The 72,089-nt window shown below is 35.0% G+C and overlaps 1 protein-coding gene across 5 annotated transcripts; it reads left to right on the top strand.

Annotated features, from left to right (window-relative positions):
* The first annotated feature begins 18,064 nt into the window (after positions 1-18,064).
* Positions 18,065-56,462, top strand: LOC124077360 (putative P2Y purinoceptor 10). 5 transcript variants are annotated; one of them, XM_058572443.1, is made up of 3 exons: positions 18,065-18,195; positions 47,082-47,173; positions 54,615-56,462. In XM_058572443.1, exon 3 carries the CDS (start codon positions 54,664-54,666, stop codon positions 55,705-55,707), a length of 1,044 nt encoding a protein of 347 aa, XP_058428426.1. In that variant the 5' UTR covers positions 18,065-18,195; positions 47,082-47,173; positions 54,615-54,663; the 3' UTR covers positions 55,708-56,462. The 5 variants fall into 5 exon arrangements, with proteins under 5 accessions (XP_058428426.1, XP_046277652.1, XP_058428429.1 ...); XM_046421696.2 differs by lacking the exon at positions 18,065-18,195 and adding an exon at positions 18,208-18,298; XM_058572441.1 differs by lacking the exon at positions 18,065-18,195 and adding an exon at positions 18,305-18,467.
* The last annotated feature ends 15,627 nt before the right edge of the window (positions 56,463-72,089 follow it).

Raw genomic sequence — 72,089 nt, forward strand, 5'->3', positions numbered from 1 at the left:
ATGTGGATATATAAGAAAAGATTTATTATAGAAATTTGTTCACACAATCAAAAAAGCTAAGAAATCCCACCATATACTCTCTGCAGGCTGGAAAACCAGGAAAACTGGTGGTATAATTCAGCATCAAGGCTGAAGTTCTGAGAACGGGGTAGATCATGACCAACAATGCTAGTATATATGTACCAGAGTCTAAAGACCCCCAAATCAGGATATTCTAGGTCTAAGGGAAGGAGAAGATGAACATCTAATTTCAATAAGAGGGAGGGAGATAATTTATCCTTCCTCATCCTTTTTCTTCTACTGGTACCCTCAATAGATATGATGATACTCACCCACATTGATGAAGGCATATCTTCTTTACTAGATGTACTGATTCAAATGCTAACCTCTTCCAGAAACACTCTCACAGACACACCCAGAAATAATGCTTTACCAGGTATCTGGGCATTCCATTAACTCAAGCAAGTTCACACAAAATTAATTATCATTTGTCTATACCTTGTCAACTTGGCACCCATCTGAAGGTTCATAAACCATACTTAATCTCCAAATTAAGATAAAATAAGGTCATATGTCTGCTTAATTGATAAAACTATCCTGCACTCTAGCAAAATATATTGATTCCTTCCCCAACAGAGGAGGTAAAGTCCTTCAGTGATATTTACTCTTCTTTTATAGCCTATAACTTAAACAATTTTATATAAAATTAGAAATATTTAAACACCAATATAAAATCAAAACATATTACATAATGTATGAATATAAGAGGAAGGAAAAGAAGAGATTTTGATATATATATATATATATATATATATATATATATATATATATATATATACATACATACATGTATATATTACACATGTTTATATATAAACATAGACATTCAAATATTTATATAAAATTAAAGTTGTAATGCTTATGACAATCATAGTCCTCATTCCTGTAACTGGTTACATGGTGGGAGTTGGTATTTATAAATGCCTTCTTCTATTACACATTCTGTGTTCCTGTTACCTTCACTAAGTATTTCAGCTGTTCATTATTTTATGTCTGGTGGAATGGCCCAAAGTTTCATTCCTGGCTACTTTTTTCATAAATCTATTGGACAATGTCTGAAGTGACTGGATGTGTTAGTAAGATTTACATTCCTGTAAGAAAATACCAAAGATAATCAACCTTTAGGTTGAAATATTTATTTTAGCTTATAGTTTCAGAGGCCTCAGTCTATGGTTACTTAATGCCGTTGCCTTTAGGCCTGTGTTGAGGAACAACCTCATGGTGGAGAACACATAGCAGAGTAAAGTTGCTCACCTCATGGTGACCAGGAATCAATGGGAGAGGGTTCCCCAGTATTCCTTCAATGGTACTTACCCAATGACTTTTAACTTCATTTTATCTCCTAAATATTCTGTCACCTTCCAATAGCACCCAGGCTAACCATCAAGCTTCTAACACATGAGCCTTTGGGTAACACTATAGATCCAGTCTGTAACATTCTACCTATTGTCCCCAAATGTTCATGTACCTCTTTTTATTCAAAGGGCATTCAGTCCATCCCCAAGAGTCCATAAATTCTTAAGAGTTCCAGCATTGCACAAAAGTCCAAGTTCAAATTATACCCTGAGACTTAAGACAAGCTTAGTTGTGAATCTCTATAAAAATAAAAAGGTATATACACACATTTTGTTCCCATTCTAAAAGGGAGACATGGGAGATAGAAAGTATCAGACTAAAGCAAAACCAAACCCATAAGAACAAATATTAAATCCTGTACCTCCATGTTTGGCATCTGGGGCACCATGTGCTTGTATTAAATCTTAGACCCATTGAAAACCTTTACTTATTCTGGGTTGCACTCAAAGCTAGCAGCTTTTCAGATCACTCATTAAATGGGCTAGAGCAACACACTCACATGAGGAATATGTTGTCTTGGAAATCCAATTAGGTCCACTAGGTATTTTATCTCTTTCTTGGTTACAGGAGGCTCCAGATTCAACAACTTATCTTTCACCTGAGGAAGCATCTCTTGACATATCCCACACTACTGGGCCTCTAGAAACTTTACTGAGATAAAATGTTGCTGAATTTTAGTTAGGCTTATTTCTCATCCTCTGAAAAGCATATGTCTTACCAATAAATCTAGAGGATGTTTTAGTTTTCCACATGAATTTTTATCCCTAAGTATAGGTGAAAGGCATATCTTCTGCACCCACATAGCATGAGTCTTAAATGATAAATCCACTATAGCATTCCAATTCTCCCAAGAATTTGAATGTTTTCCTCTAAATTAAGCCAATAAAGATTGGGCATTTCCAATTTACTCATAGTGGACCAGTTTTGATCCATATTTCAGTCAACCAACCAAGCTGGTAGAGCCCTAATTCCCTGAGCTGCAACATTAATGTAGAATCTCAGCTTAATGGGTCTCAGCTTAATGAGAGGCCAATAAATGCAGCCCTCTCCAAATTTATGTCCTTCTACCATTATTGATACACTTAATATCCATTCCCCAAATGTTGCATGAATTTTAGTTTGTATAAATTAGTAATCTCAAGTAGTTCATTTGAGGCATAGTAGACTCACCTTTTAAAATATTAATTCTTAAGTTTTAGGTGACACAATATCTTTATTTTACATTTATATGGTGCTGAGGATCGAACCCGGTGTCTCACGCATGCCAGGTGAGCACTCTACCTCTGAGTCACAACTCCAGCCCTAGACTCACCTTTTATATTTCAGTTTTAGGGACATTCTGGGACTCAAGTCTATTTATACCTAGAAACAAACAAAAGGTGGTTCAGGTAGGTCTTGAAGAGAACTTACATAATGTCTTTTTTTTTTTTTCGTTTTTCTTTCCAGTTTCCACATATGAGAGGAAACATCTGACCCTTATCTTTCTGAGTCTGATTTTTCCACTCAGCATGATGCTCTCCAATTCCATACATTTTCTTGCAAATGACAATTTTATTCTTTCCTATAGTTTAATAAAATTCCATTGTGTATATGTACTACATTTCTTTACCACTCATCTGTTTGTGAACACCTAGTCTAGTTCAATAACTTGGCTATTGTGAATTGTGGTGCCATAAATATGGGAGTGCATCTATTTCTAAAGTATGGCATCTTTAATTCTTTTTGATAAAACTGAGGACTGTCATAGTTGCATTATATGGTATCTCAATTTTTAGTTTCTTGAAGAAACTACATACTGATTTCTATAATGGCTATAATAATTTACATTCCCATCAGTAATGTATAAGGTTTTTTTTCCCTTGTATTCTTAACAGCTTTTATTGTTTTTTGTATTCTTGATGATTGCTTTTATGAGTAGAGTAAATCAGAATTTCAGTGTAGTTTTTATTTTCATTTCTCTGATGGCTAAAAATATCAAACATATTTTTTCATTAAATTCTTGGACATTTGTACTTTTGAGAAATGTCTGTTTAGTTAATTTTGTCATTTATCAAATGGGATATTTATTGTTGATTTTTTTTTCTTTTTTTGTATTAAATTTGGAGTTCTTTGTATATTCTGGATATAGTAAAAAAAAAATATTTTCTCCCATACTATAGGTTCTCTCTTCACAATGCTCTTTCCTTTGTGAATAAACTTTTTTTTAAAAAAAAAATTTCCAATCAACAAATGGGCCAAGGACCTGAATAGACACTTCTCAGAGGAGGACATGCAATCAATCAACAAGTACATGAAAAAATGCTCACCATCTCTAGCAGTCAGAGAAATGCAAATCAAAACCACCCTAAGATATCATCTCACTCCAGTTAGATTGGCAGCCATTATGAAGTCAAACAACAACAAGTGCTGGCGAGGATGTGGGGAAAAGGGTACACTTGTACATTGCTGGTGGGACTGCATATTGGTGCAGCCAATTTGGAAAGCAGTATGGAGATTTCTTGGAAAGCTGGGAATGGAGCCACCATTTGACCCAGCTATTCCCCTTCTTGGTCTATTCCCTAAAGACCTAAAAAGAGCATGCTACAGGGACACTGCTACATCGATGTTCATAGCAGCACAGTTCACAATAGCAAGACTGTGGAACCAACCTGGATGCCCTTCAATAGACGAATGGATAAAAAAAATGTGGCATTTATACACAATGGAGTATTACACAGCACTAAAAAATGACAAAATCATGGAATTTGCAGGGAAATGGATGGCATTAGAGCAGATTATGCTTAGTGAAGCTAGCTGATCCCTAAAAAACAAATGCCAAATGTCTTCTTTGATATAAGGAGAGCAACTAAGAACAGAGCAGGGAGGAAGAGCATGAGGAAAAGATTAACATTAAACAGGGAGGAGAGGTGGGAGGGAAAGGGAGAGAGAAGGGAAATTGCATGGAAATAGAAGAAGACCCTCATTGTTATACAAAATTACATATAAGAGGATGTGAGGGGAAAGGGGAAAAAAAAACAAGGGAGAGAATTGAATTACAGCAGATGGGGTAGAGAGAGATAATGGGAGGGGAGGGGAGGGGGGATAGTAGAGGATAGGAAAGGTAGCAGAATACAACAGTCACTAGTATGGCATTATGTAAAAATGTGGATGTGTAACCGATGTGATTCTGCAATCTGTATACGGGGTAAAAATGGGAGTTCATAACCCACTTGAATCAAATGTATGAAATATGATATGTCAAGAGCTTTGTAATGTTTTGAACAACCAATATTTTTTTTTTTAGTTGTAGATGGGCACAATACCTTTATTTCATTTATTTTTATGTGCTGCTGAGGATCAAACCCAGTGCCTCACATATGTGAGACAAGCACTCTACCACTGAGCCACAACCTCAGCCTCTGTGAATAAGCTTTTAAATTAAATGCTATCCTATTTATTGATTCTGACTATTATTTCTTGAACTCTAGGAATCTTATTGAGGAAGTCATTGCCTGTGTCTCTATAGGTAGTATTGCCCCTATATTTTCTTTCTTACTTTTTTTCAGATTTGGAGGATCTTTTATTTATATTTTAAAAGTAATTATTTTCCTTTTATTTGCTTCTTTGGTAAAGTAGCAAGTTAGTTTTAAAAAGCCCCTAGGAGAGTCTGAAGGAATGTCCCTGAATGTCTGCAACCCTGTTGCTAGAATTTTCCCTTGCTGAGGAGAGTGCCTTTGTGTGTCCTATGGGAAATACCATGACCCTGGGACTAATGATACATACCCCAATCCAACCTTCTCTGGCATGTTTGGTGTGGCTCTGAAAGTTCTGCAATAAATCCTGGTGACTGAAGAGGGTATGCATATACCTGTGCTCCCAGTATAGCAGGATGGATCTTGTACTGTCCTTCTCTGGTATTGCCAAGATGGCTCTGAAAAGTCTGTGATAAATCCCAGTGGTAGAAATCTGGACAGATTAAACTGTGCCAGACTGCAGCATGTATGCATGCATCAGAGTAGATCTAGATTACCAAATTCAAAGCAGCTGCTTACAGCTTGTTACAATTTGAGTTCCCAATGGGTTCATGCCACAGTTTTACTTGAGGCCTTGTTGATTTTCGGTACAGGCATTCAATAGCCAAATTTTAGAAAATGAAAAATGGCCATCGGGTCTCAAGGATATGGAAAAAAAAAAACATCATAGATAACAAAGAAAGAGAAAAAAAAGTGCAGGGATTTCTGATTTCCTGAACAGACATCCTAGACAATGAAGTTTATTTTAAGATGTTTCATCTTCCTAGGCCTCACTGAATCATCAGGGAAGTGGCTGGAAGTACAGGTAAACTCTTCATCCACACCATCTCATTAAATCCCCTTTATGCTCAAGCTGCCTACCTATCCAGTAGTAGAGTCTGAAGTTTTTAAAATTCTATGATTACTTTTTTCAGCTATCCAGAGGGAATCTCCTCTTCCCTTACACAGTAGTCATGTGTGCAAGATTGGTGCAGTTTATTTCTTCATTTTGTTTTCTATTTTTGTTTGTTTTGAGGATTAAAATAATGTGCATTTTAAATCTATTTTTATTGCTATCATGGTGTATATTTTGTTTGTTTGTTTTGAGGATTGAACCCAGGGGTGCTTTACATGTGAGCCACATCCCCAGCCCTTTTTTGTACTTTATTTAGAGACAGAGTCTCACTTAACTTAGCACCTCACTAAGTTGCTGATGCTGGCTTTGAACTCATGATCCTCCTGCCTCAACCTCCCAAGCTGCTGAGATTATAGGCATGCTGCACTACCCCTGGCTCTAATTTTCTATTAATTAAAAAAAAACAACACTGTTCCTATGTTACATCTGTTTGCTGACTCTGAGTTAGATTCAAGCAGTTTCCCCTCACCTCCCCTATCTCATCATTCAGCTGCACAACTTTTGATTTAATTCAGTCTAAGGAAGTTCCCAGTATGCAATGGATGCTACTTGTTCATTAGTATGTTTTTTCCCCTCTCTGGGGCTCTCTTTACCATTAGAAATAGAGTTAATATTTTTTATTATAATCAGATAAGAGACTGAATGTCATAAATCCCAGAAACAGTTCAGAAAGCTTATCCTTAGATTTCTTTCTCTAGAACCACTCTCTTTACCAAAATTTATATTAATTGGCATTCTCTAGAGAAACAGAACCAACAAGATATACATATAGACATATAAGCAGAAACATTATGTGAATTGGCTCATGTAGTTATGGAATCCAGAAACCCCACAATATGCTATCTGTAATTTGAAGAACCAAGAAAACCAGTGATATAATTGGATCTGAGACTGAAGGCCTGAGAACCAGTGGTGGCATAGAAGGACTGATATTATAAATCTTGGAGCACAAAGGGCCCAAAACTAGGAGTTCTGATGTCTAATGGCAAAAAGATGTATGTCCCATCTCAAGGGAAGAGAGCACAAATTTTCCTTCTTCAACTTACTTTATTCTATCCAGGACCTTAATGGATAGGATGATTCTCTCACATTAATGAGGTGAAGACATATTTTCTTTACTCATTCTACTAATTTAAATGCTAATATTTCTTCCAGAAACAGCTTCATAGACAAACCTAGAAGTAATATTTTACCAATTATCTGGAGCCCCTTAACTCAGTCAAGTTGACACACAAAATTAGTCATCACAGCAACCATTTCCTTATTTCTATTGACAGAATAGGGAGGCCTGGAGGCATTAAGGAGACACATACCTATGTATATAAAGACAAGAATGTTCACTATAATACTGGTACAGGGGACAAACTGGTTGAAATATACTTACACTTATATTAACATTATTGCTATCATAATGTGCATTTTAAATCTATTTTTATTGCTATCATGGTGTATATTTTATCTACTTTTTATCTCTATACAAGATATGAAAGATACAGAACTGCAAAATTCATGAAGCAATGGCAACCATTAAACATTAATTACAGATATATCAAGATCATTTTTATTTTTCCATGAAAACACAATGTTAAATTTGTATTAACTTCTTATTTCAAGATAATCATATATTCACAAGAAGTTGTAAAGATAGTACAGAAAGGTTCTACATACTTTTTACACAATTTACGCTGATAGTTACAGCTTATTTACTTAGCTATTACACAATTTTGGATTTGGTAATTGACACTGGAGAAATTTTCTCCTGTATATTTTTGAAATTTTTTATAGTGTTATATTTTTCATCTAAAGCTATGATGTATTTTAAGTTAACTTTTTGGAGAGGTGTGATGTTTAGGTCAAGGATGTCTAATTACTTCAGCAACATGTCTCAGAATGGAAACCTCCAATCTATCCCTTTTGTATCTCTGTTCAAAAATTGCTTGATTATATCTGTGTGGATATATTTCTGGGTTTTCTATATTTTCCTTTGATCTAAATAGCTATCATTTTGTCATTTTGATACTGTCTTGGCTATAGAGATATAATGCTTCTTGGGATAGGCACACTCACTTCTCCCATTTCATTGTGATTTTTCAAAATACATCTGCTATTACATTTCCTTTGCCTTTTTATATGAATCTTAAATTTGTTTTGTTGTATCTGCAAAACAAATCTTTCTTTTTTCATACATGTACTTTGTATAATTATGTCCATCACATTCCACCAGCCTTGCTAATCCCCTACCCTGCCCCTTTCATTCCCACCCCTCTGCCCTATCTAAAATCCGTCTAATCCTCCCATGCTCTCCCTCCCTACCCCACTATGAGTGCAAAACAAATCTTACTTGAATATGGGTAGGAATTGTATTAAGCCTATATGTACATTTTGGGAGAACTCGCACTTGTATTATTTTGTCTTCCAATACACACACACACAAAATATGTGTTTCTCTTAATTTAGGCACTTTTACATTTCATTAACATTGTTTATTTTTCAGCATAGAAATTCTGTACCTTTTTTTTAGATTTATACCTCCTATTTTCTTTCTTTTGAGTGATTGTGAATGGTATTGCATTTTTAATTTATTCTCATATATTTATTGGTAATACATAGGAACATAAATGATTTCTATTTTGAACTCTGTCCTGTGAACTACTTAAATTAATCCTAGGAGGATTTGTGTAGATTCCTTGGGGATTTTCTATGTAGATCATCATACCCTATTCAAATAAGGTATTCCTGATATGGGTAGTTTATAGTTCTTTTTCTTACATGTTCACACTGGCTACAACTTCTATTATTATGTAAAAAAGGATTATGTCAAAAAATCAGATTTTAAGTTTTTATCTTCTCAGAATTAGTGGGACAGTATTCCATCTTTTACCATTAAGTATGATGATGTTTTGAAAAATAACATTTTATCTAGTTGGGGAAACTCTTCTCTATGTCATGTTTTATGAGAAGCTATATTATGAACATGTGTTGAATTTTGTCAAATGTTCATTTTGCATCAATTGCTTTGATTATGTGAATTTTCTTCTTTAGTGTGATGCCTTATTTTTAAAATTTGTTTTTAGTGTGTTTATAATTTTTCATTGTGATAATTTTATATTGGCTACATTAAAATCATTGCCAGATAATTTTTACAACTGCTATCTCAGTATTGGTCTCTTTTAGATTTTTCTTTTTCATATTTTGATTTTCTTGGCTATTGATGAAAATAAGTATTTTATAATTGATCCTGGACTTTGAATAAAGTATTATAAGACACATAATATTATCTAAATCTTTTAAAATAGTTCTCATCGGACATCACTCCAATGCTGGAAGGGAGATTCTTACCAATAGCAGATGAGGTTCCCCCTCTGCCACACTTGATGCTTTATAATAATGATTGCCTTATTTCTGTTCCCAAGTGGCCTCCATTGACACTGTGAGAGGTGATGTCCTCACTAGTATTTGTGGACAATGACTCTCTATTGGTCCTTCTCTGATTCTACCACACACAACAGGGCAAGTATTATCTAATTATTATTAGGTCCTCCTGGAAGTCAAAGCTCCACATGTGGTCTTTACTGCCACTTCAGCTAGGAGAGAGCTTGTTACTTCTCAGTGGGAATTAAAGTCTAGAATTCTTACAGCAATGATACCACTGTAGCTGAGGAGGTTGGAGATCAAAGACAAGACACATTATTTATTACACAGCCGAGTGAGGGAGAAAACCTAGACTTCTTACTTGTTCTGTGCCGGAGGAAGTGGGGTTGGTAGAAGGTCACAGCCTTTTTTTTTTTTTTCCTGCAGCATTCTTTTGGCTAAAGTAAAGGTTTTATTTTGTACAAGTTTTCTTCCTTTTCTCTTTTTGTTGGTGGGGGTATAAAGGATTTCACCCAGGAGTGCTTAGCCACTCTGCCATATCCCCAGCCCTTATTATTATATATATTTTTTAATTTAGAGAGAGGGTCTCACTAAGTTGGTTAGGGCCTTGCTAAATTGCTGAGGCTGGCTTTGAACTTGCAATCCTTCTGCCTCAGCCTCCTGAGCCAATGGGATTACAGGCATGTGCCACCATGCTTGAGGACAGGTTTTCTGTCTATGTGTCAAGTATCTGGTCCTTTGACTTGTAAAAGGAGGATTTTCTTGTGGATTTTCTATTGATATTTTCAAATTGCTACTTCTCCAGCAAAAAATATGTGATATATGAACATAAAAGAAAACCAAGGGAATTCAGTTCTCTATTATTCCTTGAATCCTGGAGTCCTTAGCAAGTCTATGTTCTTATTTATAGTTTTTCAGAATTTTCTCCTTTTAAAAAATATATAATGTCCAAGTTTTTTATTTTACTTACTGAGATATACAGGGAAAAACACATCTACTTCATATTTCCAGAAGCCATTCATTTAATACTTTTTATTTTTGAGCATGAAGAAAAATGTTTTTTGAAATGTATATCACAATTATTATTTCCTATGTTCTCTATTTCCTACAAGTTTTATATTTTTCTTTTAAAATATTTTAATATATAGGGAGATATTTTTAATGAGTTCAACACTTCCTAGTACTATTTTTATGGTACTGGGGATCAAACCCAGGGCCTTGTGGATGCTAGGCATGTGCTATGCTACTGACCTATATCTCCAGCTCTTATGTTTATTTTCAGTTAAATTTGAATTTTTTTCTATTAACTTATAAGAACTCTTAATTAAATATACAACTCTGATTGTAAATACTTTCCTCAATGTTAGTCATTTGCTTTTAATTTTTTTCTTATTTTCTTTTATATAAAACATTTTAAATTTTCAAGTAGTCAACTCCTTCATTCTTTTTTTTTATTTAAAATTTATGTGTTTGGTGTCTTGATTTCCTTATTCAAAAATTATGTAAATAAGCATTAAATATTTCCCCATTAACTTGAAATTTTTGCCTTAGCCAATGCTAAATTAATTTTTCTTTACCACAAATAAACCTTTGGTAAATTAATGTATAATATACAGTAAATGAAATGCACCTATCTTCAATGCATAGTCCCATGAGTTAATATTTACATTTTATGCATACTTTGCTCTTTTTTGCTTCTTATTGTATTCCCCTTCCTTTAAAAAATTGTTTAGATAACAAAGGGCCTCTTGAAATCATGTACTTAGATTTTTCTTGCCCTTATACAGAGAAGCTCAAAACTTTTTGATGTTAACACCTGGTCATTAAGAAGTAACCTTCACCAGTTCATTAATTATAAGTGCCTCTGATAGTTTCCAGGCCCAACATAGACTAGCATTCTTATTAGGAATTTGGGTTTGGCCCTTAATATAGTAATGTTCCTTCCAAAACCAAGATCCTGACTAACACTCATTTTAAATATCAGAATTGTACAGATTTCAAAAACCAGGGTCTTGGAGAGGTCTACAAAAAGTGCTGACATCTGTTTGGAGATTAAATGTGTGGAAAGAGATCAAACCAAGTTAAGTCCCGTCATGAGAACCCTAAATTATCACTTCCCTTCTTGACTTCCCTCTGGAGGAAATACAGAGTAGATTTCTCTGAAAGTCAAACAGAACAAACATATATCATCTTTTTCCCTCTTGTGAATAGACTCTGCTGTAGCCCTCCTAAACTGTGGTCACAGTATTATAAACAAAAGATTAAATTGTAGGAATTTATTTCTTTTCTCTCATTTATTTTGGGTACCCATTGACCCCTTTAGATTCCTAGAGTGATTGCCAGGTACAAATGTGTGCATGGAAATGATGAACTCATTGTTAGCCAATGGAGGGGATGTTTCACTGTGGTCCACTGGAAGAATATATGCTTCTTAGGAAAGAACAAAAGAAATTCTCTCTTGGGTATCTCAAGGTCACAGAGCTACAGAACATGCACACTGATAAGGCCACAGAGAAAAAGTATTAACGTGCTAGGAAGGGTTAGTGGGGCTTAAATAAATTTTGAGATATTTGAAACCAAGAACTGAACTCTTGTCAAAATGCAAAAGAGGCTAATTTTGTTTCAACTTCCTCTTACTGTTAGTTGCTCTCCACCTTCTTCCCTAAGGGTACTCATCTCCTATTTTTGCTCACATTCAAAACTTTTCTTTTATTCATGCCAAAGTGTGAGTGTCTTGTTTATTCATTCATCAACTGTTGAAGGATAACTTAGTACAATACACTGGGCTAGGTTTTAAGGAAACAGAGCTGAAGTAAATGGTCTTTTTCCCCTCAGAGATCTCACAGACACAGGTTAAAATGTTACCGCAGGGGTTGGGGCTTTAGCTCAGTGGTAGAGCACTTGCCTAGCATCTGTGAGTCTCTGGGTTCAATTCTCAGCACCACATATAAATAAATCAAATAAAGGCCCATGAAGAACTAATATACATAATGTTATCCCAGGCAAAGTGGTTGGCATTTTCATTAAAATCAGTTTTCAGTGGAGGGGTTTGATTGTCTAATTTTGATCTTTTAAACACTACAGGAAAGTAGTTGGGAGTACTCTAAAATCACTTCCTCAAATTCAGCTTCTTCTAAAAGTAGGTCCTTGTGGTCTCAATGGATTCTCCAGATGAAAGAAGTCACAGAAATCTAGAGAGGTACACTGGTAAAACATTAAATTGAAAACTCCTTGAAGTCAGGGACAATGGTTTGCTCATCTCTGAATACCCAGCTCCTAACAGAGTACTTAGGCATAGGAAACATTGACTCTAGAAATAAGTAAATAGAAGATGGAATAACTCTACAAATTAGACCATACTCCAGCTGTCTCCCAAACAAATGTGCTTAAGTATACTCATAGGGCACCTGGAGACTGCCCTCTGAGGAAGTCTCCTTTCTCTTTTGTTGTTTTCCAGGCTTTAAATTTCACATTACACTCCTCCCCACCTGCAATGAGATAGTCTTTCACCAAGAAGCTAAAAAAGATTGTGCAGCTGCTGTTTAACCAAAAATGGCTGAACATGCCAAAGTGAGTTTTATTTTTTTGCTGTGTGAGTGTGTGTAGCTGATGAACATTAATAAATTAGTCAACATACAAGTATTACTTTATGTAGTTTATGAAGGTTTTTGGTATGCACAAATATTGTTTTATCTTGATTACTACATAAGAAATGAAAAAAATAAGTAAAAGTGTAGTGTCCTTCCTCAGAGAGAGAATAAAACTTAAAAAAGAACAGAGGTCTTGGGTGAGCATGGTTGGAAATCCTCTTTAAAATATTTCTCTGTGTGTTGTTTTGCACAAGTTTTTGAGGAAGTTTTTAAGCCTCAGGTTTCTCATCTGTAAAATGAGGGTAATAATAGAGCTCATCTAAGTTTGAATTTCCTCTAAACCCCTGTCATGGATTTCTCTGCATAGTGATTCTGTTGTTGTTTAATGGTGATATGATCTTTTCATTTATCTACCACCCAAAAGTCTTTAGTATATGACAGGTATTTTATAAGAGTTTGTGGAATTAACAGATTAAGTATATTTTTAAAGGAATGGATTCTTCTTAGCCAGTTTTCCAAGAAACAAAAAGAACATAAATAAACAGCTTTTGCACTCTAATAGAACCTACCACCCAGACAATAATTAAATAAACTTCCATTCTTAAAGAAATTCTTGAAAACCTTAAATTAATTGCTTCATACATAAATATGGAAGCTTCACTATTCCGTGGGAAAATACAGTTTGGTTTTTCAAGTGGCTTTGAAGTTATTTCAGGATGAAAGAAAAAAACTGTCTCTGAGTCAATTGCTGTAAGTTTGAAAAACAACAGCAAGTGTCTTGAAAGCTCATCACAAACAGTAAGGAATATGAAAATAGGACTCCCACAATACAGTTTCACAGAAATATGTGACAGGGCTTGAAGCAGATTAGCTTGTTGTGGTCTGGTTAAAACACCAAGAAATCTAGGCCAATTGCTTCTATTCAACCATTTCCATGAATGTAATGGAATGTCATGGATTTCTCTGCACAGTGATTCTGTTGTTGTTTAATGGTGCCAAGAGGGAATCAATGCTGTTTAAAGGAAGCTAACAGCCTTCTTCAGTCACCTACAAATAGGACAATAATACTGGAATCTCAAGCTGTTTTTCAGTCAGAGAAATTTGTGAAAGTGAGGGCAGAATGGGCTGTAATACAAGTGTATCAAGGGACAAGTCATAGCAATTAGAGGAAAAATGATAATTTTAATAAGTTCATGTATATGCATCCAAGGCATTTGTGTGAGCAAAGTAGCTCTGGTTAGTAGATAAATAATTCTTGAGTTTTCTCCCTTCTTTGTTACTTATCTACTCTTTCTAAAAGTGATGAGATTTCTTTCCAATCATGTCCCTTTAGTAGGAACAGTAATACCAATATATATTTTAAAATCCTTGTGACTAAAAGCCATATTTTATTACTGTGCCACGGAGCAAAGTACTTACAGGTTACTAGTTGCTCAATAAACACTTCTTGAACAGATGAGTGAAGCTCTATTTCCTCCTTCCTTTATTTCTTCCTCCCCTCCTCCTCCTCCTCCTCCTCCTCCTTCTTCTTCTTCTTTGTACTGGGTATTGAACTCGGGGATGCATAACTACTGAGCCACATCCCCAGCCCTTTTTAATATTATATTTAGAGAAAGGGTCTCACTGAGTTGCTTAGGGCCTCACTGAATTGCTGAGGCTGGCTTTGAACTCACAATCCTTCTGCTTCAGCCTCTCAAGGCACTGAGATTACAGGTGTGCACCACCATGTCTGCCTCCATTTCACATCATCAACCTAGTTAGTTAGGCCCAAAATACGTTGCTTGTTGATTGTCTCTTCTCTCTCAATCTCCAAAGTCAGACACAAAATCCAGTTATTTTTTTCCTTTGTACCATCTCTCAAATTATTCTTTTTGTAATCACCCATCTTACCTGTGACAGTCTGCAAGTATACAGTGAATTAGTTCTTCTTCTTATTCTTTGTTCACATACACTTTGTTCAACTTAGTTTACTGAAAGCCAATGGACTATAGGAATTAATAATTTTGTCTTCTTACCATTACAACATTTGTCAGTATATAGAATTTCTTCTCTATGATGGGTTCTGAGACTTTTTAAAAATTTCCATTATTCTTATTCTTTCCTGCTTAAATTAAATTTGTAAATACTAAGTGAAAATACTGAACTTTTCTTCTAAATTCTTTGATTCTTAAATGATGACTCTAGCCGGGCATAGTGGTACACACCTGTAATCCCAGTGGCTCGGGACGCTGAGCCTGGGGAATTGCAAGTTCAAAGTCAGCCTCAGCAACTTAGTGAGGCACTAAGCAACTCAGTGAGACCATATCTTTAAAAAAACAATACAAAAATGGCTGGGCGTGTGGCTCAGTGGTTAAGTGCCCCTGGGTTTAATCCCTGGGACAAAAAAAATAAATGACTCCAAACCAGGCACTGTTGTGCACACCTGTTATCCTAGTAACTCTGGAGGCTGAGGCAGGAGGATCACAAGTTCAAGGCCAGTCTCACCAACTTTCTGAGTCCTAAAGCAACTGAACAAGACCCTTTCTCAAAGTAAGAAATTAAAAAGCACTGTAGAGGGTTCTAGTGTTCTTCCTAGGTACTAAAAGAAGAGAATATTACTCCAGTCTGTTCATTCTCCCTCAGATGCCATAATGATAATGAAGATCTATCTATTTATCATCTTTCCATGTCTCTATCATTTATAAGTGTCTCCTATTTACTTCCCCCAAAAGAAATTTGAAGGCCAAATAGAACAATTCTAAAATAAGACACTTAAAAATGTTAAACATAAAAAATCAACAATATGCCCACTGCCGCAGTCTGGCTGGGCACAAAATAATGAGCCACCACACAGCTTGTAGATTCAAACAGCAACTCTTTATTCCCGAACTCACACCAACACTCTACAAACACGTTCTGGGGAAATCCACGTTCTCTGCCTAAATCCACCCCCACTGGGCTTCTGTCTCCCAAAAAATACTGTCTGAATCCCGTGAGAACTCAAGGGGAACTCAGGCAGCAGGATACGCCCTATTCCCAGCAGGAATAACCTTAAACCTGGAACCCCTAAACCCGGATCCGCCCTGGTCCTTGAGCAAGGTCACCTTAGATTCAATGTCACTGCAAAATGTCTTATTTCCACGAATCCTTCCACTAAGCAACATGGGGTACGCTGGCAAGGAAATTGTCATACCTACTTGGCTAATGGCTCCCAGCAGCCCACAATTTCAAGGGTTTTGTGTACCTACAGAAGCCCATTCATGGAATCAAGATTAAGATCTCCTGATGTTAAGGGAGAGCAAAAGAAGATTGTGGTAGGAACATGGAACAAGAAACTTGAAACACCAGAAACTAGTGAGGGAAAAACATTAATGTAGTTGGCTACTCAGCCCCATTATTTGAAAGCTCTACTATATGATCATCACACCTACTTCCTAAAGCAGCTGATCTGACTACCTTCTTTTGATGGAATAACAATATAGTTCTTTTCAATAAACAAGTCACTTCCTGATATTCAATCTTTATCCACACAATTTGAAATTGCCCGTGACCTGTTCATGATATTTGCCAAATTCTTATTAACTTATACTTGGACTGTCATGATATTCCTGACTTGTTTTCTTGCCTTCAGACTTGCTCCACCAATTTATTTGTATCTTATTTTCAGATTATGTAAAAAAATAATGTATTTCATCATAATCATTTCTAGTCCATTTGTCTCCTTTATAAAATTAGAAAAAAGTGTGTCTTCCACTCTCACATGGTTCTCTGGTTAAAAGGATTGCCTTTCATGAAGGAAAACTATACATCTTCCTGCAGGTGAAGAAGCACTGTGCTAAGGAGCACTTCTTGGCTTGAATTTCAGCTCCATGCACATTTCAGATTATTGTTACTCTTTTGCAGATTTTCACTGCATATAACCATATGCCATGGCCCTGGCTTTTTTTTACATTACTCCTCAGGGCACAACCTTTGTTGAGCTATCATGGCCTATAACAGTATTATGATCATTTGATTTTTCTTCTATACTACACACACACACACACACACTTTCACATTTTTACATTTAAAAGGAAAATATCCAGAATTTGCCAGAGAGCCACTTAAAATCTTAGATATTCAAACTATAACTACATTCAATAGTGAAACTAACATTTTTAGGGATGAATTTTTGGTTTCAAAGTTTTGCTTTTGCTGCAGTTAATGATATTTTCAGACAAAAGTCTGTTAAATAACTGTTGGTGAGCCCTTCCAATGTGGCCAATATCAATATCATGAAACCCTGGAAGTTTGTCTTTGAAATCTTTACCAATATTTTCTGAGCAATTGTCTGCATCTTTAGGCATTTTTCTTTTCTTCCACCCATGCCTAAAGCTACCCAACAAACACATTTTCATTACTTTTAAGAATTTAATATGTTAAAACTAGTATATTTGAAGATAAGTATAGGAAGAGAACAAGTCTTAACCAAAAAAGAATGTCTCAAAGAGTTATGTTAGTTATCTTTATGGGAGACATTGTCAAGTAGTCTTTCTGGTGACCTCACATCATTTCTTTTTGGTGACCCAATAAAGTTTGCCCTGATTCCCAAAAGGTTTCCTATTATTACCTCTTATATACTTGAAACAGACAACATGGCAGAACATAGCAGTGTGAGCTAAATAATTCAATATGGATTGGAAATATTTACCTCATTCAGCCAGTCTGAAAGTCATATTTGACTCACACATACACATGCATACACATAGAAAAAAATAAGGAAGAAGAAAGATCATGATAGAGTAAGATGGGTGTGTGCATAGCAGGAAGCTCACTGCATTTTTGACACATTCTTTTTCCAAGCACCATAGCAAAGACACATGACCTTTTATGTCTTTAGATGGAAGCAGCAGCCATTGCATCCATGGGATGTAATGATATCTGGAAGTGTAGTACTTTCTTCAAGTTTAGCAAACTATGGAATAGCTCCCTGATAGCCTTCAGAGTAGTCAAATGAACTTCCCCAAGAAGTAGATGCCTTGGAGGACTGAAGCAGGAAGAAGTTATGGTAAGGATGAAAATATGATGGATAGACAATGGGGAATCAATGTGTAAATAATGTTTATTGCTTTCTGTATGAATTTAGTAGAATTTTAAATACAATACAACTCACTTTTTAAATAACAAAGTAAAATTCTAACAGTTAAGCTGGGTTTTTGCATAGCCCACACTTTAAACTTTCAAAATCGACTGAAAAAAAAAAAACTATGGTAATACGTGGCAAATTAAAGTCAGATACTCTGTTCCTGATTGAAGAAGTTGTACAAATCATGGAAACTCTGAATTTATCAAAGCCAAACTTTGAATTTTCTTTGCCCACAATATCCTCTGAGGGGACTGCTTTCCTAAACAACTGAGTGATGCTGACGAACAGTTCTACCTCCCATTAGAGGTAAAGGATTTTGTTTTTTTCCTGTTTTGCTGAATAAACTACGTTACTTCCTCTTGTAGCTGTACAAGCCTGCAGTTCTCTACAGGATATCTGGGTAGAAAGGGTAAGGCTCTTGGCTTTCTTTTCATACATTCAAAAATAGAACTTAAAAGTCTCCGTGAATTGGAAACGACACTAAATTTCTGCTGCTTCCATTGAAAATGTAACCATGAATCTGCTAATATCTTACTTTGGGGGAATATATTGTTAAGAAGAATGGAGACTCCAGTGAGGTAATATCTATTTATAAGTGTAAGTGGTTAAAATGTTCACTGAAACTGCTGCATGCTTTGTGAAAGGAAATGAGGCTGTCTAGATAGAAAGCTCCTTTCTCTACAATTTAGTATGCCTTTGACAAAAACCAGGAGTCCAGGCTAATGTTAAACACTGCTCCTAACAATTCTGTGTCAAAATTAAGATTGTGGTTGATTAAACGCATTTCTCTTAGTGTGAGCTGTGGAGAAAAATAAACTTAAAATTTTAAAGCCATGGTTTCTATCAACCAAATTAAACAGCACTGAAGTAGTAAATATATTTAAATGCCTAAATCCTTTCACAAAATGAGACTTGACATGTTTTCTTGGATTGGGACATTTTCCATGCATGCCTTCTCGGGTGGGACCTGATGGCTTCAAATAGTACAAAAGGATTTTCATCAAGCCCTAGAAGCTAGCACAGCTGTCAAATCTCAGTGGGGCTGATTCTCAACTTACGATGAACATTTCTTTGGATGTATTTTTAATTTGAGAACATGGGAAATATTTTAAGAAGCGGTTCCAAGTATTTTGCTGTCGTTTTTAGAAGGAATTTCTTCCATTTTCCTTACTTGAAATAACAAAATATTTGTTCTTTTTTAAAGTTGGCTGACTTCACACTTGGAGTTTGATTCTTAAGTATGTAAGATTATTCACAGTATGTAAAAATATATATAATCCTAGAGAAGTTAGTGTAAGCCATACCAAGATATCAGTGAGACCTAGTCATACCACAACCTTTTTATGATACAGACAAATCAGTATATTTTTATATACTGAATTTCCTCAGATTAAAGTGTTGTAGATACTAAATTTTAGTAAAAGATGTGCCAGTGAAGTTTCTTCTGTGAAGTATCAGGATAAAGACTTTATTGTACTACTAGTTTTCCCCCCCCCAGAAACAAAATGTAATGAACAGCTGTAGACTACATGAGCATGACTCACAGGATGGCACTATCTGCATATTATGGTTGCCAAGTGGCACCATAATGTTAGATATTGAAAGAAGCTCTGCCTAATTTCTCTGACCACAAGTATAGGTGGGGTTTTCCTCCATGGAAGTGGTTCCAGAATAACTGAAACTTGGGTTTGAGACTGAGTATATGAAACCCAGGCAAGCTAAGCAGCTGCATGGTTCTGGGGACCTCCAGAAAAGCTGAGGTCAGCAGTACTCCTTGGACTGACCTTCCGCAGAAGTTTAGTTTTGGCGGGATTGTGAGGAAAGGACCTCCTTAGAGGACTTGAAATCTCTGGGTGGAGTTTTTTTCTTTCCCAGTCGGCTGTCCCTCCCCCACCCACCAAGCAAGTTTTCTGAGGAGGAGGCTGGTTATTCAACAAGCTTTCGAGACTGGGTGGGGGAAGGGAGAAGTTAATTATCTATGTATTTCTAACAGCAAAGTTTAGTCCAAAGCTGGTGCTTAGTAGGGACTAGTCAGTTGCTGAATTGTAGAGCCCTTGGGGAAGGGAGGGATTGCTGTTGGCTGACTCTGTGCTGATGTCTTGGTTTCTGCAGCTGTGAATGTGGGTGTCCTAGAAGGCGCAGAAAGGAATTATTCACTAGAACATGATACATTTTTCCACTTGGTCAAATTTATTGCTCAAGATTGGAAAAATAATACTTGTCCATAGTTTCTAGGGATATAAAATGATAACATACCACTAGAGTTAGACTTACAAATTGGCAACTGCTTAAGTATATTATTTTGATGTAGGGAAAATGCACCCACACTGATGTGTTTCCTAGTCCTGCCTGCATGCGTGCTTCTAACCAGAAATGATGTTATTAGTAATCTATTCCCAGAGGTTACTTACTGCCTCTCTGAATTCCTATTCTTGAAATGCAAATGCTCCTGTTAGTGGTATTAGGTTAAGCTAGTGAAAATTCAATGAATGCATTTATGAGCTAGATTTATCAGCCAGCTGTTAGATTTTCTCAAACAAGGAAGGCTGGCACTTCAAAAGGTTCTTAGTGATTGAAAAGGGGGCAAAGGAGTAAAAAAGAAAGGCATTACAAGATAGTGTAGAGGGAAATTTTCTGACTTCACACTTCCTGTCTACTTAATAAGAATGATATTTGCAATGTGTGTGTTCTATACCTGGCCAACAACCTGTGAACATACCTATGAAAAATCCAGAAAGTGAGCAATGCCTTTCTTTCATTTTTTTATAGTTATGTTCAGAAAAGAAATTTGCATCTTAAATGTAGTTTCAGATATGTTGCATATAATTTCCTGTGGTAATTTCTATAGATACATTTATTTTAATCATGCATTTTCTTTCAAAATGCATTACTAATTAATTAATAATAATTGTGTGCATTTATGAGGTACAATATGATTTTTATTTTTTTTAATTTTTTAATTTGTTCTTTTTAGACATATATGACAATAGAGTGTATTTTGATATATTTTACATACATGGAGTATAACTTCCTATTCTTGTGGATGTACATGGTTGTACATGATGTTACACTGGTCATGTATTTATATATGAGCATAGAAAAGTTATGTCCATTTTATCTTCTATCTTTCTTATTCCCATTCTCTGTCCCTTTCCTTCATCCCTCCTTGTCTAATCCAATGAACTTCTATTCCTCCCCTTATTGTGTGTTGGCACCTGCATATTAGAGAAAACATTCGGCATTTTGGTTTTGGGGATTGGCTTATTTCACCTAGCATGATATCTTCAGTTCAATCTATTTACTGGCAAATGCCATAATTTCATTCTTCTTTATGGCTGAATAATATGCCACTGTTTATATATACTACATTTTCTTTATCCATTCGTCCATTGAAGGACACCTAGGTAGGTTCCATAGCTTAGCTATTGTGAATTGAGACACTAAAAATACCAATGTCCCTGCTTGACTATAGTATGCTGATTTTAAATCCTTCGGGTATATACCAAGGAGTGGGATAGCTGGGTCAAAATTGTGGTGCCATTCCAAGATTTCTGAGGAGTTTCCATAATGCTTTCCATAATAGTTGCACCAATATGTGGTCCCACCAGCAAAATATAAGTGTACCTTTTTCCTCACATCTTCACCAATATTTATTGTTACTTGTATTATTGATAATTGCCATTCTAACTGGAGTGAGATGAAATCTCAGTGTAGTTTTAATTTGCATTTCTCTAATTGCTAGAGATGTTGAACATTTTTATATACTTGTTGATTGATCCTATTTCTTACTTTGTGAAGTGCTCATTCAGTGCCTTTGACCATTTACCTGATTTTTTTGTTATTATTATTATTATTATTTTGGTGTTAAGTTTTTTGAGTTCTTTATATATCCTGGAGATTAGTGCTCTATCTGATGTGTGTGTGGTGAAGATTTTCTCCCATTTTATGAACTCTCTCTTCACATTCTTGTTTCCTTTGTTTTTAAAGAAGCTTTTTAGTTTGATACCATCCATTTATTGATTTTTGATTTTACTTCTAGTGCTTCAGGAGTCTTGTTGAGGAAGTTGTTTCCTAAGCCAATATGATGAACAGTTGGGCCCAATTTTTCTTCTAGTAGGTGTAGGGTCTCTGGTCTAATGCCTAGATCCTTGATCCATTTTGAGTTGAGTTTTGTGCAGGGTGAGAGAAAGGGTTGAAATTCATTTTGCTACATACAGATTTCCAGTTTTCCCAGCACTATTTGTTGAAGAGGCTATCTCTCCTCCAGTGTATGTTTATGGGGCCTTTGTCTAGTACGAGATAACTATATTTATGTTGGCATGACTCTTTGTCCTCTATTCTGTACCATTGGTCTTCATGTCTGTTTTGTTGCCAACACCATGCTGTTTTTGTTACTATAGTTCTGTAGTATAATTTAAGGTCTGGTATTGTGATATCATTTCCCACTTCACTTTTCTCACTAAGGATTGCTTTCACTATTCTGGGCATGGAAGACAATTAATATATACATAACATAACCAACTTATCATTTTATAACAAGAATATTAAAATTCTATTATTTTGTAATTTTGTAATATGCAATACATTAACTGTGGTCACTTAAGCATTTCTTCCAGAAAACATAAAAATTTTTGCCATTTTATCAACATTTTCCTTTTCCTCACCCCTCCCCCAGCCTCTGGTAGCTGTTTGCTTTCTATTCTGTTTCTAAAAGATCACCTTCTCTTGGTTCCACATATAGGTGAGATAATTCAATATTTGTTTTTCTTTACCTGGCTTACTTCATTTGCATGTTGTGTCCCACTTCCACTTACGTTGGAGTAAATGGGAGAATGTCTTTTTTTTAAGTCATATAGTATTGTTTTCTGTATCTATGCCACTTTTTCTTTATCCATTTATTCACTGATGGACATGTAGGTTGCTTTGATAATTTGGCTATTATGCATAATCATGAAATAAACATCAGAGTGTAGATATCTCTCCAACAACTGATTTCAATTCCTTTGAAGATATATACAGAAGTGGAATTGTTGGATCATATGGTAGTTCTATTTTTAGCTTTTTGAGGAGATTCTACACAATTTTCTAAAATAGCTTTACTTATTTACAGTCCCACCAATAATATTCAAATGTTCCCCTTTCTAGTCAGTTTCTTCTTGCTGGCTTTAGATTGAAGCAATGCTGCTGCATTTCTGTGGGCAAGTAAGAGAGTTCAGATTGGGTCTGCACTTAACAATCATACTTCCTGAATGTCACACTTGAGAGTAAGCTGTGATGAGAGATTCAATTCAACTGCTGAAAAATGACCACATGTTTTCCCAGAGAGGCTTCTGCAGGTTTTGCAACTGAATTTCCTAAAGTCAGAGGGTGACATTTATGACAAACAAAGTCAAAGTGTAAACCTATTTCTTAATTATGGGTGAACATTTGTGAAGATGAATGGCATAGTCAAAATTTGACAGATCATAAGATGATTTTCTCCATAGTATCTTATATATGAAAAACCTGAGATAAGTCCTTTTTTATTAGTTTCCTCATTGAGTCAGCTGGTTGTGCTTTAAGACATTTCACCAGGGCATCTTTTGTAACTTTTTACTTAGCAATATTTTTAGTTTTATGCATCTGTAAAAATGGTACAGAGGCCCTGTGTTCTATTCACCAGTGATCAGCTTTCCCCAATGATAAGACTTTATAAAACTATAGCACATTATCAAAATCAGGAAATTGATCGTAATACTCTTAACTAGACCACAGACATTAGATTTCCTCAGTTTTTAGATGCACTCATACATGTGTTTAGTTCTATACAATTTTTTCACATGTATATATGTGTATGACCAATAGCATAACTAAGATTTAGAATTCTTTCATCATCACACACAAAAAAGTCCTTCCCCTTTCTTTACACCAAAACCTACCAGAATCTCTAACACCTTAAAAATGTTTGACATGTTCTACATCTCTGATTTTTTTTTATTTTGAGTACATTATGTGAATGGAATTAAACAATAGTTTAATTCCCTTGTATTTCCACATACATTTTAGAATAAACTTGCCTATTTTCTACAAAAATATCTCCTGTGGTAATGATAAGAGTGATATTAAACATGTTTGTCAATTTGGGGATAATTTAAACATTTACTTTATTGAATCCTCCAATAGGGACACATTATGCTTCTCTATTTTGTTATCAACATTTCTCATTTTTCAGCATTCAATTCTTGTACATATTTTGTTATATTTCCACCTGAGTAATTCTTGGTTTTTCTTTGAGCTTTTATAAATGGTATTGCATTTTCAATTTTAGCTTCTACATCTTCATTGTTAATGTAAAGAAGTAAAATAGATTTTGTGTTAACATATTATCTTACAACCTTGCTAATTTATTAACCTGAGAGATTTTTTTGGTAGATTACCTGATATTTTCTAGATGTGAAATTATTTTTTAAAAATTGGGGTGGCCAGGCATGGTGATGCATGCCTGTAAACCCAGTGGCTCCGGGGTCTGAGGCAGGAGGAGGATCATGAGTTCAATGCCAGCCTCAGCAAAAGCGAGACACTAAGCAATTAAGTGAGACCCTGTCTCTAAATAAAATACAAAATAGGGCTGGGGATGTGGCTTAGTGGCAGAGTGTTCCTGAGTTCAGTTCCCAGTACCTGCCCCCCCCAAATTGGGATGGTTTAATTTTTTTTTTTCATTTTGAATTTTCCCTTTATTTTTTCTTTGTCTTATTGTAATGGCTAGAACTTCCTGCAGTATCTTCAATCAAAGAGGTAGAAGTGCAGTGAATTTCTGTACATTTTTACTGAAAAATCTTTTTAGTCTTTCCCCATTAAATATGATGCTTAGTTTTTAAGAGAGTCTCTGTCAAGTTAAGGTAATTGTCCTTGATTCCTAGTTTGATTTTGATTGAATGGATATGGGATTTTGTCAAATGATTTTTTCCCCATTAGTTGATGTGTTCACGTAGTTTTACTCCTATAACATTTTAATATTGTGAATTACATGGTTTCATTTCAAAATATTGAGTCAGTCTTGTATTCATAGAAAAATCTCACTTGGTTATGTTGTATAATTGTTTATATATCACTGAATTTAATTTCATAGTATTTTGAAGATTTTTGCACATATAGTCATAAGAGATATTGTTTTGTAGTTTCAATTATTTTTGTAATGCTTTTGACTGGCTTTAGTATCAGAAACATATTGACCTCATAAAATGATATGGGGAATATTCCTTCTTCTTCTGTTTCTAGAAGTAATTGTGTAGAATTGATGTTTTTTATTATTATTAATTAGTTGATAGAATTTATCCATGAAACCATCTAGGCCTGAAAATTTATTTTTTGAAGTATACAAAATCTTAGAAATTCAGTTTTTTTTAAATAGTTACAGAACATTCAAATTATCTATTTTACCTGGAATGAGATTTTTTAAGGAATTGCTTTATTTCTTCTAAGTTGTCAAATTTATGTGCATAGAACCACTCATAATATTCTCTCATTAACCTTTTAATGTTTACAGAGTCTATAGTCACAATCTTTTCTTTATTCTTCATGTTGATAATTAGTGTTTTCTTCTTTTTATATTTTAGGCTTACTGAAGATTAGCAATTGTTGTTTACCTTTTAAGGAGATTGGGTTTGAATTTGATTTTCTTAATTGTTTTTCTTTCCTATTTCATTGACTTCTTATCTCTATTATTTCATTCCTTCATGAAACAATTTCATTGAAATTGTTAAAATTTATTTTTTCTCCAAATTTTTAGTTTTTTTGTAATGAAAGGTTTTATTATTTATTCAATACCTCTCTTCTTTTCCAATATAAATATTCAATGATCTCAATATTCCTTTAAGTAATCCTTTAGCTGCTCCTCTTATATTTTGATATGTTGTATTTTTCAATTTTATCCAGTAAAATATAGAGTTTTATTTCCCTTGGAATTTACTATTTGACTCATGAAGTATTTAGAAATGTGATATTTAATTTCCATGAGCTTGGTGAATTTTCTGTTGACATTGAGTCTGAACTCTAGGATATTAGTGATTATTAGTACAATTCCTAACTTAGTCTTTTTAAAAAATATTTTTAGTTGTAGATGGACACAATGCCTTTATTTCATTTATTTATTTGTATGTGATGCTGAGGATTGAACCCAGTGCTTCACACGTGCTAGGCAAACGCTCTACCACTGAGGTACAACCCCAGCCCACAACTTAGTTTTTAACTTGATTGCATTATTGTGAGAGAACAACCTCTGTATTTCAGGAATTTTTTACTTTTTAAAACAGTTAAAATTTGTTTTATGGTACATAAAAAGAATGTGTGCTTTGCTCTTTTTTCTTTAATATTAAAGAAAACCTGTTTCTTAACAATATTTCTAACACCAAATGTGTATTTTCTACACTAAACAATTATCTAATTATCTATGGGCACCAACTGGGTATCTCACAATTTAATTCAATTCTGGCACTACCTATCTGGACTTAGACCTCACAAGTTAGGAACTCTGTCCTATTAGTCTGCTTCCCATTTCAGATGCCAGTCACAAGTGACAAATCTCCAGGTTACTCATACTTTAGTCTGATTTGGCAGCAAAGTTTTGTTTCCCACAACCTACTACTCAGATTTGATGATTTGCTGCAATGCCTCACAGAACTCAAGGAAACAACACTTATATTTACTGGTTTATTGTAATGACTATTATAAAAGATACAAAAAATAACTAGATGAAGAAATACATAAGGAAAGGGCAGGAAGGGATCTGAGTACAAGAGCTTCTGGGCGCACAGAACTTTGGGGTTGCTACCCTCTTGGCATATAGATGTATTCAGCATTCTAGAAGCTTTCCCAAATGCTTTGTTTAGATTTTTATGTAGGTTTTAGTAAGTATGCACAACTGATTAAATCATGGGCAACTGATGATTGAACTTAGTCTTCACCCTCTTCATTCTCCAGAGGCTTTTGGTGATAGGTTCAGGGATAAGAGCTGAAATTTCCAATCCTTTAGTCACATTATTGCTTTTTTCTGGCAATCAGCCCCTATCCTGAAAGATTTAGGGTCCTATCAAAATTCAATTATTTAGCATAAACTCAGGTATGGTTGAACAGTGTTTATTATGAATAACCAAAGACATTCCTCTTACCTTTTTCACTGGGGAATTCCAAGGGTTTTAGAAGTTCTGTGCCAGAAATTGAAGGCAAAATCCAAATATGCATTTTTTATTATATCACAATGTTACATATGTGTACAATTTTGATTAGATCCTATGGGTTGATGTTGATGTTCATGTCTTCTACTTGTTTGCAGATGTCTCTGTAGTATTATTATAAATTGTAAAGAATGTTGAGGTCTCCAAATGTAGTTTTGGATAATTGTCTATTTCTCTTTTCAGCTGAATCTAATTTTGTTGTATGTGTTTTAAAGGGTTTTTTCTTACACATTTAAAATTTCAACATATTTTGGGTAGATTGATCCTTTTCATTCTTATGTAATGTCTGTCTTTATCCCTATAATTTTGTTTGTTCTAAAGTCTACCTCAGATTGATAAATACAATCCAGCTTCTTTCTTTAATTAATGTCTTCATGGTATATCTTCTCATCTATTTCTCTACAACGTGCCTATGCCATTATGTTTTACATAAGTTTTCAAATTTTTCCCTATCACTTCAATTTTTACTTTTTATTTGAAGTAGTAATATAACTTTTCTTTCTTTTTTATTTGTTCTTTTTGGATATACACGATAGTAGAGTGTATTTTGACATATTAGACATACATGGAGTATAATTTCTCATTCTTCTGTTTCTACATAATGTGGAGTTTCACTAGTTGTGTATTCATATATGAACATAGAAAAGTTATCTCTGATTCATTCTACTGTCTTTCCTATTCCCCTTCTCCCTCCCTTCCCTTCATTCCCCTTTGTCTAATTCAATAAACTTCTATCCCCACCATTGTGTGTTAGCATCCACATATTAAAGAGAACATTAGTCCTTTGGATTTGGGGGACTGGCTTATTTCACATAGCATGATAGTCTCTAGTTCCATCCATTTACAGGCAAATGTCATAATTCATTTTTATTTATGACTAATATTTCATTGTGTATATATATCACATTTTATTTTTTATTTTTTATTGTTCTAATTAGTTATACATGACAGAAGAATTCATTGTGACACATCATACATAAATGGAGTATGACTTCTCATTCTTCTGGTTGTAAATGATATAGAAATATACCAGTTGTGTAATCACATATGCATATTGGGTAATAATGTCTGATTCATTCTACTACACTTCATACCCCCATACCCCCCCCACTTCACTCCCCTCTGTCTAATTTGAAATATAGCCCCCAACTTTTAATTAGAATTAGCATCTGCATATCAGAAAAAAAAAATTTAGCCTTTTGTTTTGGGGATTGGCTTATTTTACTTAGCATGGTTTTCTCCAGCTTCATCCATTTACCTGTAAATGCCATAATTTTAATATGAGTCCATCCCATTTATTGATTATTGATTTCACCTCTTGTACATTAGGAGTCTTTTTATGGAAGTTAGTACCTAAGTCAACATGAGGAGATCTGGGCCTTCTTTAAGGCTGAGTAATATTCCATTGTATACATATACCACATTTTCTTTATCCATTCATCTGTTGAAGGGCGCCTAGGTTGGTTCCACAGCTTAGCTAATGTGAATTGAGCCACTATAAACATTGATGTGGCTGTATCACTGTGGTATGCTGATTTTAATTCTTTGGGTATAAACAGAGGAGTGGGATAGCTGGGTCAAATTGTAGTTCCATTCCAGGTTTTTTGAGGAATCTCCATACTGCTTTCCATAATGGTTACACCAATTTGCAGACCCACCAGCAGTGTATGAGTATACTTTTTTCTCTTCATCCTCGCCAACATTTATTGTTACTTGCATTCTTGATAATTGCCATTCTGACTGGAGTGAGATGAAATCTCAGTGTAGTTTTAATTTGCATTTTTCTGATTGCTAGAATTGTTGAACATTTTTTTATTTATGTTGACTCTTCCTATTATTTCTTTCATGAAGTGCCTTTGCCCATGTATTGACTACATTATTTTTTTGGTATTAATTTTTTTAGTTCTTTACATATCCTGGAGATTAATGCTCTATCTGAGGTGAAGGTGGCAAAGATTTTCTCCCACTCGGTGCACTCTCTCTTCATATTATTGACTGTTTCCTTTGCTGAGAAGATTTTAATATGAGTCCATCCCATTTATTGATTTTTTATTTCACCTCTTGTACATTAGGAGTCTTTTATGGAAGTTAGTACCTAAGTCAACATGGGGAGATTTGGGCCTACTTTTTCTTCCATTTGGGACAGGGTCTTTTGGCACCTTCATCTAGTATGAAATAACTGTATTTATGTGCATTTGTCTCTGTGTCTTCTATTCTGTACCATTGGTCTTCATGTCTGTTTTGGTGCCAATACCATGCCATTTTTGTTACTATGTCTTTGTAGTATAGTTTAAGGTCTGGTATTGTGATGTATCCTGCTTCACTTTTCTTGCTAAGGTTTGCTTTGGCTATTCTGGTTCTCTTATTTTTCTAAATAAATTTCATGATTATTTTTTCTAATTCTATGAAGAATGTCATTGGGATTTTAATAAGAATTGCATTAAACTTGTGTAATGCTTTTGGTATTATGGTCATTTCGACAATATTACTTCTGCCTATTCAAGATCATGGCTGATCTTTTCATTTTCTAAGGACTTCTTCAATTTCTTTCTTTGGTGTTTGGTAGTTTTCATTGTAGATGTCTTTCACCTCTTTTGTTAAATTTACTCCAAAATATTTTTTCCCCAAGGCTATTGTGAATGGGGCAGTTTTTCTAATTTCTCTTTCAGTTGATTCATCCTTTCTGTATAGGAATGCAATTGATTTATGGGTGTTAATTTTATATGCTGCTAACTTGCTGAATTTATTTATGTGTCCTAGAAGTTTTCTGGTGCAGTTTTGTTTTTTGTCTTCTAAATATAAAATCCTGTCATCAGCAAAAAGGGATAGTTTGAGTTCTTCTTTTCCTATTCTTATCCCTTTAATTTCTTTCTTCTGTCTAATTGTTCTGACTACAGTTTTCAGTACTGTGTTGAATATAATTGGTAAAACAGCACATCTCTGTCTTGTTTCAGGTTTTAGAAGGAATGCTTTCAGTTTTATTCCATTAAGAATAATGTTGGCCTTAGGTTTAGCATGTACAGCTTGGGGTATGTTTCTACTATCCCTAGTTTTTCTAGTGTTTTCAACATAAATGGTCGCTGCATTTTGTCAAATGGATTTTTTTTTGCATTTATTAAGATAATCATGTGATTCTTTTCTTTAAGTCTATTGATGTAATGAATTATGTTTATTGATTTCTGTATGTTGAACCATTCTTGCATCCCTGGGATGAAACTCACTTGATCATGGTGTAATAACTTTTAAATAGGTTTTAGTAAGTAATGCCAGTAATTTTTTAAAATAATTTTTGTGTCTATGTTCATCAGGGTTATTGATCTGAAGTTTTTTTTTTCTTGATGTTTCTTTGTCTTTTCTTTCTCTTTCTTTCTTTCTTTTTTTGCATCAGGGCAGTACTAGCTTCATATATGAGTTTCTTGTAGACAATGTATAGTTGAATGTGATAGAGTAACAGGCCATGATGATGTCCTCATCCTAATCCCAGAATCTGTACATGTTAATTTACATGACAAGCACACATTTAGAGTAATCCTGAATTAATCAAATGGATCCAATGTAATCCATGGACAAGGGTCTTTATAGATGGAGGGGGAAGCAGGATAGAAAGCATATAGATGATAGAGTGAGACAGATACAACTGGCTATTGTTAACATTGAAGGAGAAAAGGAGTCATGTGCCAAAGAATACAAAAAGTGTCTAAGAAGCTGGAAACAACAAGATAATGGAATCTACCCTACAATCTTCAGAAAGGAGAAAAGCCCTACCATCATCTTCAATTTAGCCTTTTAGGATGCACTTCAGACAGTTTTTATTGACATAATTCACATACCATAAAATGAATTTTTTAAGTTGGTTAACTCAGTGGCTATTAGCGTATTCATATTAATTAGTATATTCATAGAGATCTGAAACTACCATCATTATATTATTTTAGAATGTCTTCACCATCACAGAAAAATCATGTATTGATTAGCAATTACCCTACACCCTTCTGCCTTCACTCTCTGATAAATACTAATCTAATATCTGTATCTATACATTTGCCTGTTTGGGACATGTCATATAAATGGAGCCATAAGATGGTCACTTTCTTACTATATGCTCACATAATAGAGGGAGAACTCTGGTGTCTCTTCCACTGCTTGCCAGTGTATCAGTTCCATATTAGGATTCTACCCTTAAGAACTCATTGAACCTTAATCACCTCCTTAAAGACCCTGTCTCCAATATAGTCACATGAAGGGTTAGTATTTCAACTTATGAATTTTGCTGGAACACAATTCATCTCATAGCAGTACTTAATTACTTTCTTAGTACTGAATAATATACTATTGTATGGACATATCACATTTTGTTCATTCATTCTTTAAGTGATGGATATATGGATTATTTTTACTTTTGGCTATTATGAGTGATGCTGCTGTTAACATTCATGTATGAATTTTAGCCTAGACAATGTTATCAATTCTCTGAGTACTTAGACGTAGAATTATTGCATTATATGTCAACTCTATATGTAACATTTTGAGGAACCACCAACTTGTTTTCCAAAGTATCTGCATCATATTATGATCCAATCATCAAATCTTCTCTAATATTTCTTATTGTCTGAATTTTTAATTTTAGTCATTCAGAGGTACAAAGTGTTAACTCATGTTTTAAAAAGTATTAATAGTTGTAGATGGACAGAATACCTTTATTTTATTTATTTATTTGTTTGTTTGTTTTTGTGTGGTGCTGAGGATCAAACCCAGTGCCTCACACCTGCCAGGCCAGCACTTTACCACTGAGCTACAACCCCAGCCCCTGAAACTCATGGTTTTGATTTGCACTTCTCAGGGACTAGTGACATAGGGCATTTCATATGCTTATTGATCCACTTTTTTACATTTTTTGATAAATGTATATTCAAACCCCTTGTTCATATTGAAATGTGATTGTGTTTTTATTGTTGAATTATAAGAGATTTTTTATGGTATATTTGTACGTAGATTTAGCCTAACTTCATTGATTTCATTCCCCAGTACTCCCCTCCTCTTTACTTCTTGATATATATATATATATATATATATATATATATATATAAAATTACAATTCACTAAGTAAAAATAATATATTAATAGAAAGGAGACCAGTAGAGTAAAGGGATTAGGGAGAAGAAGGAAAGAAGGGCACAAGGTCATACTGAAGAATGAGATTGATCAAATTATGTTATGTGCATATATGAATATGGCATAATGAATCTCACTATTTTGTATTATTATAGTGAACCAATAAAAAGAAGAACACTTTATTTAAAAACATATTTTGGATACAAATGCCTGATCAGGCATATTATTTGTAAGTATTTTCTCCTAGTATGTAGATGTGTTTTCACTTTATTGATGATTCCCTTTAAAGTAGAGAGGATTTTATTTTTACACTTGATGAAGACCTATTTTATCTATTTTGTCTATTTTTTCATTGCTCGTACATTCAGAAGGGTATTTAAGAAAATATTTTCTAACCCCAAGGCCACAAAACTTACTAAAATGAATTTTTCTAGTATTATGAAAACACACACACACTCACACAGGTTTATTGTCAGAAATTGGTTTCCTTTATTGTCAACAGTGGTACATCCCTGTAATCCCAATAACTCAGGAGACTGAGGCAGGAAGATCACAAGTTCAAAGCCAGTCTCAGCAATTTAGTAAGGACCTAAGCAACTTAGTGAGACTCTGTCTCAAAAATCAAATATAAAAAAGCCTGGGGATATGGCTCAGTGATTAAGCGCCTCTATGTTTAATCCCTGGTACCAAAAAAAAAAAAAAAAAATATATATATATATATATATATATATATATAATTTACACAATTGTGTGAAAGGCTAGCCAATTCCTCCAAAATCCATAAAACAGGCTGCACAAAGAACAAGTTGGCTCTCTTTAGTGCAGGCTGATGCTGCTGTTACATCTTGAACATGTAATGTTCCCCAAAAGCCCATGTGTTGTAAACTGTTCCCCAATGTAGCAATGTCCAGAGTGGGTTTTTTAGGAAATAATTGAATTATGAAGGCTTTAACTTTAGCAGTGAATTAATATATTTGATGAATTACTAATTATTAATTAACAATGATTTTAATCGACTACATGGGATTGGTGAAATTGTAGGCTGATAGTGCATGGTGGGAAGAAGTTGGTCACTGGGGGAGTACCTTTGGAGAATGTATCTTGTCCCTGCCCCCAACTCTTTCCCTGCTACCTGACTGCCATTTGCTGAGTAGATGTCCTCTTCCACACCCTTCTACCATGATATTCTGCCTTACCTAAGGCCCAAAGCAATGGAGCCAGACAACCATGGATTGAAATATCTGAAACTGTGAGCCAAAATAATTCTATCCTCTTGTAAGATTTTTCTCCCCTTTTGGTATTTGTTATAGCAACACAAAGTTGACTAATGTAACTCCTCTCCAAATGTGATATTTCTTCTTTTATGAGGATGCCTCAACTCTGCTCTTATGGCATTAAGGCTCACTGAGTCAGGTTTCTCCAGAAAATCTAAAATAATCTCCCTTGAATGATATCAGCAAAATGGAAGAGTCAGAAGTAACAACCTTCATCAAGGGCATTTGCAAATTTTTTTAAAAAAATATTTTTTTAGTTGTTGATAGACCTTTATTTTATTTATGTATTTGTATGTGGTGCTGAGACTCAAACCCAGTACCTCACACATGCCAGGCAAGTTTTATAATTATGTCAAAATAAATTCTATTGCCATGTATAACTAAAATGAACCAATAAAAATGGCATTATTACTGCCAACTATCAAAAAAGGCAATAATAGAAATTTTCAGGTTACTATCTGTCATGAATATAGGTGCAAATATTCTCAACAAAATACTAACAAAACGTGTGCAACAGCATATTAAAGTGATCATACACTATGATCAAATTGGATTTATTCCTGGGACATAAGGATGGTTTATCACATGCAAATGGATAAATATGATTCTACATTGATAAAATGAAACACAACCTACTTTATTATCTCAACATATGCAGAAAAGGTTTTGAAAAAATGCAAAATTACTGTCATCATAAAAGCTCTAAAAATAGGTGTAAGAGGAATATACCTCAATCCAATAATGAACGTATGTCACAAGCACACATCTAACATTATACTCAGTCTAATGACAAAAAGTTCAAATCTTTTTATCTAAGATCTAGAACAAGATAATGATGCCCACTCTCATCTCTACTACTCAATGTAGTACTGTAAATCTTAGCCATAGCAATTAAGAACCAAAAGAAAAGGAAGAAAGAAAGAAAAATGAAAGAAACAACATCAAACTCAGCCTGGAAGAAGTTAAATTGTCCCTATTTGCACATGACATAACTTCTATATGAAAAATCCTAATAATTCCACCAAAGAAATTTTAGAAACACTAAATGAATTCACTAAAGTTACAGCATACAGAAACAACATAGGAAAATAATTAGTGTCTTTATTTACTAACAACAAACTATCCAAAACAAAAAAGAATAAAACCAATTTAATTTACAATAGCATCAAAATATTTAGGAATAAATTTAGTGAAGGAGGCCATGTATATGTGTGTTTGTGTACACAATTCATATAAACTATAAACTATTGATTAAAAATAGAAGATTACACAAGTAAATGGAACAAAATGACATGCTCACCAGTTGATATAACTAATATTGCTAAAATGTCCATATGATCCAAGACAATCTACAAAGACAGTGAAATCCCTATCAAAATTCTAAGGTCGTTGTCACAGAAATAGCAAAAGTATCCTTCCAATTTTATGGAACCACAAAAGACTCCCAAATAAACCAATCTTGAGGAAAAAAATAAATAAAGCTGAAGGTGTCACACTTCCTAATTTCAAAATCTATTACAAAACTGTAGTAATCAAACCAGCAACATACTGGCAGTCAATGAATCTTTGACAAAAGTATGAAAGACATACAATGGACAAAGGACAATCTATTCAATAAATGGTATTGGGAAAACTATGTATTAACACACTGAATGAATTATAACTCTGACCTCATCCCATATGAAAAAGTCAATTCAAAATGGATTAAAGACTTAAACATAGGCCAGTAAGACACGTATTCATTCACTTAAGCTGCCCCAGAAGCTAGGGTCTTCATTTAGCAAAGACCCTGTGCATCTTCTGTGCTGAAAGCCACACAGGACCTCAGTGGTTCTGAAGATTGCTGGGGTCCTCCTGCTACATTTTTTCTCCTGTAGGAGAACCTGTAGTCAGAGGAGATCCACCAGTTTTTGTGCTCTCCTAAATTGCCACTTCTTAATTATAATCCAAAGCTCTTGCAGGGCTACTTTCTTCTACAGAGTGTAGCCAAATTATTGTTTGTGTGTGTATGTCAGGGGGTGAGGGCTGGGACCTCCTAGCCCACTATCTTAATGATATCCTCATTGCTGATATTTTAAACTGTCTCCATCTACTATCCATTCTATATTTCCCTTTCTTTGGCAAGTGCTCCATCTTCGTGTGTACCCCTCATTTCTTGTGTAATAACCCAAATTTTTATTACTAAATGTTCTAGGCCATTAACAGTTCTACCTTAATTTGGTTGCTATAGTTTTTCAGTGACTTTACTCACAGGATATGGTAGTATTAAAGGCTCCTTAAGGAATTTCTTGAGTTGCAGAATATTCTTCCCTACTCCCATATACGCTTCTTTACCTCCATTTTCTTTTCTCTCCTCCATTTTGTAGTAGCAACCCAATTTTCTCTTTGTATGCAGAATCGATCATCCCTCTCAGGAAAGTAGGTTTCTAATTTGCCTGTTGATTCAGATAGATGAGGAGCTCAAAGTGACTGGGTATTAATATTAATTTCAAGATCAGTAGAATAATTGTCATGTCCCTGCTGGAAATATTCTTCCTATGGGAACTAAGACTTCCAGACCAGCAAAACCTAAGGTTGTAAAGATGGGAGGCAAAATTTTGCTATTGGACAACTAGAGGTAATAATGAGTGGTTCACTTCTATTTCCATTTCTCAACTACAGAACTTATAAATCCTGTATATGAGAGAAACATCAAGGACACTAATTTAGAGCACATGCAGGCTCTTAGAGGGTGTAGCTCAAGGCTTGCTGGTTGCTGTCACCAACTCTTCAAAAGGTCATTGTATTTTAAAAGGCCATCTGACCAGCTACTTTAAGATAATTTCAAACCCAAGAAGAACAGTGAATTCCATGATCCTGAGCTCATTGCTCCATTTAGTTTTGCCAATGATATGTTTCCTTTTGTCAGAGACCTACTATGTGGAATGATATGGCAATAGAATCATATAATGTGTTCTGTAAATAAATATCATAGTTTTGGTAGAAACACTGCAGGGAGGGGAAATCCATACCAGAGTAACTGTCTACTTCAGTAAAAAGGAAGTGCTTCCCTACCCATGATGGGAGTTAAACAGTCCTGCCACCAAGTAGCTGGATCATCACTCTGAAATTGGTGCCCTATCATGTACTCATTACTGGTCTCTATTGCTAGCATATTGGGCACTCACTATTGGCTGTAACCATATCCGTCTTGGTGTTTGGAAATACATGTTGCATAATCTCATCTCTGCCATCTTGGATACTTTGTTCAAAAGCCCATTATGCAATCAGGTATGGCTGGTACAAGAAGTTGACTGGTATCCGCAGAACTCATCCTCTTATGATTATTAAAATCACCCTTCATACTGAGGTTACATTGTGGTGAGCATTTACATGAGACACAATTATCTTCACTTTCTTTATCCATTCAGAGAATTCTACTCAGGTATTTCTACCCAAAACCTAGTTACCAATTTTCCAATAGCATTCTATCTGATTACTCTTCATCTGTACAAACCACTGGCTATAGCACATGATTCAGTATATCCTCCTGACACTTCTACTAAGATAGATGGACTATCAAGTACACTGCTTGTGGTCATCTGTAAACAAATCCAGAGTTTTCACTTCCTTAGTCAACTAGTTGTAAGGAATTCCTTAAGAGGCCATAGTTATGGGATGTAAGAGAGAAGATAATGTCATAAGAATAGGCTCTATAAACATTTGGGCCACTTTCTCATGAAAATTACTTGTGGTTTTACGGCCTGTTAAATAATGGTCTTGCATATTTCACTTCCATTGCATAACAGCACTGCTATGCAGGGCCAAATTTATTGCTTGGAGGGTCTAGCAACATCTGTTTAATGATGGGCAGCTGAAGTAGCATGGTAACTCGGTGGCTCATGGTTATATTCTATGTCTCTACTAAGGCCTAGTAGCAAGCTAAAAGGTGTTTTTCAAAAGAACAACAGTTTTCTTTAGAGGATGACAGGGCTTTGCTCCAAATTCTATGGATCTGTGATTTACCTACAGGGGGGCCCACAAAGGCTCCACACAGTATCTTGATCTTCTGTTGATGCCACATTACCATCATATATCCCAAGTGACAGAATAGCTTACATAGCAGCTTTGACTTGTTGCAGAGCATGTCTTGTTCTGGACCCTACTCAAAGCTATCTGCTTTTTGGATCACTCAGTAAATGTGCTTCTCTTAGTCCATTTGGGGGGGCTATAACAAAATACTATAAACTGGTTAGCTTATAGACAATAGAAATTTACTGCTCACAGTTCTGGAGACTAGAAAGTGTATAAGATCAATACACCATAGTGTCTGGTGATGGGCTTCTTTTTTGCTGTGAAAAAAACACATGGTGAAGGCAGCAAGGCAACTCTCTGGGTTTTCTTTTATGAAACCACTAGTCACATTTTTAGGGGTCCATCTAATCAGCCCCACAAAGCTCTACCTCCTAATACCATCACACAGATGATTAAATTATATCATGAATTTGGGGGCAGGGATTCAAATATTCAGACCAAAGCAAGATGGATTATCAGACCCACATGTGTAATATATTGCCTCCAAAATTCAATAGGGCCTATTAAGTGTTGTGTCTCCTTTTTGGTTGCGGCAAAGATCAAATACAACAATAATTACACTTCATCTTTAAAGGTTTACCTTAACATGTCATACACTACTAGATAATTAGAAACTTCACAGAGAGAAAGCTCCAGAATATTTGTGGTTTATATTTTGCACTTTCTGATATGAAATTATCTTACTAATATGCCTAGAATTATTTTTACATCCTGTTCCCCAAGACAAATATGTGTAATATATTCAATTTAATGGGCCAGTGTGATGTCCTTAATTTTGTGAAAAGTTGATCAAAGTCCATATATACAAAATTATAATACAGAGCTAGAGAGTTTCTACAAACCTGTGGAAGGACAATGATGCTATGTTTATGGTATTGTTAACTGAATTCAAACTGCCTTTGGTGGTCTTCACTAGCAGGTATCAAGAAAAGAGCATTTCCCAGATCAAGAGATGTAAACAAAACATATGAGCAGAAGCATCAAGTGGAGACTCTACCTGACTGAATTTATGATAATTCACTATTTAAATTCTCTAGAATCTATTTTCATGGGCCAAATAAACAAGCTGAATGGGAATATGGTGGGATTCATATCCTTACCCTTTCAAGTATTTTTTTCCTTTTATTCTGATTTAAAAAATTTTTGCATAGTAATTATACATGCTAGTGGAAACATAATTTGATCAATTTAATTCCCCAGTTTTTGATGACATTAATCTCTGTGATTCTTCCAGGAATGTGATATATATTGGTTTACAAATTTTCTAGATAGAGGCAGTCTAGTGGCTTCTATCTGAATATTCTTATAGCCTTCACTCTACTGGTCAGGAAAAAAAATGTGGAGATTCTTTGAGCTGCTGAAGGAAATGTAAACATTCAAGAAATTGAGAATAGGCTGGGTTTGAGAACTTACTGGACCCACAGTGAGAGACAGTATTCAATAACTCCTGAGTAATCTGATTAGTTTTGTTTCCCTAATTTTGCAGTCACTTAAAAATAGAAGTGGTACCCTTTGGGAAAGACTAATAGTACATATTTTGGTCAATGTAGCAAGAGGGGATGTGGGGTAAGTACTGAAGAGAATTAGAGGCAATTTCCACAAAGGAGGCCATTACAAATTCTTAAGCAAAGATTCAATAAAATCCTTAGACAAGGTTGGAGGAACTCTTTTTACCAGAAAGAAGATAGAAGAATTTATGGTCTTAATCTCTCCAGCTTTATTGTGATCTGACCATATATTCCCATTCCAAGTTTTATTTTCCATATTTTCTTAATCAATACCTCACTTTAAGAGAAGATCTCCATCAAGTTTTGGAGCTTAATTTGCATTATAATTCAGCTAGTTGAAGGATGATATTGTTTTTGTTTTAACTAAATCTCTTGGCCCTAAGTCTACAGAAGATAAAGGTTTCTTTCTTTCAGGGAAAATGAAGACCCTTATAGATAATTAATATTAAATGAGAACTGAAAATTTGAAGTTTTGGTCTTTTGCCACTTTCTCTAGCACAGTGAAATAACTAGTCAATCCTATTATACTCCTTATTTGTACATTTTAAAATATTTTAGCTCTCAAATAATAAATACACGGTCATTCAGAAACTTACCTTCTCTAGGAATTTGACTTAAAAAATTGATGGCAATATTTTATGTATATCTACTGCCAAATCAGGCCTTATACTGTTGCTCTGTCCTACTGTGGAATATGATCATTGATGCCTTTAATTCCAATCAGATGAGAGAACATCAATTTCATAAAATTCAGAAGCAATTCAGAAATTCATCCTTAAGATGCTAGTCCTCTAGAACAACTCTCAGTGTTCAAATCAATGTCAGTCAACATTCAACCAGTGAAACATAACTGAAAGGAAATATAAAAGAGGTTTATCGTTGTCGTGACCCCTCGCCGGCAAGGGAAAACACGACACAGGATTCTTCTTTCAGCAGTTTATTCAGGCCTTGTTTCATGTATCATCTTCTAGTGACCCCCTGCCGAGTGCCCAAGCATAGCCTAATAAAGCTTACTCAAGTCCAATCCAAAGCTGCCACGTGGGGTTTTCTCATAGGGTGTTGAGGGACAGTGCACCAACTTTCCCTAATAAGGAGTTGTTTACCAAGATCCACAACGGAGACCGGCGCCATCTTCTAATGGCGGCAAAGGTCTACAAACACGGCTCACCATAGTTCCCCCTTATCTCTTAAAAAACAATGCAGGCGAAAGTAGAGGTCCTATCCCACTGTGCAAACATGGCTGCAATGTATGGCTCAGTCCCAAGGAGGCGCCTTCCCTAGATCTGACACCATATCAGCCGACGCCTTTTTTCGTGGGATGGGGCGTGGATGCCAAACCCGTATGCAATAGGACATGCTTCCCTTGAGGTCCGGAGATCGGATCACTCAAGTGCAGTGCCTTGCCTCACATCCTGCATCGTGCTGACGGTGAAAAAGAAAGGGGATTTTACAAGTAGCCGGTCAGTGACTATGAGGTTGGAAGTGGCAACACCATCTCTCAGCCCCTGAGAAAACGAAGGGTCCAAAGCATAAAGTGCAGCACCAGCATGGAAGCCCACCTGCGTGCAATGGCAACAAGGCCTGCAGAGTGCATGGGCCTTCCATAACTGGGAAGGCAGGAAGAGGAGGGCATGCCAAACCCAGTGCAATGTCAAAGATGACTTGGGGTGCAATGGCTAAAACCCAGGAAATTATTGCTTAAGTTGCGCAAGCCAAACTTGTGGAGAGATACCATTCTCTAGGGCTGCAAAAGCCTGGACGATCATAGCCTTTTCTTGGCTATGATGAGCTCTTAGGCGACAGAAAAGCCACAAACAAAGGACAACCCCAAAACAACACATCGCTCCAAAAATGCCTACTCCCACCCATTCCTTAAAGAAAGAAAAAGCAGAAGACAGCCAATTCGTAAATTGGCCCAATGTCACAGGGTCCACACGAGTGTTGTTCAACATGGCAATTTGTGTCAGTTGGGTCTGGATCAACTTCTCTGCTTCCATGGACCAGTTTCCGGCCAGGTACTGTCCGATGATTAGAGAGGTATTTCTGGAATCATTAAATCTGAGAGATGTTATACATAGATGTGCACGATGATTAACACAACCCAAATGTACTAGGTCTGACAATTCCTCAACTTGAGCTTGAAGCAGATCTATCCTTTGATTAGCAGCCAAAATCCCAGATAGAATGTGTTGATTAATTCTACTTTGAGATTCAAGTATGGTGGATGTTTGTTGAATAACCTGATTAATAGTGGCAGCAGTTTGAACCTGGCTGGCCATGGTTACTCCAGCTGTAACTGCTGCAGCAGCAGACACTGCCACAGCTGTCACTATAGCTGCCGTAATTCCAAAATCTCTACGGGCTCTAATCAGTTCAACAATAGGAAATGACTCTGGATCCGCAGTAACCGGGATCGGGACAAAAGTTGGAATTTTCATAACCACTGCCATAGGCTAGGATCCATTCCAACACTCAGACAAGTAACAGGTAGTATTAGAACAATTAAGCATCCCCTGTGATGTAACATTAGCCAAAAGGAACAGAAACGGAGATTGGAGACAGACTGCTGCAGAGAGTAACGTTGCATTACCTAATTGTGCATTGTGTGAAATAGATTTGAGTCTCCTATCCCACCCCGAGTCTTGGGTACTGCCAGAAGCATTAAACAGCCAACTTTGGACTCCTCGTAATTGAGCCAAAGCGGAGATGTCGGCTGTGGCCCCCTTTTCATTGGAAATCAACCATTGAAACCAGGATCAACCCGCTCCTATAGAGGAATTATTGTTGGAAGAATTATACAAGTACCTTTTGAGAGAGGGGAAAGGGAAAATCCTTTAGCGACCTGATGTTTCTCCCAAGAGTGATCTTGACAAGGTGTAAATATAGGAGGGAAGCCATACTCAGGGGTGCAATAAGGAGAAGCCTTAAAATGAGTGGCATTAGAGGTCTCATTAGAAGGAGACAGCGGGATTAACACCTGGGAAGTAATGGCCAAAGTGGTTATATTTAACTCAGATGTATTTGTCGGGACTCTTCTTGTCAGGCGTTCTGGAACCCACATCAGCTCCGTCCGGTCCCGGCCCCCGGCGGCGCTCCGCTTTCTCCGCAGCGTGAGCCCGCTCCGCAGCAGTGCAGGCAGGTCCTTCAGCCGTGGCCGCAGCGATGCCGGCGGCTGCTCGCGCTCTGGCTCGTGGGCGCTGGGACTGCGGCGCAGAGCGCTGTCCGCCGCCGCCACCGCCGCGGCCAGGGCCGGGTTCTCACACGGCGGCTGCATTTTGACTGAGCCCACCGCCATCCTCATGCCCAGACCGGCAGCTTCTCTCAAAAACATCTGCAAAGTGCTCTGCTTTACCTTAAGTCCTTTTGAACGTAGCAACCCATCTAGGGCCAACAAAATTGGGCTTGAAGAGGTAGCGCCCATAATGTTTTTAGAGCTATAAAGAAAGTGAAAGTACAAAAATCCCCGCTCTCTTCCTTTTACAGGGGAGCATTCCGTTCTATGAATTCCCCGCTCTCTTCCTTTTACAGGGGAGCGTCCTTTTTCCCGCTCTCTCTCTATTTACAGAGAGAGTGCCCCGCTATTTGCTTGCGGATTCCCACTTTACCTGGGAACTTACCGGTGCACCACCCTGACTGCTGAAAGTTCTGGATCCTGGGTTCGAGGAATATAATTCCCCGTACGGGCCACCAATTGTCGTGACCCCTCGCCGGCAAGGGAAAACACGACACAGGATTCTTCTTTCAGCAGTTTATTCAGGCCTTGTTTCATGTATCATCTTCTAGTGACCCCCCGCCGAGTGCCCAAGCATAGCCTAATAAAGCTTACTCAAGTCCAATCCAAAGCTGCCACGCGGGGTTTTCTCATAGGGTGTTGAGGGACAGTGCACCAACTTTCCCTAATAAGGAGTTGTTTACCAAGATCCACAACGGAGACCGGCGCCATCTTCTAATGGCGGCAACGGTCTACAAACACGGCTCACCACATATCGTAAAGAATTTTATGCAATTGTAGGGGCTGGCCAGGCAATTCAGACATCCACAGTTCAGGCTATTAGAAATGGCAGGCTTGAATTCACAAGTAGAAGCTATTATCTGAAGTCAGAAATTCTTTGGAGAAGACTCAACTCTACTTTTATAAAGTGTTTCAACTGGATGAGACTCACTCAGATTATTTAAAATAATCTCCCTTATGTAAAGTCAAATGATTATGAATTTTAATTACATCACCAAAATGCCCTCAAATTAATATTAGGGATATCTGCATGCCTATTTATTTTTTAAAATATTTTTAGTTGTATGTGGACTCAATGCCTTTATTTTTATTTATTTATATTTATGTAGTGCTGAGGATCGAACCCAGTGCCTCACCCATACTAGGGGAGCACTCTACCACTAAGCCACAACCTCAGCCCCTGCATGCCTGTTTACTGCAACACTCTTTGCAACAGCTCAGGTATGGGATTAACCTAGTTGCCCATCAAGCCATCAAGATATTGATGAATAAGAAAATGTTGTATATAGATGATGGAATATTATTCATCCATAAAGAAAAGTGAAATCTTGTCATTTGCAGCAAAATGATGGAACTGGAAGACACTGTTAAGTAAAATAAGCCCCAATACAGAAAGACAAGAGTGCTGCATGTTCTCTCTCATATGTGGAAGTTTAAAAAAAGTCAATCTGAATGTAGAATAGTGATTATTAGAGGTCTGGAATGGGACAGGAGAGGGTGGATAGAGGCTAGATTTGATCAGTGTACTCTGTATTTATTAAAATATAACACGGCATCCCTTAAATATGTATAATTAGTACATACTAATAAAAATCATCCTAAAACATTGGTGTTTTACTGAAATATCTGGGGGACTATAGCTTAGCCAAACTGATATATGAAAAAAAAAAAGGCCATTAGAGATACAAATTTCATTCTTTTTTATATGGACATTGACTTGTTTCAGCATTATTTGTTGAAAAGATTGTCCCTTCTTTTTGATATTTGATTAATATTTTTGTCAAAAGTCAATGGACCATAAATGTAAAGATTGATTTCTAGACTTTTAAATACATTCTATATATCTATGTATCTATCATTTTATGCTAGTGCCACACTGGTGTAATTACTGTGGCTTTGTAATGACTTCTGAAATGTGGAGGTGTGAACCCTTGAACTTTGTTATTTTATCAAGTAGTCCATTTTATTCTTCCAGGTTCTTTGTATTTCCACAGAAATTTTTGGATTAGTTTGTCAATTTCTACAAATAAGGTAGCTGGGGTAAATTAATTTGGTTGTATTGCCATTGTGACAATAGTAAGTTTTACAATTTATAAACATGATATGCCATTCCATTTAATTTGATTTCCTTTATTTTCAACAGTATTTGGCAATTTTAGCATGAAATTCTTAAAAATCTTTGATTTAATTTACTCTGAATATTTTGTTCTTAATGTGGTTATTATAAATGATATTGCTTTCTTAATTTCATTTTGGATTATTCATTGTTAAAGTGCAGAAATGTGATATTTTTGTGTTTTGATTTTGTATTCTACAATCTTGATGAACTTGTTTTTTGAACTTTGTTCAAAAAATTTTTTTAAAGAATCTGAAGTGATGGTGTATGTCTATAATACCAGCAACTAGGGAGGCTGAGGCAGGAGGATCACAAGTTTGAGGCCAGTCTTGGCAATCTAGCAAGATCCTGCCTCTAAATAAATAAATAAATAAATAAGGTCTGGGGTGTAGCTTATTGGTAGAAAGTCCCTGGGTTAAATCCCCAGCATCACAAAGGGAAAAAATTAGTACATTATTTGGGATTTTCTATATATGAATTCATGTAATCTATAAGGAAGCGGTTTTGCTTCTCCCTAATTGCCTGTTGTACTGGCTCCAAACTATAATACACTATTTAAAAAAATATATAGGATAATACAATATTTAATAGAGGTAGTGAAATGAATATTTTTTCTTCCTTTTTTAAGTGGAAAATCATTCAGTCTCAAGCTTTACGTGTACTATTAGCTGTGGATTTTTCTGGTTGGGAAAAAGGCCATTTTATTCTTAGTTGAGTGGTTTCTATTATAAAAAGGGTGTTTATCAGATACCTTTTGCATAGCCACCGATATGATTATGTGGCTTTTGGATTTTGTTTTGTTAATATGCTATATTACATTGATTGATGCTCAGGCATTAAACTAACCTTAGTCATATTGTACTCTTTTTTTATATGTTGCTGAATTCCATTGGCTAGAATTTTAGTGAGGATTTTCTTATTTATATTTATAGGGTTATTAGTCTGTCATTTCCTTTTCCTGTGATATCTTTGGCTGACTTTGGCATCAGAGTAATGCTATCCTCCTTGTGGAATGAGTTAGGAAATGTCTCATCCTGTCCTATTTTTGGAACTTTGTGAACAGTGTTAATTATCCTTTAAAAGTTTAGTACAATTCATTAGTGAATCCATCTGGTTTCTTTGTGGGATGTTTTATGATTGCTAATTTGGTTTCTTCACTTATTATAGGTCCATTCAGTTTTTAAAGTCATTTTTAAAAAATTAAGTCTTTGTTTTTAATTCAGATTCAGTAGGTGTGTGTTGTTATATAAATTTATCTGTCAAAAGTTTGGCATACTGTTGCTAATAATCTTCTCCCATAATCTTCATTATTACATTAGTCATTAATGATGTCCTCTCTTACAAGATTGAGTTTTTCTTTCTTTCTTTTTTTTTTTTTGTGGTGCTAGGGATTGAACCCTAACCCAGGGTCTTGTGCATGTGAGGCAAGCACTCTAACAACTGAGCTATATCCACAGCTCCACAAGCCTGCTTTTAGTAATTTGTGTTTCCTCCTTTTTTTTTTTTAGTCAGTCTAGTTAAAAATTCATCCATTTTGTATATTCTTTCAAGGAACAATATTGTTTTCATTGATTTTCCTATTGTTTGTCTATTATATATTTCATTTATTTATTCTCTAATTTTTGTTATTTATTTTTTCTGCTTATTTGGGTTTAGTTTCCTAAGGTAGAAGGTTAGGTCATTGACCTGAGATCTTTGTCATTTTTAAATATATGTTTTAAGCTATAAATTTCCTTAAAGACTAGTTTAGTTTCATTCAATAAGTTCTTATATGTTATGTTTTTACTTTCATTCATATGAAAGTATATTCTAATTTCTCTTGTGATTTTTATTTGATCGATTTGCTTTTCAAGAGTGTATTCTTGGGCTGGGGTTGTAGGTCAGTGGTAGAGTGCTTGCCTTGTATGCTTGAGGCCCTGGGTTTGGTCCCCAGCACCACATAAAAAAATAGATATTGTGCTGGGCTGGGGATGTGGCTCAAGCAGTAGCATGCTCGCCTGGCATGCGTTCAGCCTGGGTTCAATCCTCAGCACCACATACAAATAAAGATGTTGTGTCCACGGAAAACTAAAAAAATAAATATTAAAAATTCCCTCTCTCTCTTTAAAAAAAAAGATATTGTGCCCACCTACAACTAAAAAAAATTCTTTAATTTCCACATATTTAGGAATTTTCAAAGTTTCCTTCTCGGATTTAATTTTTACTTTATTCCATTATTGTCAAAGAACATATGTGTAATCTCAATTCTTTAAAATTTATCAGGGCTTTTTTATGGCTTGATGTATTTTATTTTGAAGAATTTTTATGTGAACTTGAGATGGATATATATATATATATATATGTTGCTATTGTTGAGTTGATTTAATTTACAGTGCTGCTTAAGTCTTGTATATCCTTGTTAATTGTCTAGCAAGATGTTCTGTCCGTTAGCAAAAATATTGAAGTCTCCAACTATTATTGTTGAATTGTTTATTACTCTTTTCATTTGAGTTACTTCATATATCCCAGGCTATATATTTTTAATTACTATGTTTCCATGATCAACTGTTCATTTTATCATAATATAGCATTCTCTGTCTTTAATAGCAATTTTATCTAAAATTTATTTTCTCTGATATTAGTATAGCCTCTTTAATTCTCTCTCCTTCTCTATTTTCTTTCAAGATGGGGTCTTGCTATGTTGTCTAGACTGGCCTCGAGCTCCTGGGCTCAAGTAAAACTCCTGTCTTGAGACTCCCAAGGAGCTGGGACTACAGGTATGTGCCACCAGGCCCAACAAATTAATGAGTCTGTTTAGATTCTTTTCATGGGATGGGAAATTGAACCCAAAGCCTCACACATGTTAAGCATGTGTTCTAACACTGAGTTATATCAGTCCTCTAGCTCTCTTGTTTGAAGCTTGCATGGAATATCTTTTAGCTTCCTTTTTGTTTCAATCTACTTGTGATTTTTAATGGTTTTTAATCCATTCTACCAATAACAGCCTTTTTAAAAAATATTTTGTTTTTTAGTTGTAGTTGGACATAATTTTATTTTTATGTGGTGCTGAGGATCAAACCTAGTGCCCTGCACACATTAGGGGAGTGCTTTACTGCGGAGCTACAACCCCAGCCCACAATAACTGCCTTTTTATTGTAGCATTCAATATATTTACATTTAATGATCATTAAGGTTGGATTACATCTGCTACTTTTCAATTTTCTTAATGTCTTATGAAATTTTGACAATTTCCTTCAGTCCTCCATTTCTGTCTTCATTTGTGTTACATAAATATTTTCTTGTGCACCATTTCAACTCATGTGTTGTTTCTTTTTTTATATATACCTTTATTTTATTTCTTTCTTTATATGTGGTGCTGAGGATCGAACCCAGGGCCTCACATGTGCTAGGTTAGTGTTCTACCACTGACTCACAACCCCAGGCCTCATGTGTTGTTTCTTTACTTTAGTTTTTGAGTTATTTCCTTTGTAGTTTCCTTGTAAATTTCAACTAATGTCTTAACTTAAAACATTAGTATCAACCAAAAATTGAAAATGTAAAATTTATAGAGACTGATAATAATAAGAGATAAAGAAGATGGCTGCCTGAATTAGAATAGATGTGATGCAGGAAAAAGTAGTTAAATTTTTAAAAAAGGAAAAATATAGTAATCATAAAATTTGGTGATTATGTATGATGGTATTTGTAAGTAAATATATTAAAAGTTCAACTTAGATGGATACTCACACTTATTGTGTGAATGATAGAGTGATCATGTATCATTCAAATTCAATGACTTTTAAGAAGAGTCAAGTCTGTGTTTCATAGGAGGTAAAACAACATGTTTGTCAAGGGGCTTGCATTCAAGGTCAATGCCCTAAAGACAAAAATAAATAAAGTACCAGCAATAAGTTAACAGAGCATAATTTTGTCTGTGGAATCAGATTCATTGTGTTTAATTCTGTTCTGTAGCAAACTAGCAGTTTATTCATAGGCAAAATTTTTTACTATTTTTTTTTAGGTATGGGGGATTGAACTCAGGGGCACTTAACCACTGAGCCATATTCCCAGCCTATACACACACACACACACACACACACACAATACAATATATATACTACTTATATATACTATGTAGTATATACTAATATATACTATATGTTACATATATATAATATGTATATATATATATATTACAATATAATATATATATATATATATATATATATATATATATATATATATATAGTGCCTGGCACATAGAAAATTCTCAAGAAATTTAAATGTCATTAAATACTGAATCCATGTAGAATAAGTAAGATACTTAAAAACTCTAAGAAAATTGAGGTTGACAAAAACTAGAATAGCCAGATGTACCTTCAAAGGGTACATGAATATAAGCTGAACTTTGAAATGTATTTATATTTCACCTTCTTTTATGAGACAGAACAACTACACAAAACAAATTAGAATAATAACACTTGTGACATAACTATGTACCAGACACATACATTGCATAAATTATCTTGCCTCTTTGAATGTATAAAACAACAGCATGTGTTGTACAGTTTAAAAAACTGTAGATCAGATAAATTAGGACAAACAACTTCTAAGCAGAGAGATGTGTATTAAAAATCAGGTCTGTCTGACTCTAAAGCCTGTATTTGGAACCACTACAGTATACTGACTGTCAAGAAGAAAAATAAATAAATCCAGAAAACTGAATTAAAACCATATTGGCATCAGGTGAAAAAGAATTTTAAATAGGTGGTTATGGGAGAAACTTTATAAGCTTCTCTAATTTCTGGGGGAAAATAAAATCAGAAATATTTTCCCCTTTTAAATGAAAATCAGTCAAATTAGCAAAAGGCTTAGCAGGAAGATTTTGAAAGCTAATGAAAGGGTTTAACACAAATGCATTCCTTTGCACTGATTGAACTTACTGTTTTCAAGTTTCTGACACTCAAGGAAATGAAATTAGGAATTCTGAGATGACGTAGTTTGTTCTATTAAAATACATGTTTTATAGTAGTTTTGAATTTTTGAAACATTGTTTATGAAAATTCATAAGCCACGAACAGTGGTTATTCTGAACATTAGTAATGTTTTTTAAATTGAATCAGTTGGATAATTTATTTCATAATTATTATTTTACAAGTAAGTTTATTAAGCTTTTCTTAAGAATCCATTGTGGTAAAAACAAAAACAAAATCTATTAAAGCTTAACTTTTCATTATGGCATTAAGAGAACTGTCACACTTTCCCAACTTCATAAATTTTTATTTTTTAAGCATAGAATCTTTAGCCTTTTTCTGAAATATGAATACAATGCAATGTTTTGACACAGTTTTTGTTTTTTTTTTTACTAGAAATTTTTTTTCCAAGTGGTCAAGACAAGAGAAATAAATGAGTCTAAATCAAAACTACAGATTATAGTACAGTGATAAAAGTTAGGCTACAAGCTTTCTGTGAATTTATTCATGTTCAAAGTAGAAAAACATTTAATTTTTAAAAAAATTACATGATTCACAATATTCATGAAGAGACTGGTTCTCAAATAAAACACAATCTTTGCTGGCATAAAGTGTTTTAAGGAAGTGATTTTCAAAGAGCGGTCCCTGAATCATTTGGTAACTAATTAGAAATGCAAATTCATGGGCCCCAACCCAGATCTATTGAATCAGAAACTATAGGTGTGATAGACCTCTAGATGATTCTGAGGCTTAAATTCAAGAACCGTGGTGTTGAGGTGGACATGGTAAAATTTATTGGATTTATTTGTGACAAGATAGAAGTTATTTTTGATCCTGATTAAAGATTGAACCCAAAATTCTGGAGATCTATTGCATAGCATAATTATATACTTAATAAAAATGTACAGTATACTTGACAATTGCTAAGTGTTCTCAAATAAAATGATTTGTATTTGAGGTGATTGACATGTTAATTAGCTTGGTTTCAACATTCCTCAATGTATACACACATCAAAACATTACATTGCACAACATAAATATCCAAATTTTGTCATTTGCCCTTTGAAAAAATTAAGACTGAATCGCAATTCTCTACATTATACTTGATCTTCCAGATAGACAAAATTTTATATATCTAGATTTGACATTGTGATGTTCTTGAAAAGAGCATTTTTGGAATTTCACATGGGATGTATTTCTGCAGAATAATTTGTCATTACACATCAACAGCCTAGCAATTCCACTTTTAATAACTTATTCAAAGGGAACAGTTGTTCAAATGTACAAAAATGAGTATATAAGAACGTTTAGGGCTGGGGCTGTAGCTCAATGATAGAGCGCTTGCCTAGCATGAGTGAGGCACTGAATTTGATCCTTAGCTTCACATAAAAATAAATAAATAAAATAAAGGTATTGTGTCCATCTACAACTAAATACATCTATATCTATCTATAAAAAGAATGTTTACAATTTTTTTGTGTGGCACTAGGGATTGAACCTAGGGGCACTCAACACCGATCTACCTCATGAGCCCTTTTTATTTTTCTCCCTACATTGCCCATACTGGCCTCTGGCCTTGAACTTTTAATCATCCTACGTCACCCTCCTGAGTTTTTGGATTGCAGCCTTGTACCACCAGGCCCAGTAGGATGTTTACCAATATTTTCACTATTGTTTCTGATAGTGATAAAATGGGAATCTACCTCAATGTCTACTAGTTTAATAAATCATGGTATTATAATTCTGGTGGAATTTTAATTGTTCATTAAAATAATTACTTAGATGCTGATATGGAGAGATATTTATATTAATTATGATTGAATAAATAAAGCTTTATAAAAAAGATGTGCATATAAATCAAATTTAGTATGTATATGGATTTATATACATAGAAGAAAAATTAAATTCGAGAGGTTATGCCTCAAAATGTTAACAATGTAAAATCTGGGTTGGGGGCTGGGGCTGCAGCTCAGTAGCAGAGCACTTGCCTAGCATGTGTGAGGTCCTGGGTTCGATCCTTAGCACCACATAAAAAAATTAAACAAATAAAGGCATGCTGTCTATCTACAACTACATTTTTTAAAAATCTGGTTTTTTTTTTGTGTGTGTGTGTGTGTAATAGACTACATGGGAGTCTCAGGTTGAAATATAGTTTATATTAATAAAATTTGTTGTTTTTAATCTCTTTTTCTAATGTGAGACATTTCTTGTGTGAAGAAACAATAAAAGCTTAAAAACAAAATAATCTAAGATTCTAAGAAGCCTTCTTACACAATCTTATCATTAGGGAATAGAAATATTCATTTTCAAAATACTGTATTTGTCCTAGAATATTTGGAAGGAACTAATCCCTCTTGCTGTAACAGTTCACTGTCAAGGTTAGTGGTATAAAATCTGGCATTGGTTTGTTTCTGAACATTTGTATTATTATTAGATAATTACAAAAATATGGTTTTCATCTTAGAAGTTCCTGGAAAAGTAGAAATTGCTCTGTAGTGGGAGGCAAGAGATCCTGGTTCAGCCTTTGCCACTAATTTTTTTTTATGTGAATTTGAACATTTCATTCTCTTTTTTTTTCTGGGATTGGTTTCCTCATATAAAAGTTACTGAATCAGAAGATCTTAATGGTCTTTAACAACTTGAATATTTTAAAAATCCATAATGTATCTAGAAGCCAAGCTGTCTCTATAGAAGTATATGAGGCAGTATAGAAACTGAGAAAAACAAAATAAATGTAAACTCTCTAAAATACTCTTTAAAAATTCTGTTTCTGAAGTTACACGGTATGCTTCTTGGTACTCCTCTCCCTTTATTTCTCCCTTAATGAAATTTTAAAACAAATTCTATTAAATGTCAAAAGATATTTGAACGTTGGTATACTTATGACACCTGGTGGTCAAGTCAAACATCACAACTAATTTTAATCCCCCAGACACTTATTCCCTTTCACTGATTATTTTCCTCTGAGACAGTTTCTGCCTCCCGGATTCATCCAACTATTATACAGTTATTCACCCAACAAATAATTAGTTGACCTATAATGTACTCAAGACACTTATAATGTACTCAAGACACTTTACTTTGGAGGCCAGAAGATTAGTATCTTTTTAGGGCAATAAAATAGACCCCATGAAAAAGTAAGCCACCACATCATGTTGGATGTATTAAAAATTCATTCTTCCTAAAAGAAATAATCAGAGCTGTGGATACTGTGATGCCAGTGACTTGTGGTTTGGAGAGTTCAGGAAAGTCTTCATGGAAAAAGTGAGCCTTGCCTTTCTTGGGGCCTAGGTTTCCTCATCCATAAAATAGCAATAATATATTATTATTTCAAAGGATTTCTGTCAGAGATTAATAGAGTGTACATAAAATACTTATAATAGCACCTGGCCAAAAATAAGCATTCAGTAATCACTAATCATTTTTGTAACAAAATCAAAGATGATCATGTGTATTAAACTTTTTCTTAATTTTATTTCAAGACTAGTTCTTGTCCAAGTGTATGACTTTTTCAAATTTACAGTGAACATACAGAAAACAATATCAATTATTTTAGTTAGTCCAATGGATAAACCACCCAGTTTAATATTTATAGTTTACTAAACTAATTGAGCAATTCAGCAACAGAGTCAACTCAGTGAAAAATAATCAAAGTAGTTGTTTGCCTGAATCACCTGGTTGTTTTATTTCAGTGAACTGTCAGTTAAGTAAATAAAGGCATCAAATAGGTTGTTTGGCACTGTATGTGCTGTATATAATTAAATGCATTTTTACATTTTTAATTGGTTGTGTTTAAGGTTGAATAAACACGCTTAGATCGTATATTGTTTTACAAGTTTATATTTCAAGAATTGTTGAAAATGTTTATTTACAATTGCACTTGAGTGTTAGGTAGTTAATGTTAAAGCTATCTAATTTTTCCTTTAATTCCATAAAATGTCTAGCAAAATAACTGCCTCTGCAGGCAATTAAAAAGCACAAAGCAGTATTGAAATCTCAATTACCTTTTGTTTCTGCCATCAGATGTATAAATAATATTTTCCTAAAAAATACCAACCATTTGGTAGTTTAATTTTCAAAAGTAAAGTAAGCTACATACTGTAATGGCTTTTGGCCAAAAGCAATAACATTTTGACATAAAGCAAAACTAAGAACAAGGACAATGTCATTCGAGGAATGAGAGTTTAACCTGGATAAGGAAGATTTAAGAGAGGACATGATCGCTATCTTTAGACGTTTGGAGAGCTTGTGTGTGTAACAGGGAATAGACTTTTATTTTATTTGGCCTTGACAGACCTAACTAGGTTGAAATGACAGGGGAATAGATTTTGACTCATTAGAGGGAAGAAATTTCTAACAATTATGATCATTAAAAATATAATCATTCACATTAATAACTTTTTACTGGAGTTGCCCTGAGAGATGAAGGATACATAGCCCTTTTTTGCTGTATCTACTACCAGATACACTTAATCCTTCAGGTATTTGCCTCAAATGGTGACAATGTTAGTCTCAATAAACGTGAATGTCTGAGCTACCATAAAACTGTTAATAAACGCAGAACTTTAATTACAGGAGTTTCTGAAAAGTGCTACATCATACAAGCAAGACTAATTTTTCCCTCAAATTCTGAGAGGCAAAAGTTACCTGAGTTGTACTGTCATTCCAAGCCCCTATCCTCCCAAGATTTGGTGATCTTTTCAGCTCTTACTGTCATACCAAGGCCCCTATCCCATGTCTCATTTACAAAGGTTTATAGACTCACCTTACCATCATCTAATCCTTCATAAAGAAGCAGTAAAAAAATGAATTAAGTTTTCTTTCTCCCAGGGTTGGTGATAGAGAACTCAGTTAAATTTTAAACTTTGGATATGCAGATGGAGATGACTGCAAAACTGAAATGTGTAACCTCAAAACAGTGTTGGAATGTATGTCCAGGGGCTGTTTTGCAATGAGGTCTTTCCTGTTGGTTGGTTAGCTCTAGGAGTTTGATTACTCCCTTTCAAGGAGAAAATCTGACTTAAGGTACTACCAAAGTACTAATCTTTTTGATTCCTGAAAATGTCTTTCTCACTCCTGTCATTCCTTTGTGGATTGACATGATATTTTCTGTTTACATAGATGAGATCTTTTGAATTTATAGAAATTCATACTTGAAAACTTCTGTGATAAAGAACAAATATATTTGCATATTCAAACATAAACTGACATGGCCTTGACTCTGTTTTTGTTCTATTTACTGCAGAAGTCATCACTCTAATGTTTTTCTTAAGGAAGGAGTATAAGTCCTCAAGATGGGAAATAACAACACAAACAGTACAAGAGCAAACTGCACTGATCTTCAAATGCCATTTCAGGACTCCCTCTATGCAACCACCTATATCCTGATATTCATCCCTGGTCTTGTGGCCAACAGCGCAGCCTTGTGGGTCCTGTGCCGCTTCATCAGCAAGAAAAATAAAGCCATCATTTTTATGATCAACCTCTCTGTGGCTGACCTGGCTCATGTGCTGTCCTTACCCCTCCGAATTTACTATTACATCAATCACCACTGGCCTTTCCAGAGGGCCCTTTGTCTGTTGTGCTTCTACCTGAAGTATCTCAACATGTATGCCAGCATTTTCTTCCTGACGTGCATCAGCCTGCAGAGGTGCTTCTTTCTCCTCAAGCCATTCAGGGCCAGAAACTGGAAGCGTAGGTATGATGTGGGCATCAGTGCTGCCATCTGGGTCATCGTGGGGACTGCCTGTTTGCCACTTCCCATCCTGAGGAGTGCAAACTTAGCCAAGAACACCAAATTCTGCTTTGCTGATTTAGGGCTTCACAACATTAGCATGGCTTCTTCCATTGGTATGGTAACTGCAGCTGAACTTGGAGGGTTTGTATTGCCTGTTATAATTATAACTTATTGCACCTGGAAAACAAGAAAATCTTTACAGGAATTCCAAGTTCCCCCTCAGAATACAAAAGAAAGGAAAAAAGCTTTGAGGATGGTCCTGATGTGTGCAGTGGTGTTCATTGTGTGTTTCACTCCTTACCATCTCAACTTCCCATTCTTTATGATGGTAAAGCAACATGTTTTTTCAAATTGTTCCTTCATTAAGAGCACTCTATGTTTCCACATCATTTCCCTGTGTCTTGCAAATCTGAATTGTTGTCTTGATCCAGTCGTATATTATTTTATGACTTCAGAATTTCGTGATCAATTTTCAGAACATGGAGGCTCGGTTCTTCAGTCATGTGTGCGATGCAAGGACAATGCTTTGGAAATTCGTCAAAGGGAGGAGGATCTTCAAACTATCTCACTTGAATGTTTGGATGATTCCAAGACAATGTAGTCAAACAATCAGTTAGGGTCACCTATATGCTCTAGCAATTTAGCTATATCATTGTGAAGATTTTTCTTAAAAATGGAGTTTGAGTGTCTTCATGCAACATGGCACCCTTCCCTACATCCTCAAAATGATCCTTCTGAAGGAATTATTCATGCCTATATTATCTGTCTAAATGAAAACATTTTGTTCTATGGACCTTGTGAGAAAATCTTTCTTTACGCAAATTGATGAGCAGCTGAATAAGTTGCATACCTGTTTCTCAGCAATGGGTCCAATTTATTCACATTCTCTTGAGAGAAACAAAATATAAGTTGAAAACAAGTGAATATGAGTTAATTATTCAAGCTTTGAAAAGTATACATGAGAACAATATGGCCTTAACTTTTTTTTTAGGAATAATACACTACTTGAGCAAGGTAGATGGAAGAGGAAAAGCTTTTTGATATTATTATTAATTATAGGAAATAATATCCTTATAACTTGAAATATCTATGAGACTTTTTTCTCCTTGGGGAAACAAATCAGAAGCACCCCAAATATCTCAAAAGTGTCATGGGATTCACCCACAACACGTATACCTTAAACACAAAATTGTGTTTTAATACATTTTGCAAACTTGAGTTTTAAGGGTTTAAATAAAGGTTCTTTGCTTGAATATCTGCTGAGAGCATGTAATGTGATGCATGTTTTTATATAATGGCACTAATTCAGAAAATATTTTATTATATTTGTTAATTAAAACTGTCTGTACCATTTTCTATCGAGATTGATTATTCCATACACAACCTCAGTCACAACTTTACTTAATACATTTGTTTAAACTAATGAGTTAATGAAGAATCCCAGGCATTTGTACAGTTTTTTTGACTGTTAAAATCTGTTTGGACCCCATTCTTCACAGATAAAGATATATTGATGACTTGAATATTATCCTAAATACAGAATGAAAATTTGCCATTAAAAACTCTATTTACATCATTTTATAATACAAATTATTTCCACTGGAAAATTAACAAACAAAATCTATACCTTGGTCTTCATTAAAATGGCATTTTAAAAAGCAATTGTTGCCTAGGGTGGTGGTGCACACCTGTAATGCCAGTGGCTAGGGAGGCTAAGGCATAAAGACCACAACTTCAAAGTTAGCCTCATCAACTTAGTGAGGCCTTGTCTCTAAATAAAATATAAAAATGGTCTGGGGATGTGGCTCAGTGGTTAAGTACCCATGAGTTCAATCCCTTGTACCCAAACTAAATAAATAAATAGTAGTTGTTGGTCTTACAATATTATAAAGCATTTTTGTTTTTGCCTTTATAAGACTGGAAATTCACATGATGTTTTATTTGTGCGAATTGTTTGTAACGTTAGCTTATCCAAACAAAACAGCTCATATTTACAACAGGGCATGAAAATAAGGTAAAACCTAGGTTTTCTGAAATCTGCAAAAGATCTGTATTTTGGACAGTTGAACTCTGTAGAAATGATCATGTAGCTCTCTAAATACCTAAACATTTAAAACATCATGTTAGTTGCAAATATATCAAAAATACAATTTTTCATATGGGTGAAGCAGTTTGTGTTAACCAAAGGAACGTGGTATATGAAAGAAGCACTAATTCAGATTCAGAGGATAAGTATCCCAGTTTAGTTTGGCCACTGTTAAGCTATGTGATTTGAGGCAAGTTAATTCTCTTTAGGTTTCAGTTTTATTATCTGTACATAATGGCAGCTGCACTAGATGTGACTGGTATGCAACATAATTTTTAGAAAGTGCTTAAATCACTTTATAAATGTTTGCTGTTATTCTCAGTATTATTATTATTGTTATTTAAGAAAGGTTATTACTTAATTCATGTTTTCAGGATCACTGAGGGTCATTATTACAAACATCAGTATTGTATGGTATATGTTTGTTTGCTCAGGGTTATTAAAACCTCTAGCTTTGTTTTCACCTACATTAGAATGGCCCCATTTTTTTCATTTCTTCTTCTTTTTGATTATGTCTATAATACTCATATCTCTACCTTTTCCAGCTATAAGTTCTCACTTGTCATTGTCAGTAGGCCTGTCTTAAGCATTCCCTATCATTTTGATTAGGTCTTTCTAATCTTTTGTGGCTTTGCAAATGCACTACCAAGTTAGTTAAAATAGAGCTTTGACTTACCAAAAATGAGTAAAAGCCTGCTTGTTTTATTTTATTTGGATAGGATGTGTGTTGAAAAGGGAAACTCTCCTATGGAACAAAGTGTATGGGTTTTAGTTTATGGACTTTATGACATCTATTTTGGCAATTCAGGACTATTTTGCTTCCTTCCTGGCTCTGTCAGCTGTGTTTAGATAGGTGAGGCTGCCAGATATTTGAGCTCTGGATCTCCAACATATGACTAGCTATTTTTGACACCTAGAGTTTCTTGGAATATAAATATTGCCATATACATGTGATTAACTTTCCAAAATCATTACTTGTTTCATCAAAAAATAGTATATTCAAAACTACTTAATTGCTTTAAGTGAAGTTATTTTCTATTTTCCATAATGCTCTTAAGAAAACATGTGCTCACTCTGGCCATTGCTTCCTTCCTCTTTAAGGGCACTTTGTAGAAATTCCCCAATGTATTTCAAGTCCTATTGGAGAAAAAATAATCCATTTTTGGAAATTGTCCTGTTTTATCATGAATAATGAACAATATCCATTAAGTTTGGAGAAGCACAACAAACTACATTAACAACTCTCTCATATCTATCAGAATTCTCAAATTTACTCTTGCTTTTAGAAGAGGGGATATAATTTTGATCCAATATTTCTGGGACCAGATTAATAGCCAAGACTATATCTCTATTACTTCTGGTTCCCCAAAACACTGGTGAGAAGGAGTTTTAATAATGGTATGATTGTCTTCTGCAACTGATTGATACTAGTAAGACTTAATACCCTTTCTTTCCTGTGTAATCTTGAAAAAGACACTTTATGGCTTTGAAGTTGTTTTCTCATCTGTAATATGGTGATAATATCTGCCCTTTCTGCTTCGCAAGACTCTTGTGAAGCTCTAATAAGATATCATTAGATAAATTTAAAAAAAATATTTTTCTTTCAAAAATTTGTAAAAATGATTATATAAACATAAGCACAAAGGGAGAGGTAGTATTAACAATGGGATCACAGAAAGGAGATAGTTTTCTCCTTAACTCTTAACAACACAGAGGATATTAACAAAGATTTTAAACAATCCATTAGCACCATGGAAATATGAAGGCTTAAAGTAGTTCCCAGGATTGGGATATCATTGGCTGAGACCATTTGAAGGTAACAGAAGGAACCATTTACTGAGGACTCTACCCTGAGTTACTTAGGTCCAGTATTCCTGAAGTGAGAGTTATGATTAGTGTCAAGTATCTCTAAAGAATTTAAGTATCAGAGACTGATGATAGCTTTAAGGAAACAATAAATATTCTATAATGCCTAGTCACTTTTATCAGGTAATAAATTATATAGATGGGAAGCAATGCCTTCAAAACTTTGGGAAGGAATGAATTTGAGAGAAATATAGAGGAACTTACTATTGTAAAGAGAAGAGATGAGGGTAGGACTATGTTACTTACTAGAGGTTTTGAGACATGGATAGATTTGCTAAGGGGCCTTTAAAGTTTCAAAGTACTTCATTCTTTTCAATATAGTCCCTTTAACTCCTGGTGTGCTTAAACACATTGGATAATGAAATATGCATAAATATAAAATATGTAAACCTCAAAGTCTCTTGAAAAATCATTGAACATGCATACTCATGGCTTTGCTCATACTCTTTCTCTGTCATCTTTATTCTTCCTCATTGTCTATCCACTCTTAGAAATCATTTAATATTCAGTTTAAATTCTATTTCACTGTAAAACTACATCATCTCCCTTATACTATGAATTCCTTGAGGGTACTCACCATTTCTTTTACTGTGTAGCATGTTGAATTTGAACATAATTTCTTATAGGGAAAACTTCTGTAATTAGTTTCTATTACTAGGTTAATTAAGATTTGCATATTTCTTTTTCTAAGGGAAATTGAATTCTAAAATAAACTGAGAGTCTATTAGGAATGAAAATATAATTCATTCAATTCTCTCAGCACCATGAAAATGAAAGAGACTCAATACATGCCTTTTTAGGTGTTTTAAAAGAAAATATATAGGGATTGGTTAGATATATAGAATATTATTCCCTATAGAGGTGACATTTAAGAATACCACAAAGTTTATGCACTCATTTCCTTGGCCTTTATTTACCTTGACAATCATTAGGAGCTAGGGACCTAAAAAGGGATTATTACCATGAACACCTGACATTGGAGTCATTAATTCTTGGCAGATTAGCTGAATTTGTTGAATAAAAATAAAGCCAAAGTCTGGCTGCCTCTGTTTATTAAATAACTGTATTACATTAGACTCTGACTTCTGTGGTTCTATAAAATATGTTTGCCATTTGTGCTTTAAAAATGTTTCTGAAAGTTTGCTTCATTTTTGCTTTGATAATGTGGTTGTCATTATTAGCAAAGGATAATTTTTCTTTCTTTTCTCGGTAGGGAAGTAGAAGGAGTTGATGTAGAATACAGTATCTCTCAAAATCAATTACTTTCTCCTTCTTTCATCTGTGTTTCCCATTCTTTCTTTTATTTCCAGTTACTGCAATAAACTTCTAATAAAATCAGATTTGTGTGAATTCTATCCACATTGTTTATAGTATTACCTTTATGTGTATCATCATGTAGCGAGGAAGCCTGTTCCTGTTCTTGCCTTCACTCAACAACAATTCTGGTTTGCCCCTGAGCTCCCTCTATTTCTTTTGAGCTATTATTTCCCTTGACTGCTGGTGGCTGTCTGGATATATTCTTATTGGACTTCAGTGACTTTGTCTAACCCAAAGATCAACAAGAATGCTACTGTCTTGATCATATTCAAGGCCCTAATATTTGTGAAACTCCTTTAATTGAAGAGCAATAAAGGAAGAGAATAAAAAGACCACATATAGCATGGCAACAGAATGGAAGTGCTCATACAAGGAAAACTTAATATTTGTTATTGGTTAATAGTGTGGTGTCCTATAGGTAGTTGTTATTACATGGGCCTAAAATGGCACTTAGTATCACCTCTCATTTCCTCACCTCAGCACAATTCCTTTGTCATCTGCTGACAATGATGAGGAGAACCCAGAATCCTTGGCATGGCATTCAATCTAACTCATCCTGTTTGACCCAGCTCTAACTTCTTGGACTTCACTCTGTTCCTCTACTCCAGTTAATTTTTTCACTCTCCCTGAGGTTTCCCATGGGCTTTTCTTTCTGTGTCTCTTTCCAGAATATACTTTCTACTATTTATCCTATTTTAATTCTGGAATCATTTAATTCTTACCTGACTTAGGAATGTAACCCAATGCCCATCACTCTCAATGTTCCCTTTTTCCTCTGAGCTCCTGTAGAACCAACTGTCTGTGCCACATTTATCATATTTATCATACCTATATTAGAATCTAAATTAGGAAGGACTTCTAGAAATTACCTGTGCATAACAAGATATTAATGGAGCCAATAGAGTTTGAATGTATCAAGAAAATGCTATTTGTCCACATTCAAAAATGAGAGAGTAGAGTCTGATGGAGATGAGGAGAGCTATTACCATTATATAATATTTCCCGATGTAGCCATTGTCAGATTTCTTCATTTTGGTGGAGGAAATGGAGAGAACCATAACATTATGAGAGTTACACAGTAAATGATCTTAGAGTAAGTTATGTTAGAATGAGGATTCAGAGCTTGATATACTGAACATCCTATATACTTTCAATTACCTTATGCTGCCTTTTGAGTTATTTGTTTAATTTCATGCACTTGTTATTTTTATGTTATTACCTAAATTATGATTTACCTCAGAGGCAGAGCCTAGAGGCAGTCATTTTATCTCTATTTCTTACATCAAAGTTTAGCACAAAACTAGAGTACCAGACGAACAATCTATAAGTAGTTCTAGATTGTAGAACATTTTGTAGGCCCTAAACAAGTTTATATATTTGCTTTATAAGTATTCATATCCTATTAATTTAAATAAAAATAAAGGTTCTGATGACAAAATGAAGTGATGACAGTGTATCTTTATCAGTATTATAAAGCAGGGGTGCCAATTATGCTTTTTGAAATCTAGAGCACATCACAGTCCCTCTCTGGGCCTTGGTTTCCTTATTTTTAAAACTATGGCAGCATAACCATGGCATTATGACTTCCATTTCAATTTTAACATGCCAATAAAGCTAAGTTCTCAATTTTTTCTTTACTTAAAGTATCAATAGTGCAAAAAAAAATGAGCAAAGTAGTAATTACCATCTTACCAAGATACAAACCCTAAAGTTCACATTAGATAATTTTTAGCTGAATGAAAAACAAAATGGTGAATAAAACCTCATTTTGGCAAATGAGTCAATTTTGCCTTATTCTGTACTTTCATCTTCTGACATCAGTGAAATTTATTTCTACCTTTCTTTTAGCAATGCAATTCTGAAGGAGACTGTGGGAATAATGTTGGGCAAACCTATGCTTAAATGTCAGCTCCACCATTAACTATTTAACCCTGAGTGAATTGCTTGATTTCTCAAAGATTTGATTTTCTCACAGGAAATTGAAACTAAAAAGTTCTTACCTTGAAAGACTTTCATTGATACTGATGTTGAGAATCAGGACTGAGTCCTGCTTCCCTGAGATGTTGAATATTGAAATCTGGGAAGTGCCAATGCAATAGCAAAAGTTTTAATTTAAAGGATAGAGGAGAGAGAGAGAGAGAGAGAGAGAGAGAGAGAGAGAGAGAGAGAGAGAGAGAGAGAGAATGACTCCTCAGCAGGAAGGGAGTTCAAGTTAGAAGTTGGTGCCAAGGAAGTGAGGGTGTCCTGACTCTTTTATTGATATTAGATTTCCTTTGTTCTCATGCCCCCTTCTTCCCTATGTGACCAAAAGGTGGAATGACTAAAAGGTAGAGTGGCTGGTGTTGTGGCTCAGTGGTAGAGTGCTTGCATAGCATATGTGAGGCACTGGGTTTGATTCTCAGTATCACATATAAATAAATAAATAAATAAATAAATGCCCATCAACATCTAAAAAATATATTTTAAAAAATGCAATTGATATTATAAAAAAATGTCAGAGTGATCCAAGGGTGAGAATTAAGCCACTCAGGGGTAAGGCAGTAAGGGGCCATTCATTAACAACTGCTTGCAGGGAGGAACAATTCCCTGAAGGCAAGTAATCTTGGCAACAGGTAAGGAGGAAGGGGACATGTTTTGGAGGTATTAGCATTTTATTTCCTTTCCAACCAACCCCCATCTTCCACATCTGACCCAGATTATTCATTCATTACCTACACTGACTGTATTTTTGCCCCCCTCATGCCTCATCATGCGGATATAGAGAAAATATACATGAAAACTCTTGCTACAACATATGACACCTGTTAGACATGCAAGACATGTAAATGATGGCAATCTTTGTCAAATGTAATTGTTATTACTAAGGAACATGATTTTTTTTTTATTGTATTCCTGTCATGTGACTCTAATCCTGCATTGCATATATCTGTAAATAAGCTTGCAGATTGGGTGATAGGAATGGTGAAAGAATCTAGGATAACTTCCTGCCCCTGATGTCCTCTTCCTTGTACACCTTACCAAATCAGGTTCAAAATCTACACATGAAAAAGAAGTAATGAAAGATGGTACATATCAAGAGGGGTGGCTAAAAATGTAATAGAAGCATGAGAGCAACCTAAAGTAGTCAAAATAATTATTTCTATGAACTGGTTCTCAGAACTTTCAGGCTTCATGCATAAAAATAGAATTCTCTGTATCTAATAACAGATGCTGATTCATGGACATATTTGATCTTGGTCATATGTAAATAAGCCCTGAGTGAAACAACAATTTCCATGGAAAGTATACTTATACTCATCTAAATTTGTGAAGTCTACTACCAGTAATTCTGTCTTTATATTCATATCTTGGTTTGAATCAGTTTACAGATTTGATATTTGACTAACACTCAAAATTTGACTTTGTGGGCAAAGAGAGAGTTGGCATGAGTCAGGTTTATAAACAAGAAAGAAAGCAAGAAAGGAGAAGGAGGAGAAGGAAAAGGAGAGAAAGAGGAGGAAAGAAGGAAGAAAGAGAGGGTGGAAGCAGAAAAGAAGGAAGGAAATTTGTGTGAGAAGGCAAGTAAAGTGGTAGAATAAACCAATTGACCAAAGAACCTTGATCCCAAACTGAAGAAAAATGGCAATACTTACCCCAATGAAAACTCAAATTGTTTTCAACTCTGTAAGACTGGTTTCTATCCTATGTGTCTTTGTTCTCTAGCCCAGACTCTGTCTCTAATGGACATGTGCTGGTAGCTAGAATTTGCTAATAATTAGAAGATAAAATGCTGCTGCTCTGGCCTGGGATCCAGGAGACCCAAAGTCTAGTCTATGCTCTTTTGCTTATTTTCAGGGACCTGACACAAATCATTAGCCCTTTGTGGGCCTCTCTTCCCTGTACTGCCAAATTGGGGGGGGGGGGGCGTGGATTTTAAAGTCTCTGGTTTCCTTCTTAGTTCTGCCATTTAGTGGCCCTAAAAGAAATGTCTGACTTTGGTAGTAGACTCTAGGCACACTGATAAGTATGTGTGAGGTGGGGAATATTAGAAAACAAAGTCTCTGGAATAGAGGAGTAAAAGCTAGAGAAGGTTAAGATTTCTAAGAATTGACATTAAAGGCTGATATGTTTTATGTCTGCTGACTCTGCATCCAGGCCTTTCATTTATCCTCTGTTTATCTGGACAAATATAGACTGTAAGGAACAATAATTTGGCCAGGGAGGAACAAATGGGATATAGATCTAAGCTGAGTCAACTTTGAGATAGGAAATGCCTGCAGTTACCCTAGTCTATTTCCAGAAAATTCTATTGAAAATCTCTCCAAATCATTAACCAAAAAAGTACATTGCACATTGAGCACATTATCATTTCATCAACTTTTTTATTGTGCATATTCACAGTGCAGGATGTTGGGTTTCATTGTGGAATATTCATGCATGCCTATAACATAATTTAATTATTTTCACTTCCTAGTACCTCCTCTTGCTCACCCCTCTTCCCTCCTCTCAATCTCCTTCCTCTATCCTAATGCTGTCCCTTGTATTTTAATGAGATCTTTTATTTTTTTTCTCTAAGGGGCAGAAAATGCACCAGAGGCATAATAGTGGTTACTTCAAAGCAAAATTAATTTTATTTTCTGTGCTTCTATACAGGTTCCCAAATTTTGTTTTTACTAAAACCCTTTTATTGATCCCCTATTTCTATCTCAATCCCCTAAAACCTGACCTTTATAGAGATCCTAGATTATCTTTTTCTAAAAATAAGAATCAGATCATTTACATTTCTTATTTAGAAGCCACTAGTAGATTCCTTTCAAATGTATAACACAAGCCAGGATCTTGTAAAAATTAATTTATTTTTGATCAACACATATTTGTAGATATTTATGAGGTATATTTTGATGTTTTAATTCCTGTGTATATTAAATAATGACCAAGTCAGGATAATCAGCATATGCATCACCTTATACTTTTATCATTTCTTTATAGCAAGTACATTGAAAATCTTCTTTTCTGACTACTTTGAGATATTCAGTTCATTAGTAAGTATCTCTACCCTACTGTGCCACAGGGCTCCAGAACTTATTCCTCCTAACAGTAACTTTATACTTATTGTTCTACCTCTCCCCAGTCCCTGTCCCCTCTGCTATCCCCAGTGTCTTGTAACCACTATTCTGCTCTCAAGTTCTATAGGATCAAATGTTTAATATTTCACACATGAGTGAGATCATGTGACATTTATCTTTCTAGGACTGGCTTATTTCACTTAAAATAAGTTATTATCATCACAAACTTTTCGTGATTTGGCATTAGACTACCTCTAGGACCTTATTTCCTATTACTCTCCCTTTCTGACCCACTCTTTATCAGTTCTTTGAACCCTCGAGGCCCACTCCTACATTAAGACACTTGCACTTTCTTTTTCCATTGCTGGTTATGCTTTTCCTTCATACTTTCATATGATTAATTCCTTGTCATTCTCATTCTCAGTTTCAAAATGACTTCACTAAGGAGACTTTTCTTGATCCGCTGGTTTATATCATTCCTTACAAAACTCTGTACTCTTTCTAAATATCATTTGCATAATGTTTAATTACAACACATGTACATTTATTTTATTCCTTTATCCTCACTAATCTGTAAGCTCCTGTGGGCAGGAACAATGTCTTGCTTTCTCACCACTGTGTCTCTGGTGTCTAGCATTATGCACCAAACTTAGTAGGTGTCCAATGTTTGTTAAATGAACATGTGAACAAATGATTCAATTGATCAACAAAAGTAGAAAAAGAGTGAGTTCTCAATATGGTGAGGGTTCCACTTTTATGATGTATCCTCAGTGGTCTGTTTCCCTAGTTCACATGACTATGAAATGCATTACTAACTATCACCACCCTACTGGGTGGATCCAGTTACTTGCCAGACCATTTCTTCTTTTTTTTTTTTCCTTTTTTTTTTTTCTGGTATTAGGGATTGAACTCAGAGGTGTGGTGCTTAACCTCTGAGCCACATTTTATTTTGAGACATAGTCTTTTTAAGTTGCTTAGAGCCTTGTTAAGTTGCTGTGGGCTGGCTTTGAATTGGTGATCCTTCTGCCTCAACTTCCTGAGTCATTGGGATTACAGGAACACACCACCATGCCTGGCTTTGTCAAACCATTTCTGACATTAGAGAACACATTTTCTTTCTTTTTTTAAATTTTTTTTTGTTGTCAATGGACTTTATTTGTTTATATGTAGTGTTAAGAATCGAACCCAGTGCCTCACAGATGCTAGGAAAGCGGCTCTACCACTAAGCCCCAACCCCAGCCCTACATCTCCTTTCTTAAGTGTGTGGTTCCTAATTTTGTACATCCCAAGTTTTTAGGTACTGTGAAAAATTGCAAATGGATAGATCAATTCTAACCACCTATTCTGCCTCATATTCAATTATTTGAGGATAGCATTCAAAGCCTTGATTAAAGGAAAAACCATCCAAAATCAATGAGTAAATAGCAACATTTTTGAGTTTCTGACAAAGTGAATAAATTGAAGAGAAGGGAATGAGATTAAGGACCGTGTGGCCTAGACGTCTTATTTTCTGTTGCAACAAATGGCCAAGAGGTTACAATGCCAGTAAGCTTTTTAAAAAAAAAGAACCACATGGTCCCAGTATTTCTTCATGTTACTACCTACACTGAAAGGCACATTTGAAATAAAAACAATTATTTGAATTTGATAATAAGAAAATGTCTTCCCTGAACGTTTCCCTCTGAAGAACAATATATCCATTATTATGCACTCAAGGAGAGGGAAATGTGTTTTGAGAAACCTGGAGCCAAAATGGATAAGATGCACAGTCAATTGCTACTAGATGCTTTAACCTGATCCCTGCAGAGGACACTTGCTTCTATTAAAGATAGAAGTAATTATTCCTTTTGGAGTCTGTTCAAACAAGGAAGGATTTGTCAAACTGGAAAGGAAAGGGCTTATCTTAGCAAAATATCATCTTAGGTACTGTTTTTCTTTCACAACGCTTCTTTCTGATTTGGCAGTTGAGAACTTTCATTTGAATACTGATCAACATTCTTGGAGTTATAGGGATAGAGTCATTGGAAGGCCTGAATTATAGGGGAGGGTAATTCTTTTTGGCAAGAGGCTTCGAAACTGTCTCATGTTTCCAAGGTCTTGTTATTAATTTATTTTTAATAACTTTCTTTCTTTCTTTCTTTCTTTCTTTCTTTCTTTCTTTATTTATATATGGTGCTGAGGATCAAACCCAGTGCCTTACATGTGCTAGGTGAGCACTCTACCACTAAGCCACAACCCCAGCCCCTATTAATTTAATGTTATTAAGTATTTAGTGTAGCAACAAGCATACTTCTGGATAATTTTCTAGATATTCTCAAAGTATACTCTTAGTTTATCTTCACAACCATTTTTAAGATAAGGAAATAGATATCAAAAATGATAAGTGGCTTTCCCATTATAATACATCAAATAATTGGTAAATCTGGAGTGTGATATTAAGCCTGGTGACTTCAAAGTCTGTGTGTTTGACCCTCGAAATTATTTTGCTGAAGGAATTTCTCTTGATGTAAGAAGACACTGAAAGCCCCATTTGAGTCTTTTTCTAGTACATTGCTGTTCTAAAATGAAAAAATGTATATAAACACCTGTTGTACATAGAAGGAAAAGAGAGTAGGAATGGACTCAGTTTTACCTGTTTCCAATAGAAAAAAGCTTGGAAATGCTGACTTAATATCACCATGTTTGACAAATTGGTTCATTGGAAATTACTTATGATAGCATTTCTCTTATATTTTGTGGTTGTTAATTATATGTGTCATCGACTTGAGTAGACCAAGGGGTGCTCAGATTAAAAGTTACTTCTGAGTGTGTCTTTGAGAGTGTTTCCAGATGACATTAGCATTTTAATAAGCAGACTAAGCAATTTGGTTCATCCTCCCCAAGGTGGGTGACCAACTTCAATCCCTGAAAGTTTTACTAGAATAAAAGATGGAAGAAGGAGGAATTAGCCCTTGCTTCCTGAAAACCTGCTTGAAGAGTGACATCAGTTATCTCTTACCCTTGGAAATTTAAACCATCAACTTTCTTAGTTCTCAGGCCTCAGATTTGGATTGACTTCCCTCACTGGCTTTTCTGGTTTTCCTACTTACAGATGGCAAACTATGGGACTTCTCAGTCTCCATAATCATGTGGGTTACTTCCTCATAATAAATGTCTTCCTATGTAATTTTTTCCTATTGGTTCAATTTCACTGAAGAAATCTGAAAGATGTACATTTTTTTAAAGAGAGAGAGAGAGAGAATTTTAATATTTATTTCTTTAGTTATGGGCGGACACAACATCTTTGTATGTGGTGCTGAGGATCGAACCCGGGCCGCATGCATGCCAGGCGAGCACGCCACCGCCTGAGCCACATCCCCAGCCTGAAAGATGTACATTTTATGATCAGCTTTCATATAATGTGCACAAGCAACTCCTTCTGTGTTTCCCAAATCATTTGTTTTGTTGATCATTACTGGAGGAGACTTTATGTTCATCTCATACTGTCTGAATTACAGCATAAATTTAACAATATCAAGGAGCACAACATTTAAAAGTGTTATTTTGTTTTTAACTTCCCCTAATGAAATGTTTGTATTTTGGGGAGAGGGGCAGGTACTGTGGATTGAACCACTGGCCTATATTTCCTGTCTTTTTATTTTTATTTTGAGACAGAATCTTGCTAAGTTGCTGAAGGTATCACAAAGTTGCTTAGGTTGGCCTTGAATTTGGTATCCTCCTGTATTAGCCTTCCAAGTTGCTAGAATTGCAAGCAGTTGTGCACTACCAGGCCCTGGCACAATATCTATATTGATGTAAAAACTCTGTCCGTGAACAAAAATCCTGACATGGAGATGATCAGCAATTAATTGTAGGTCAGCTTTATAATCACCAGAAGTGTCATCTAAAGATCCTGTTTTCTCCACTGTGTCAAAATGGTTCTTAACTGTGGCTGTAGATGTAGAGTCTTTTCATAAACTGTTTTTTTAAAAAAATTGATCTTTGAAGTTACAGTTCAAGCATTTGACTTACATAGTCTTTTGTAGAGCCCAACAATATGCTCTTCTAAAAAATGATATAAAATCCTATAATATAAAACTAATCATTTAATATGTAGAGTTCAGTAACATTTAGTACAGGTGTTTTTTGACATGATGTGGTTACATCCTAATAAACCCATGGGAAACTGAAAATATCACAGTCAAATATCTAACAATCTACTAAACATCATAGCTTTGCACTGCAGTACACTGTGCAGTTCAGGCTATTTGCTTTCGTGGCCATATGGCTGACTGGAAGCTACAATTTACTGCCATTGCCTGGTACCATGAGAGATTATTTTACCACATATTATGAGCACAGGAAAAGATCAAAAGTAAAAGTTCAAAGTATAGTCTCTACTGTATGTGTTTCACTATCACACCATAGTAAAATTGAAAAATCATGAGTCGACCCATTCAAAGTTGGACTGATTATACATTTGCAACGTGTATGACCATAAATATCCAGTTACAAAATATTTCCATCACCCAAAAGGAAAACTCATATTCATTATTCAGTTCCTTCATTTCTCCTTCTTCCTAGCCCTGGCAACCACAAGTCAGCTTTCTGTCTCTATGGATCTACATATCCTACATGTGTCAAATAAATAGAGGCATACATATGTGAATGTTTGTGTCTGGTTTTACTGATTCAACATAATGATTTGGAAGTTCACCTATGTTTTAGTATACATCAAGACTTCATTTTTCAGAGGCAAATAATATTACATTGTCTGAATATACCACATTTTGTTTATACATTCATTGGTAAATAGACATTTGCATTGTTTCCCCCTTTTGATTATTGTGAATATGCTGCTATGGTCATTTATGAGTAAGTTTTGTGGACTTGTTTCTATCTTTTATATATATATATATATATATATATATATATATATATATATATATATATCTAAGAGTATAATTGCTGGGTCATATGGACTTTTATGATAAATTTTGAGAAACAGCCAAACTATTTTCCACACTAGCTGTACCTTTTAACATTCCTATCAGTATTCTATAAGGATTTCAGTATATCCTCATCTCCAATATTTGTTATTTTCCTTTTAAAAAATAATGTAATTCTAGTAGGGGTGAAGTGGTTTCTTATTGTATTTTAAATTTCTATTACCCCATGACTAATGACTGAACATTATTTCATGTGTTAACTATTTACATATACTCTTTTGTGAAATGTCTATTTAGATAATTTGATCACTTTTCAATTGGGCTATTTGTTTCATTTTATTGAAATGTAAAATATTTGGTATATTTGAGAGCTAAGTTCCTTATTACTTATGATTTTCAAACACCTTATTTCCTTCTGTAGGTCTTTTCCCATTCTCTTGATATTGTTGATGCAAAAAAAGTTTTTAATTTTGAGGAAATCCAATTTATCTATTTTTATTTTACTCCACATGCTTTTGGCATCACACAAAGAACTCATTGTTAGGTCCAATGTCATGAAGTTTTATCTTAGATTTTCTTCTAGGAGGATGTTACACATTTAGGTCTTGGATCCATTTTGAGTTACTTTTTTTTTTACATGACTAAGAATCTAATTTCATTCTTTTCCTTGTGGATGTAAGATTGTACCAGCACTATTTGTTGAAGAAACTACTCCTTATTCGGCACCATTGTTGAAAATTATTTGACAGTAGGCAAAGAGTTTTACTTTTGGACTCTCAGTTCTATTGCATTGAGCTATGTGCCTTTCCTTATTGTTATTATCATACCATTTTTATTACTTTTTATTTGTACTAAATTTGGAAGTATAAGTCTTCTAAATTTGTTCTTTTCTCCACATTGTTGAGAGCCACAGTCAAGTCGGAATGACGCCTAGCAATTTGCCAGAGGGAATGGTTGAAAGGTGATGCCAATGAGCCATTGAGATGATGATGGTTATGTTAAGCTGTGTATTCAATTGTAGATAGACCTTTACTGTCCAGCAATAGGGCGGTTCTTGCTGCCTCTGGTGCCTGCAACTTTGGAGTTCCCGTGGGGTTCTCCAGGGGTTCGGAGAGAGTGCGGGTAGAGCCCGGTGGAGGGAGAGAGGGTTCCCAGGGAGCCTGTGTGGAGTGCTGGTGGAATTCGGGCAATAAAGTTTCCTGTTTGAACATACAAGTGCTTTGTGGCGGCTTGGTTAATTGTGCCCAGCCAGACTGCAGCACCACATTTTTATTGGTGCATTATAATTCTATTTTTTTAAATTTTTTGTAGTTGTAGATGGACAGCATGTTTTTATTTTATTTATTTTATTTTTTATGTGATGCTAAGAACTGAACTCAGTGCCTCACATGTGCTAGACAAACGCTCTGCCACTGAGCTACAGTCCCAACCCTATAATTATAAATATTGATGGGATTTGTTATTACATATTCATACATGCACACAATATGTCAACACTCCAGCTTTCTTGGCACAGGCAGTGACTTTCTCAATAGGACACCTAAAGCTTAGGAAATAATGCCAAGAGTTAATAAATGGGACAGCATCAAATTAAAAAGCTTCTGCACAGCAAAGGAAACAATTAAAAATGTGAAGAGACAACCTACAGCATAGGAGAAAATCTTTGATAGCTACTTTTCTAACAGAAGATTAATATCTGGAATATGTAAAGTCCTGAAAAACTTTAACACCAAAAATCAAA

The sequence above is a fragment of the Marmota monax genome, unplaced genomic scaffold (assembly GCF_021218885.2).
Source record: "Marmota monax isolate L192 unplaced genomic scaffold, Marmota_monax_Labrador192_F-V1.1 WCK01_AAM20220418_F8-fsc00258, whole genome shotgun sequence".
In the NCBI taxonomy this organism is placed as follows: domain Eukaryota; kingdom Metazoa; phylum Chordata; class Mammalia; order Rodentia; family Sciuridae; genus Marmota; species Marmota monax.

What these genes read in the sequence shown, in the direction of transcription:
- LOC124077360 (XM_058572443.1), top strand. Translation starts at nt 54,664, where the DNA reads ATGGGAAATAACAACACAAACAGTACAAGAGCAAACTGCACTGATCTT.